A 72,089-nucleotide genomic window follows, 5' to 3' on the forward strand; every position below is an offset into this window, starting at 1 on the left:
GGTTAGATGTCTTGCTCAAGGACACCTCAGCACTTGGTCCGGTGGAGCCGGGGATTGAACCACCAACCTTCCGGTTTGTAGACAACCTACCTGAACCACTGAGCCACTGCCGCCCCTAAAGTTAAAGTTTTAAATAAAGTTAAAAACAATAAAGTTAAGTACATCTGCATTTATGTTATGGTATTTAATTGGTAAAACTACATTTAACTCACAACTCGTACCTAATCTCTCAACTTACATAAACATCACAGTTTTACTTTTGCGACTTCACTTTATCATTCCCTACTCATTATTGTGTGTATTGAGAATCTTCTTACAAGTGGGATTTGAGATGGGGACAAAACTGCGGTGGAAAATCAACAAACATCCACAAATGTGACAGCGTCTCACTATGGGGCTGTGGGTGCTAATTATCCACTCCACGGTGACATTGATAGCACAATGACTTTCTCCAGAAGAGAAGACTGCTGAAAGATGTTTCTGAAGAGAGCCTGGAGCAAACCCGTAAGAAAAAAGCATAAATATTCTCAGAAGCCTTAAGATCGGCTGTCATCTGTGATAAAAGAAACTACAGCGCAGGACTGATTGACTTTGAAGCTGACAGTCCCTCTGTTTGAGCCTCGTGACTGGTAAGTTCAACGTGTCCAGTGCATTTTCTTATAAAGATAAGAGGAGACCCCTGATGTGGGTCACAGTTAGAGGATCGGTCCATGCGATTGGATACATTTTTTTTGGATAGGACTATACCAAGGACAGCCTGATCTCACAGGAATTCATTCGTATTTTACGAGTTGGCTAATTTGTAGGAAGAGAATTGTGCAAAAGTGTATGATTCATTTAAAAATACAATAATGAAACCCGCCCCTGACCCCAACGGCACAGGGGCGAGAACAGTTCTTACGAACATAGTTATACGAATTAATACAATTTAGCCACTTTATATATTTATTGTATGTACGAACTGCCACAAGATTTTGTTGGACTGTAATTTGTAACACCATGAATGTTTCCAATAAATCTAAAATGCAATGCTCTCCCTCTGCCCCAAATCCGCACACACATGCTTTTTATTTACTACATGAGGTTATTTAGATACAGACATTGCAAGGTGAGACTTTGGAATTGGTTTGCGGCATAATAATACCCTTTTTAGTATTCGAACAGCCTGCAAAGCGTGAAATAGCAGTGTCAGCACTCCACCACAGGACACAATGCTAAGCAATATCACTCAGTGGTCCTATCACGGCTGTGTTTTTGTGGCAGGCTGGATCAAAAAAGTACAATGTGTTACGTCTTACCAGACAGCGTATGCTCGCTTGTATAAAATTTTTATGTATTTGCGCAATACGGCCCGGCGGCATGGGCGAGTGAGAGCGGGTGATATAGAGGAAATTTTAGTCATGATTTCAGATGAACGGGGCACCCGAGCTGCATTAAAAGTGGTGGCCCATATCTCTCCATAGGCTGTCAGTGGACTCTTGTCAGGAGCATCTTACAGTTACGCCAGTGACCTTTACATGATAAAGCGCTGAGCGTCTCGGCCGTGGCATGTCTCTCTGTCTTACAAATGTGTGGCAGGAACTTGTTCTGACCCTTCCCGATGCAAGGATGCATGACAGAAATCTAGGGGGCATCGCAAAGGCCACTATTTATCTTTGTTAGACCTTCTCTCAAATTAGAAAGGGTTCAATACCATACAGAAAGCAGAACTTCTTTGTCTTGTACCAGTTTTAGAAAGAAAGAGTGTGGTCTTAAAATGGGACTAATTTGATTTATAAGTATAGTTGTTTTATTGGATAAATCTCTTGGATCCTCGATTGTGAATGGTCAATTGCGTGTGGCACCAAGCAATTAGATGTTTTATGCAGTGGCTGCTAAATGGTACTGTATATTTGAGGGTTGTACTTGGCGACATACTGGTGCTGCTCTTATTTCAACAGTCTGAATGATATCAGTCAAAATGATAAGGAGACATTAAGAACATGATGAGGCGGGATTGTAGATATAAGAAGATATATTACATTATTGGTAAATAGCTACTATATAATTCATAAAAGTGACTTGGATTGTAGAGTAATGATACACTGTCAGACAACCCTACTGAAAAATCCAGCTAAGACCAGCATAACCTGGTGAGCTGGTTTTAGCTGGTCCCAAGCTTGGTTTTAGCTGGTTTTGCTGGTGTAGGAAGCTGGTTTTGCTGGTGTAGCAAGCTGGTCTAGCTGTGTTTTGGTCACATTTTAAGCTGGTCTGGACCAGCGTAAACCACCTTAAACCAGCTACCAGCTTATGCTGGTTTTAGCTTGATTTTTCAGTAGGGAAAATGGTAAAAAATGGTCCCAAGTTGTTACGGGCAGTGCCACTGAAAGAGGTCCTAATATGTACCATTTATATTGCCATTGTTATAGGCACTTTCAGCAGTAACAGCATAAACAAACGGCTTTCGTGAAACAAACGTTACTTGCGGTAAACTCTTGCAACGAATCAACAACAATAGAGTCCTTAGAGTAATTTATTTTTGATAACAAGCAAAATAAATAACAAGTAGAAAACCTTAGTTCAAACATAGCTAAAGCGTATCAAAAACTACACTGAGCTAACGTTACTGTGTTAAAAAAATGTACAATACAAGTATACAATCTTAAAGGGACACTCCACCTTTTTTGAAAATATGCTATTTTCCAGCGTCCCTAGAGTTAAACAATTGAGTTTCACTGTTTTGGAATCCGTTTAGCAGATCTCCGGGTCTGGCGGTACCATCTTAAGCATAGCTTAGCATGATCTATTGAATCTGATTAGACCATTAGCACTGCACTCAAAAATAACAAAAATAAAATAACACTTAATTTTCTGTCATTCTTAGTACAGTATACATGATGTAACTACAGAAGAGTCAAGTTTTAAATAGGAAAAATATTGAAACTCTTTGGTTATTTTTGAGCGTGATGCTAATGGTCTAATCAGATTCAATGGATTATGCTAAGCTATGCCAAAAGTGCTAGCGCCAGACCCCGGAGATCAGCTGAATGGATCTTTAGGAAACTACAACTTTTTTTGATGAGGTATTTTCTCATAAGTTCACAAGCCAGACAATTAAACAAACAGAGACCAGAAGTTCAGTTCAGTCCAGACTAGGGCTGTAACGATTATTCGTGTGTCCCATTAAAAATGCCTGTATGAAATCGATTCTGAGTCGCAAGGCTGCGATTTTTGTGTTTCATGCACAGCTTGTGCGTATACTATGCATTTAGTCAGTACACTGTAAAAATACATCATTGCCTTGTAAATCCATGTTGATTCAGCAAAACATTTTAAGTCATTTCAACTTACTATTATTTATCTTGACTAGAGATGAGTTGTTATAACTACAGGTGAGTTGTTATAACTTATAAAATTAAGTTGACTTTTCTCAACTATATTTTATAAGTTGTGACAACTCATCTCTGTTGACATGACTTGTAAATCTGAGTTTAATTTAACAAAAATTTTTAAGGCAGCAAAGTATTTTTTACAGTGTAGAAAGTCCTTAGACTCATTATGATTTTAGATTGATGAGTCGTTTATAACTTGCATTTAAAAAAGCAACACTTGTTAAACTTAATCATTAAAAATATTCTTTATTATCATGAAAATACCTTAAAAATGTGAAGAACAGTGATATAAAATATTCCTATAGACATTTCCTGGAATAGTGTCTGTAATGCTGCTAATTCTGTGGCACAAAGGGAGTTTCTGCAGGAGAGCGCCCCCTGGCTTTGGGATGTGCCGGGATTTTACTGTAATTCATTCAAATTCATTCATTGAGAAAAGCACATTTGCACGATTAATCATTACATTGCCAATATGTACATTTTGAGGTACTAATAGGCACTCTATAGGTGGAAATGTGTACTTTTTGAAAGGGTACCACCCCAGTGAAAGCTAGGGACCATTTTATTGTCTTTTCTGACAGTGTAGTTAAAATAAATTGTATTTATGTAGTTATATCGGATTTAACATCGAATAAGTGTTGCAGTGTTGTCTTACCAATTATTTTGTCATAATGCTTTTTATTCAGCAGAAGCTGTGAACAAATATACATAAGAAATTAACTTAAATCAATATTTCATGTCTTTGTATTTAATTATTTATTAAGTCATCTGCGAATGCGTGGAATAAGACAGCTGGATATTATAACAACATAAAAATAAATCCCTTCAGGGTGATACAGCCTGACGTGTGGGTTTATTTCGCAATAATGACCGGCTGACTGCACATCATCACTTATGTATTTGATTTATTTTCCTAAACGTGAAATGAATAACATATCAACCCCAAACTCACAGCTTTCTGTGTTTCTTTGAACTTTAAAGCACTTCTGTGGAGTTTAGTCTACAAAAAAGAATAAAGTTTTTTTGATGTAGTCCTTTCCATCTGAAGTGTCCTTGAAGTAAAAGGAGGATAGGGAAAACAGGATCTGGATCTTTTCAGTATAGATATTCTGCATTTCACTCAGACATTATTTCAGCCTTGGAATCACTTGACCAGTTTTACTTCTTCACAAGCCTTGAAACGTTCGTCTGATGAAACCCGTCTCTGTGAGCAACGCTCGAGTGCTGCTCATCTTCCAACAGAGAGGCCTGTTTATTTATATATTTCTGTTTATAACTTATTTATCCTGCTTTTCATATTTCAGCGGTTGTTGGGGAAACCGAACGTCTTTCTGGCCCCTTGAAATATTTGTGTCTTTCTGAATGCTTTATTAATGGAGCAGGGTGATTAAGGCTGTCTGCCAGGACCAACTTTGATCTTTTTTTAATTTTATGACGCTCGTGCCGTTGAAACACGTGACAGCCTGATACACTCTTTAGGTTCGCGTTAATTAAAAATCATCCTTTTAAAGGCGTCATGTTTGCTCTGTCAGCATAAAGTTACCACAAAACCTTTATTAGACAACACAGATGCCAGATTTATGCTTTCAATAAAAGGATACAAAAATTTCCCATGTTAGTACATTTGCAAGTGATGCAGATTTACAGGAATCCTAAAGTAGCTCTATAAATACCCGAGTCGACCTTGTGTGGACGTTTATGGTGCTGAAGGGCCGAGACCATCTTTGAGGTCCAGCCGCTGTGTCTCTAGATGTATCGACCTCACCCCGGGCCCTCTGTACGGATCACCTGAAACATAGCCAGGACTCTTGTGTCCCCGCAGGGGTTGTTTTTCAAAGACTTCTCAAGAGCGATATAGACTATCCTCCACGGCACGCCACGAACAGATCCTCTCCAATGTCACTCTCGGTATCAACAAAGCAATTATTCTGAATGATTTCTCTTTGAGATATCCGATGCCTTCGTGCCTTGACACTTTCAAACATCGGATGTCAATTTATGAGGGAAAAACTGGAAAAGCTGATCTCTCGCAATCAAGTAAAGCCGGTCTTACTGCAAAATTCAATCTTGCTTTTAAAGTCAACTTGAAACCGCGATCGCAAGCCTTTTAACTTTTGTAATCTGGCATATTTCCAAGCGAAACTGGATATTTGGTGAGAAAAGGAATGGTGGTATAGTACTAGATATTATCCATCAGGAATTGATTGGATTGTTAAGAGGTTTTTGGAGAGAATGGATTGAAAACAAAGATGGGATTGTTTATGCCATCTGATAAGGGAAGTTGTTTCAGAGGCGGAGCTATGTGATTTTGATAAAAGTTTATGAAGAGGGATTCCCTTAAAATACCATCAATTCTTTACCATGGTAAGACCATGAACATGTATCTAGAAGTTAAATGGGTTCATTTGATTTTATGTTGATTTTAAGGCTGTTAAATTTACTACAATTATTTGTCACTTTTTTAGATTTGATCGTAAAGTGTGCGTACGCAAAAGTGCTTAGTGCCACGTCAGGGTCTGAGCAGACGTAAGCACTTTTGATTATCCGATTGCTTCAGGTTTTTGGAAATAAAAGCCATTCTTGCTGTTTGAAATTGGGTTTAAACATTGACGAGCTCTTTTATGTCTATGACATTAATTAGGCATCGTTTAAAGGCGGAGATCTGAAACTGCTCGGCTGCGCGCACAAATTCAAGTTAATTTGCAATTTATAGATTTGAAAGGGGTACGCGCGTTTTCTGCGCGTACGTTCGGTTTATGAATCACACGTACGCATTTTTGATAAATGATCGTAAGATCAAATGTAGGATGCTTTTTACACAGCATTTTATAAATGAGGCCCCTGGAGTGCCTATGTCCTGCAGATTTTAGCTCCAACCCTGATAAAACCTACTTGTAGTTTTCAGGGGTCTCATTTATAAAGCGTGTGTACGCACAAAATGAGTCGGGAAACATGTGTACGCCAGTTTCCACGCAAAGCTTGTGATCTATAAAAAACAAACATGATTGGAGAATGGGCTTGCAGGGTGGGATCTAAGGCGGATTCATGTACATACACTTGCAGGTGATCTGGCGCAAAAGGAACTTTGCTTTGTTTTATAAGTCTTAATATTTTTGGCGCATGCCATTTTTAGCTTTTGTGCGTGCATAGACTTTTAGTAAGGATCCTACGCACAGTTTTATAAATGAGACCCCAGGTGACTTTTTAGATCTTGATTAGTTGTTCTGGTGTGCTTGATTAGAAACTCTGCAGGACACGGCACTCCAGGACCGACGTTGCATACCACTGGCTACCTGATATGAAAAAAAATTCTCTCATAATTTATTCATCCCTATGCCATCCCAAATTTATATGATCTCCATTCTTGAGTTGAACACAAGAAAATAACTATATATTAAAAAGTCATCATGATATCTTCTTATCTCCAAAAAAATAGGTCATACAGCCATTTATAAACAATAAAGCTAAAATGACTTCAGTGGGTTAATATATGTGTTTGTGAGATAAAACAATTAATATTTTTAGTTTATTTGTTGATCAATACATCACATATTTATAGAAACATGCAGATCAGCATGGTAATTTTAAACATTGTGGTCAGGAACTTCAAATTATTATTCTTCGGTTATTGTGTGTTCTATGACTGATGTATCTTACAAGTAGGGGTATAAATCAGATATTGTATTGTATTGCATTGTATATTTATTTATAAAGCACATATAAAAACAACCACATGGTTGACCACTCACACTATCCAAACCCAACAGCGCACGGTTGACCCCCAAAGTCTGGTTCGTTTGACTAGTGTGATCGCTGTGTACCACGCCCGGGCACGGTTTGGTTAATCGCGCCCTGTCCGACTTGCAGAGGCATTTAACCATTTTACCATTCATCTGACAGACCATCTAAGCAATATGATGGCATGTGAGAGGGCTGTGTGTCATCACACACCAAACGACTCTGAATAAAAACACAGACTTAACATTACGATGGGTTCCAGTGTTAGTGGTCCCGTTCTTTCTGTTTTTTTAAGCTTTGATTGTGTTTACAGTGCACAATATAACGTGTGTTCATGTTTCACGTGTAAAAACGCTGTATTTTTCACACAATTTACTTATCTGTATAGCGCTGTTTTCCCTTTCCTCAAAACGGGCTGATGTTTTCCTTGTTCTATGAAGTCCCTCCTTCAGAAATACCTATTGAGTTTTGGTTGTGTAGTTTGTTTAGTGTGTTATGATTCGATAGCAGCTTAGCTTGCCGTTAGCTTAGCTGCCGACTGACGTATTCCTGTGGGCGGAGTTAAGTCAAAAAACTGTTGTAGTGATGTCATTAAACCAGGAAGTAGAGGGCTGTAGTCCAAACAGGCCATTCACTGTAGGCTTTGAAAGGGGAATTCTGTTAAAGAAAATATATCACCTGGCAGTGAACTTTGAGCTTTATCATTTTACAGGTATTATTTATGCTATTATAGCAACATTACACACTAACTAGGGTTTAAAAAATGGGATCAGAAAGAACGTGACCTTTAAGAGAGCGCTTTACCTTTGTTCAAAACAATTGCATCTTAATAATGAAAGCGTGCCGGCGCTCGGATCAATAAAAGTACAGTGTGTGCTTCTGGGGAAGTGGGGACAATCGCACTGTGGCACGTTTTGCTTTGGTTTGGATAGTGTGAGTGCACCCCTAGTTGGGTTATGAGGGGGTACCAAAACAGAAAGGTAGTCTGGAGCTAAGCCATAACATTTGTAAACAAAAACTAAAACTATACTACAGATATCTTGAGATTATGAATTGAATCTCAATTTCAAAACGCAGTGAGAAGCTACGGTACAAGACAAACATCATCGTCTAAGGCAACGTAGATATGAAATGAGAAGATGCTTGTAAACCTTACTCGATATGTCGATATTTAGACATTGTCCGATAGCAAGCACAAAGTTTTCTCCATCTGACTTTTTTGCTGCCATGACCGCTTTGTCGCTGCATTGCACAGTCAAGACATTTTGATGGATATTCATAGACGGGGGTTACGTGAACATATGGATAGTTTCAAAATAAAGGTACCTCACAATAATATTTTAGGTGTGGCTTTGATGCATCTTATAGTTTTACATTTGATCAATGAATCAATCCATATTCATACACATGCTACGTGTTTCATCACAAGACATATACAGTCACATCTGGAATGGCATGAGTAAATTATTTGAAAATTTTCATATTTTAGTAAACTCTTCTTGTAAGACAATCAAATGACACTTTGTCTAACCAAACCAAATCTAACTTTGTCATTATTACTGATGCTGTATAAACATAAACTTGACAGAAGGAAATTAACTGTCATGTAAATTCCTGTATAGAATCTGTTATTCACGAGCTTCAGTGGCCACAGATTGGTTAATGTAGGCCTACAGTAATTTTACTACCCGCTGCACATAATTTATGTGGATACTTTTCATATTCAGCTTGATTGGTACAAATTTGTACCTGACACTGTAGCGAAAACATTACATGTATTGTAATATTTCAGAATTTGGTTGTGCCGATAATGGTCAATGAGACACTGACCATGCAGCGTGTTTCCTTTTTCTAAAAAGCAGTTGAATTAAAAGATATATAGATGTGGGTTTTATCATTTAACCATGTGATTAGTTTTAGCAGTTGATGCATCTTTAGTGTTTTGCTCATTGGGATGTGGAGGTGGCAACGAAATGTAGCTCCATTTTGGGGGTGTGAATATGTGAAAATTGATCTTTACCACCGGAGAAATGTTCCTAATGCGGGTCCTGTCACTGTAGCTCATTTTAAATCTGAGTATATCATCTGCACGTTTTCTCAACAGTAGTGGACACGGGATTTAGCTAATGCACTGGCATTATGACCATTGTTGTGTAATGGATTGATGCATCATTTCAAGCAGAGCTGTCTGTGATCTCACCCACAGTAATAGCTCTGTGTGAATGTATTTAACACTAAACCAGGAGTGCGATAAATGGTGTGGAATTGCTTCAGTTCTGTACAGCGCAGCGGTTATAAAAAACGACACAATTAATGTGTAACCCTCCCCACACATGAAAAATCACGAATGGGATCTTTTTAATATATGATGTTTATATTTGACCAAACAATGGGCTAAAACAACTCAGGATTCTGGCTGGAAACAGCCCAGCATAGTTGAGTTTGTCCATTTTGACCCAAGATTTTAGTATGAACTTAAACATTTCCCTTCAAATTATCAGAGTAATTCAATCCACATTCACTTTTTTACTCTATACCATTACTGTACATAAGCAGTTGTCTTTTGGAAGAATCATATAAGACAGATTTGACACTTGTATTAAACATCACTGAAATTTCCATTTGGCTATAAAGTGCAGTACAATTTTCCTCTTGTCCACAAAGTCACCATGTCATGTAAACAAACAGGCAATGGCGAGCACTCTTTGAGATTAATACCACCAGACCTTCATTTCAGTGTCTAGTTGGGTAAATGTCCCGAATGCCGAGTCAGTGACAGAAAACATTCACACCCTCATTCATCAAGCAGTTTTTGCATAGAGCATCTCGGATTCCTCTCTCCTTTCCTGTCATAGACATTTTCCAACTCGCCGTGGATGATCCTGAGGGATTATATCGTGCATTGACTACAAGAGAATGCAAATGGCATGAATCTGGGACAAGACGGCCATGACCTGCCGCGGTCTCCTCTCGGCATTGAGCGTCTGGGGATTCAGAACGCTCCACTGCTGGAGCTTAATTAGCCAAACTCTGTTGCCTGGAGAAGTGCTCAGCGGTTGACCTTTCCTAAAGGTAAGCGACCGGCGCGTGTTCGACAGGCCAGACGAAAATGAGCAGCACAGTGGAGCTTTCTGACGAGTCGAAATATGAGTGGAGGTATAGATGGCTGAGGTATTTCAACCTATGCCTGGGCAGCCTCTTGTTATATTGCCAGATTGGAGTTTTAAAGCATTGGTGAAGCTGGTATCAAGACATTGTAGAATTTGCATTTATTAGAAGTGGGTTTTAAAAGCATTAAAGGGACACTCCACTTTTTTGAAAATATACTCATTTTCCAGCTCCACTAGTTTGATTTTTATCGTTTTGGAATCCATTCAGCCGATTTCCGGGTCTGCTGCTACCACTTTTAGCATAGCTTAGCACAATCCATTGAATCTGATTAGACCATTAGCATCACGCTACAAAATAACCAAAAAGTTTAGATATTTTTCCTATTTAAAACTGTAACATGGCTGCAGGAGGCGCAATGATATTACGCAGAGCCGAAAAATAGTCCCCTGCTATTGAAAGTTACTAAGGGGACTTTTTTCGGGCGCTGCGAAATATCATTGCGCCTCCTGCAGCCATGTTAAAGCAGCAAAGTCCTTGATTATTACGCTAGAATGAGAGTATATCTGCCTAGAAAATCGCAACTTTAAATGTTCCGTCAGTCTTAGTACCAGATGTAACTACAGAAGAGTCAAGTTTTAAATAGAAAAAAATTGAAAATCTTTGGTTATTTTTAGCACGATGCTAATGTCTAATTAGATTCAATGAATTATGCTAAGCTATGCTAAAGTGGTAGCGCCAGACCCAGAGATCAGCTGAATAGATTAAAAAACTGTAAAAATCAAATGTTTAACTCTAGGGGAGCTGGAAAATGAGCATATTTTCGAAAAAAGTGGAGTGTTCTTTTAAAACACAAATCCGTGGATTGTAGCAGATAGCTGTATTTATAGCCAGTATTAGAGCTGGGGAAAATGCAAATTTTAATTGATTTCCAAAACAATATGGATTTGGGAAATCCCTGATACAATTCTTAATGTGCGTGTTTACTTCATGCAAGGCTCATAAGGAGTTCACCATGACCCAGGACAAGCGTGAACAATGCTCAGGATTGCTGACCGAATTGTCACTCGCCCACACGTGCCAGTGCTACATCGTCACGTAAGTTTATCATTTGCGTGTGTTTAAGGCCTTGCCAATTGAAATATTTAGGAAAGAACAGAACAGATTTCAATGCACTACTCACCCAGTGTTTGAGAAGTTTAAAGGATAAGTTCGGTATTTTACACTTAAAGCCCTGTTTTCAGATTGTTTATGATGAAATAGAACGGTTTTGACTGAAATTTAGACATATGATGCTGGCCCGAGAACTTTCGGTTTCTGTTGTATCACCTCAATCCTCTACAATGGCTGCATAGGTGCACTGGAACAATCCTTCCTAAAATGCATTAAACTTTTGTTTACAAAGACGTGAAACTCAGTGAGTGGTCCGGGGTGTTCACTGATATGCTCACACAAAAAATCGCTGCAAAAGATGCTTTCCAACAGCTGTTTTAGCATTCATTGTAAACTTGTGGACCTATTTTTCCAAACGCCTCACACCCGTATATTCTTCAGTTGAGAGCTTGAATAATAGACACTCCAGCCCAGTTGCAAGAGTACAAACAACGTTCCCGGTGCGGAGTAATACTGTACCTCACAGCACATCTAATACAAGTCAATGGAGTTGGACAAAAACTACGATAAAACCTGTTGGAAAGCATCTTTTGCAGCGATTTTTGTGTGAGCATACCAGTGAATACCCCTGACCACTCGGTGAGTTTCACGTCTTTGTAAACGAAAGTTTAATGCATTTTAGGAAGGATTGTTCCAGTGCACCTATGCAGCCATTGTAGAGGTGGGGGCTGATACAACAAACACCCGAAAAGTCTCGGGCCAGCATCATATGTCCCAATTTCAGTCAAAACTGTTCTATTTCATCATAAACAATCTGAAAACACGGCTTTAAGTGTAAAATACCGAACTTGTCTAGTGTGAATGTAAACAATTTAGAAAGAAAATGCATGTGTAACAAGTACACTGGATTAGCGCGTTACATTTAGGTCTTAAAGAGACAGCACACCAAATAAATTTCATATTTGCAAAACTATTTTTAAAAATAAACATTGATAACTAATAGATTTTGGACTGAATCAAAGTCAAATCAAATCGAAACCATATAAAATGAATCAAATCATCAAATTTGGTCGCAATACCTAACCCTAACCGGTACTTTATTCAAAAAGAAAATCTTCCATGCTCTGTAAAAATGATATCAAATCAACATATATTATTATGTTGCTTTAAAGGTGTCATGGAATGTAAAACAGTATTTCCCTAGTCATAGATGAATAATAAGAGTTATGTACATGGTAATGACATATAATGATTCGTGAGCATCAAACACTATTGCTTCCTCTTTCTCATGTAAACCTTGTGCATGCAAAAGAACACTGAAAAAAAAGCCTCAACATAGCAATTGTGAGGTTACAGTCGAGATGTACGCCCCCAACATTAAATTACACATTTGACTGCTGAGTTAGCGCTACATGCTAATTAATGCTATATGCTAGTGTTTAGGCTGAAGTTCTACTATTGACGTTACAGTTACGTTTTGCAGGTCCATACTGAAAAAACACAAACTTACCACTCAGAAACGATCTGAGTTTATTATTCCTCAATCTATATCTTTGTCTGATACAAACAGGGTCATTTTTGTCATCTTGTAAAAAAATTAAATCATACGGGAAAATTTCAATTGAGTGTTTCTACACTTTTGAATGGCAATGTGCAGTATAGCTGTAAATACAGTAGGATATAGGCTAATTGTAACTAATGAAATTCAACATTGTTGATTACATTTTGATATCTTTTGCAAGATACAGTTGTGTGGGAGTCCTAGACATATGGAAAATCTTAGAAATATGCCACACGATGTGACAAGACTCCTATTTTATGGTGTTGGCTGACACATTTATACAGTATGAGATTTACATTTATGCATTTGACAGATGCTTTTATCCAAAGTGTCTTACAGTGTGTTTAAGCAACACATGCTATCAGTGTGTTCCCTGGGGATCGAACCCATGGCCTTTGTAGTGTTAACGCAATACTCTGCCAATTAAAGGAATAGTCTACCCTTTTGCCATATTAAACTATGTTATTACCTCAACTTAGACGAATTAATACATATCTATCTTTTTTCAATGCGTGCACTGTACAGCGCGTCGTGAATGTGTTAGCATTTAGCCTAGAGCCATTCATTCCTATGGTACCAAACAGGGAACCCACCAAACACTTCCGTGTTTTCCCTATTTAAAGACTGTTACATGAGGAGTTATACCAGTAAGTATGGTACCATAAAATAAAACGTTATTTGTACCATAGAAATGAATGGGGCTAGGCTAAATGCTAACACAATCACAACGCGCTGTACCGTGCACGCATTGAAAAAAGAAAGGTATGTATTAATTTGTCTAGGTTGAGGTAATAAAATAGTTTCATATGGCAAAAGGGTAGACTATTCCTTTAAGCCACCAGCTTTCGCATGTATGGACATTTTCTGTCCGTAATGAGCGAATATGACCGAGTTTAGGTTATACGTAAACAATACTTTTAGATTGTGAAACTAGAGTAAATGTATTGAGATTCTGTATTATGGTGCAATATAACGAATGCAGGCTCAGGCGTGTTTCTCTCTCTTTCTGCATTCATATGTCAAGACCTTGACTTCATCATAGTTGCTAACCGTGTGCTCTGCAACTCTAATAGCTCGGTCTTCATTAGCGTGGCACAAGAGCTGTCAGGTCGAGTATGTCAAGCATAAAGAATCAGAAGAGCCAGGTCTCTCAATTACACACCCTGAACCACTGCTTTTAAACTAGCCAGAATCTACCTCACATCATAAAATCCCTGGTAGGAATTTGGTGCGGCATTTCTTGCTGTTCATGTGAATTGTAACCCTTGTGTCCTGGAGCAGGGACGGGTTTGGTCATGTGATCTACGGTACTTGTACCTACACAGTCCTTTGAGGGTGGGATATGTCCGTTATGCTATAAATCATACATGGACACATACCTCGCTTGTACCGCAGTCAGGCATGGTTCTCATTATCCTGTGTGAGTTCGACCCCGGCGAGGTGCTTTGAAAAACACAAAGTCGGCATCGCCATTAGCGGCCCTTGAGCTCACGTGAACGCGCTCAGGAAAATGCGCTATGATTTTAATGGCGATACAACTGATTTAAAGCCGTGTCAAAACATGACAGGCTTTTTACAAGTGTCATACTTTTACAGAGGGGCAACCACCATATTCCGGGCGTGTGCTTGGCTCATCAGTTTGGCTGTGCATGCCGCAGAGCAAAGGTGATTACTTCAGAGAATTACATCTAATCACTTAAAATGCTGAGGGAAACATTCTGGGCCCATAATAGTGGTGTGAGAGTTTGGTTTGTTTATCCCCATTGGATTTTATCTAATGAGTTTTAATGCTGTGAAAGTCTTTTTACGCCCAAGTATAGAGTATAAAAGCCCTATTAAAAATTCATCTTTACTTAGAAATAAAAAGCTATTTTTTATTTCAGAATGCTCCCAGGAAAATGGAAGGGAAGGAAGTTCTTATTCAGCATTGCAAGTTATGACAGCATTATGTATTCTGTGTGAAAATAAAGGGAGCTGTGCTGCATTTGTCACTTTTATTAAATGCAGTTCAGTAAACTTTGGTCCTATTTAAAAAAAAATAATTTTGTCCTGTTCCACTTAATATATATGTCAGAATTTTGACAATTTGTGTTTTAGATTATTATTCAGTTAAATATACTTTTGTTAAAGAGACACTCCACTTTTTTTGGAAATATGCTACTTTTCAACTTTTCAACTTTTAATTTTACGTCGGCCTTAGTACACGATGTAACTACAGAAGAGTCAAGTTTTAAATAGGAAAAATATCAAAACTCTTTGGTTATTTTTTTAGCGTGACGCTAATGGTCTAATTAGATTCAATGGATTGTGCTAAGCTATGCTAAAAGTGCTAGCGCCAGACCCGGAGATCAGCTGAATGGATTCCAAAACGGTAAAAATAAAATGTTTAACTCAAGGGAAGCTGAAAAATTAGCATATTTTCAAAAAAAGTGGAGTGTCCCTTTAAATAAGGTCTATTTTTTACAATTTGTTCAGTAGAGCATTACGTTAGCAGTACTAAAATTCATAGGTTCAAACCCAGGAAACGCACATGCTTATATAAAAATGTATACCTTATAATGCACACTATAAGTTGCTTTGGATAAAAGTGTCTGGCAAATGCATACATTAAAATGTAATAATATTTACATAATGATTTAAGCTGGAAAATACCAAAACTAAATAGTTCATGAAATTTAGTTTGACAAAAAAAGATTTTTAAAGGTTAAAGGGGTCCTATGACGCTGGTGTAATGCAATGTGTGGTTCAAAACACACATTATTTTCAACATGCTGTACATTTCTGTTGCTCCTTTGAAACGCGTTGAATTTTATGAAGTTCATCTTTCTGAAAAGTGCATTGTGATTGACCAAATACCTCAAGCCCGTGAGACGAAAATGATACGCACCTTACCTTATTTGGAATATCAGCTCCCAAGCACATGCCAATTTTTACAAAACTCATTGTTCTGAAAAGCATGGTCTGCTCTGATTGGGCAGCTATCCAGTGCTTTTGTGATTGGCCAAATACCTCAAGCTTGTGATGGAAATGATATCCCCCTTACCATATCCCCGCATGCGTTTAAAAATAAAGTTGCCCGTCAGCATTTTTGCGATTTACACAAAAAATTATTCTAGAAATATATATACAAAAATACAAATACACTAACCTAAAGGATTATTAGGAACACCTGTTCAATTTCTCATTTTGAGCAAAAAGCTGAAATTATTGCATTTTTGTAAAGGAATTTTGTCAGATATCAGATTCAGAACGATTATCAAAACATACAAGGAGTTCTTTCTGTGTTTTTGAAGTTTTGATTGTGTTTGCAGTGCAGAATATAACATGTGTTCATGTTTCATGTGTAAAAAAACAGTATTTTTCACACAATTTACTTAACTGTATACCGCTGTTTTCACTGTCCTAAAAATGGGCTGATGTCTTTCTTGTTCTATGAAGTCCCTCATTCAGAAATACGTATCGAGTTCTGATTGTGTAGTTAGTTTAGTGTGCTTTGATTCAATATCAACTTAGCTTGCCATTAGCTTAGCTGGCGACTGACATATTCCTGTGGGAGGAGTTTAGTCAAACACACTTGCTTTGACGTCATTCAATCGCGAAGTATAGGACTGTAGGCTAATCTAGCCATCTAGTGGAGAATACCGGAATCACAGATTACCGTAAAAACTTATCAGGAAAGCGTCATTGGCAGGGAAATGTTTTTTTCTTAATTGACAACATAACTCGTCAATGGCAGGGAAAGAGTTAAGTACTTTCCTTTATCTATAGTTGTCGACATGCAATTTTCACATTATAAAAAACTGGGTTATTTTAAACCATTGTTGGGTCAAATATAAAGATTTCTCGGGTTAATTTAATCCAACAGCTAGATTTGTCCCTTTTTGACCCAGCGATGGGATGAAAATAACCCAGAAATCTTTGTGCAGAAAAAATGCTTATTAAACGAGTGGCAACCATCCGTGGCTTAAATAAATGTGACCACATTCAGCTCATTTTTTTGTCTTTAACAAGGATGGACTAATACAGCATGAAGACAGACATTTCTGGCATGCTGTTCATTAGGTGAGACAGTGTTGTGACACTCATAGTCCTCTGATGGCCTCTTTCGTTCTACATGCCAGTCTGAGCTCTAAATGCTGAAGCCGCTGCAGGACATAAAATCGTCTCTGACTTGACAGTCGTGACAAGAGCTTGGCCTTATCAAATAAAGATAGAATGCTAATTGAAAGGCTCTCTCCAGAAACCTTGTGGTGCTTTTTGTGTAGACACATATAACAAACAGCTTCGTTTTACAGAGGATTGACTTTTTTTGTGTGCCATGCACAAAATCTCACTTTAACAGAAACAGAAATCCCCACATCGCCTCGATTTCCTCGCTTTTGAATGGCGCTCAGCAGGTTTCCATCCATTGGCATCTGTGGGATTTTGGGTATTCTTTTGTCTTAAGAGACTCAATTTATTTTGCAAGTAGTGTAGCAGAGAAAAATTCTTTCCTCTATAAATGATATGGGATCTGCACCTGAGTAACTTTTGTATAGTCCATAATAGTAGGCTAATATTGATGTATGTACACGTACAATACATTGTGTTGAGAGTACATACTGTAGAGCGGCATCGCTGTTTTCGTGACCGTTCTTTTAGTTGAATTGTAATGAAATTCAGCAGATGGATGATGGCTCTTCAGCACCTCAAATGACGTCTCAAGTGCGATGCAATATGCTTTCTTTTGCTCATTAACACATCTATTTCTGAAGTTTGTAATGGCGCAACATATTGTTGCAATTCACCTTTTCTCACCGTTACTGTGCCTGTCTATATTTGCATAGCATGTTTAACATCTGCTGTGTTATACCAGGTTTCGGGAGATTACAGCCATCTATTTCCTTAGTGGTTATAAAACTTCCTGTGATAATGGTTTACTTTAAAGGGGCCAAAGAATGCATTGATACAATATGTGGTATCTCTGATATCTACATAGAAGGTGTGTGACTTTATTATCCAGAAACAGTTTTACAAGTCCATTTATAACCCTAGGATTTGTTCCCAGAATTAAACTATTTGTTGTTACCTTATTTGTAAGGCTTAAGAATAATAATGTTGAACTTTACGACAGAGCCAAAGCCGTTAGGTTGTGCCCCGCTTTCCCCTATTATATTTATGCATATTGAAAAAAAATCCAGTGAAATCCCACCCATCAGCTAAATAATAAATCATTATTGTAAGGTAGATTCACGCTTTGGACACTTAATGTATTTTCGCGAAATAACAGATTTTTGTTCATTTTTTATCAGAAAGTTATAGAATTGCAGCTTTACATAATTGTTTAATCAATAACAGCAAGTTTATCAATGGCTATTCTGATAACATTCAGGTGTTTATATACAGTGGGGTCTAAAACTATTCAAATTTATATATTTATATACAGTGTTGGGTTAGTTACTAATTACATCTTCAATCATGTAATTAGATTACTTCACAAATTACTCTCTTCAAAAAGTATTTAATTACTTATTAATTACTTTCTAAATCCTATTTAGTATATCATACAAGGGTAGGCTTGAAATTGCTCGAAGAAATAATATATAAAAGTACATCAATTATTCTGTTTCCACTTTAGGGTCCAATTCTCTCTATTAACTAACTATTAACTACTTTTGCCTCAATATACTCCAACTACTGCTTATTAATACTAAAGAAGTTGTTAATTTTAAGTATTGGTAGAAATGGGGAGGGTTAAGGACGTAGAATAAGGTTTTGCAGAATCAGGCATTAATATGTGCTAAGTATTAAGTATTAATAAACAGCCAGCATCTCATTAATATTAATGCTAATAATCAACCAGTTAATAGTGAGAATTGTAAACTTAAACCATGTTAAATCCACTATTGTATAATTGTTTTAGAGTCCATACACAGTATTTAGTTACATCAGAAGTAGCTGTAATTAGATTACAAGAAAAATAAGAGTAATCCCTTACTTTACTTTTTCAAAAGAAAAGTAATTAAATTACAGTAACTAATTACTTAGTAACTAGTTACACACAACACTGATTATATATGAAGAGTTTGGTTGCAAAACGTGATAAACGCCTTTTTTTTTTTAAAAAGAGTTACTGCCAAAATCAGTATTATATCAGGTCAGTATTTAAAAGTAAATTCTTAATTTTACGCAAAATCCAATATCCGCCGTGTTATTCTATCATTTTTTTCTCCCTTTTTTCCCATAACGCAATAAACGCCACTCCTCCTTTTCTACAGAACGCAATAAATCCACTCCACATATTACAGCCCACCATTCCACGCAATGTAAACAAACAATGGTGGCGCGTTGAGTACACGGAGTCCTAGTTTTCCTCGTCTACTTTGTACTTCGTGTTTAACAAACAAACAAAAGCAAAATAATACTTTAATGGCATTGATAAACCTGTGGTTGTTTTCTGTGATGGAAAGATTGTAAGTCATCAACATCCAATAACTTACGCGAGAGACACTCAGGAGACGGGTGCTTGTTTTTCCGACAGCATCTGTGAAGTTTGTGATTCTAGCACATTGACCCCAGAGGACCTTATGAAAAACTTTCAATTATTTTACTCAAAGTCAACGAAAATCGAGCAGGACCAAAACATTTTACAGCGGATCGCTTTGAAAAATGTTAAGCGATGGCGTCAAGTATAACGCAGCAATGACAGTGTCATTAATATGACAAAGTAAGTGTTTTGATTAATGACGTTAATGTTTATTTTTTAATCAGTGTGTACAACTGTTCAACTCAATGAATATATCATGGCAAAGATGAATGCACATTTATACTTGATTGAATAGATTTATAGCATTTTGAAAAAAACTTGTCATGTATTTATTGCATTTTGTGGAAAAAATAATCCGTTTTTATAATAAATCTTTGACAATCAAGTTATGGATTTGAATTTTTTATGTTTGTATAACCTAAAGATTCTTTGTGAAAGTTTGTAACAGAAAATAGTGGTTTTCATCTTGACACTTTCTTGGTATAGAAAACACGTTTTTACCGAAATTTGTCAAAATGGATTTATTGCGTTTTGGGACCAAACTCTTCATATATTTACTACAAATTATGTATTACAAATTAAATAATTTAAGAAATGTTTTATTACTTTCATAATTTCATTAAAAAAATTATGATTTTCATAATTCCGGTATTTTCATAATTTAAAGAGTTTGGTTCCGAAACGCAATAAATCCATTTTGACAAATTAAAAAATGTGTTTTCTATACCAAGAAAGTGATAAAAACAGCTATTTTCTGTTACAAACTTTCACAAAGAATCTTTAGGTTATAATAGCATTAAAAAATTCAAATCCATGATTTGATTTTCAAAGATTTATTATCAAAACTGATTATTTTTTCCGCAAAATGCAATAAATATATTACTTTTTTTTCTAAATGCTATAAATCTATTGAATCAATATATAAATTAAGAGTTTCGTTGCAAAACGAGATAACTCCGTTTTTTTAATTGTTCAGAAATCTCGTTTTTTGGTTGCGCATTAATATCAATTCAACTGCAGTTGGTTTGTTTTGATTTAAACCTTCATAACTTAAAAAATACAGCTAAGTAGCACCATAAAACAAAATAATAACATGATAACATGATAATAAACATGTTTTGACAAAAATGTTAAAAAATGGATTTATCTCGTTTTGCAACGAAACTCTTCAAATATGCATTAATCTTTGCCATGTTATATTCATTTAGTTGACTAGTGGTATACACTAATAAAAATAAATAAACATTAATGTCATTAATCAAAACACTTACTTTGTCATATTATGAACACTGTCATTGCTGCTGTACTTGGGATGTCGTTGCTGAACTTTTTTGATCGCGATCAGCTGTAAAATGTTTTGGTTTTGCTTGATTTCGAGTAAAATAATGTAAAGTTTTTCATAAGATCCCCTGGTGTCATTGTGTTAGCATGACAGAAGCTTGATGCTGTCGTGTGAGAACAAGCAACAGCCGGCATTTTTCTGTCGCCTCTCACGTAAATTATTAGATGTTGATGGCTTACGTTTCTTCCCCGCCACAGAAAACCACCACAGGTTTATCAATGCCATCAAAGTATTATTTTGTTTTTGTTTGTTTGTTAAACATGAAGTACAAAGTAGATGAGGAAAACTGGGATTCTGTGTTTATTCAAAGCACCGACATTATTGTTTACAATGCGTGGAATGGTGCGCTGTGATATGTTGAGCAGATTTATTGCATTCTCCTGAGAAGGAGGAGTGGCATTTATTGCGTTTTAGGAAAAAGGGAGAAAAGATGACAGAATAACACAACGGATATCAGATTTTGTGTAAAATTAAGAATTTACCTTTTAAAACTTACCAGATACAATACTGATTTTGGTGACAACTCATTTAAAAAAAAAAAGGCTTTTATTGCGTTTTGTAACCACACTCTTCATTTAGTGTTTTTGGTATCTCTCCCCTTTGCTTTATTAACAGCTGGCACAGACGCCTCAAAACCTAATGATCCGTGTTATCACAGCATGATCTGATGTTATAAAGAGCATCTTGTGTGCTGCAGTGGAAGCAAGAATCTGATGTTAACACGATTACCGTCAAAAATGTGCTTATTTGATTTGTGTTCTGTATTATGCATTGCATGTGCCAAACTTTGGCCACTTTGAATGCTAGATACAGTGCAGCCTCATATTTTGTCCATTATATTTGCACAAAAAAGCAAACTCCCCAAATGTGTCTGACAGTCACTGAAAACATGACAAGGCATACATGATTCTGTTGACAATACTTATTAAGGCTGAAGAACAAGCTGCTTAGGAAAAGCTCCAAAGTTCATGACATTTCCAGCACTGTCTGTTTATTTCTCGGTATTTACTTTGAAGGTTAAACTGGCCTGTACCAGTAATTGCATTGTTTCTTCCCTCGTGATCATAGCGAATCAATGGAAGACCTTTTCACAGCACATTGATGTGTTTTTAAAGGACTAATGCTTGATTCATCATTCTGACAAATGGACTCAAGCTCTCCTTCAGTCGGAAATGCTGCAAATACTGCATTTACAATAAAAGACATTGGTGATGCACAATGAAAACACTGCCATTAGATGAGCAAACCCTGTGTGTTTTCTCATTTATTGATTTGAACATAGGGACTGTAGATGTAACTAGTTTTGAAAGAGGAGTGTGGAGACAATATTGCTTTAAAAGAGTTGCAAATTCAATTTAGTTTTACATGACTATTTTTCAGCCTTTCTTTTACCTTTTAAAATTAATCAGACTTCATTTTATTATATATTTAGGACTTCTATATGTAGATGATGTCATGAAAAGGATAAGCAGTTCCCTTTACCTGTATTTTTATAAAGTTGAACCTGATTTTGGACAAAACTCGACAGATACCACACCCATGCATTTCACATCCTGTCGTCAGATAGCTTAAATAAAAGTGTGGAAAGATTAAATACAGCTTAATTCTCTTTTATTAGATTCCCTATAATTCTCAAAGATCTTTAAACTCTGCATCCCAAAAAATGTTTTTACAGTCATATGCGCTGGTTTTTCAGGCAATTTGATAAAATAATAAATTGCAAATCTGCAATAGAAACAATAGAAACTCCCAGAAACACTTCATACATGAACGCTTCTTAGTATTAGAAGCTTGATTTTGATATAGTTCTGAAGCCCCTCAGTACTTTGTTTTTTTTTTTTTTATATGAATATACATTTTTATGACCATTTGAGGGCATGAGCATTTTTGTCCATTTTAAACCCAAGTCTGATTTTTTTTGAAAACCTGTCATTGCTCAAAAATAATAATGCACCAAAATTAATGTTGTTATTAATTATTAACATATGTAAGACTGTAATAATAAACCGTTCTTCCAGAAAAAAATATTTGTTTTTGTATTATTGCGGGCAAATTCTTGATGCTGCGGCACGTTTTCTTAAAAAATGTGATGGAATATGCAGGATATTCAAGCAATTTTATGTGATGAAATTGCAGTAACTTGCAAAAACTGTGGGAACTGAAAACAGTTTTTGCAGCTTATCAGTGATGTTCACGTCAGATAATCACATCACTTCATAACGTTCCCATAGCAACAGGGGACATGGCTGTGCTTGTGTGAAGTAAATGTAACATTTTTCAACTTTCTGCTAAGATATTTAACTTTTGCTACAAAAATGCGGGGATTATGAAATCATGCAAGCCCCGCATATTTTGCGAACGGAAATCTGCAATTTATGCTGCGAAAGTGCGGCGTAATTGAAAAAAATGCTGCCCCCGCACTTTGACTGATTATGCGTTGAATCATGCATAATCGCGTTTTTCTGGAGGGACTAAATAAAAAATCAGCTTCACATTTAGTATATGGAAAATAATTGAAATATATTTTTTTTCATAGAATCAACAGTGGCAACAAATGCAAAGTGGCATTAAAAGGGTTAAAATTCTGAAAATGAATGAATGTTTGGTAGTTATGATCAGAACTGATTTTGGTTAAAAAATTAAGTCATTAAAAGTTATGTATTATTAAAGTTAGGTTATGTATTATATTTTTATGACCATTTTAGGGCATGGGCATTTTTGTCCATTTTAAACCTAAGTCAGATTTTTTTTGAAAACCTGTCACTGCTCAAAAATAATAATGCACCAAAATTAATGTTGTTATTAATTATTAACATATGTAAGACTGTAATAATAAAAAGTAAAAAGTCCTTCCAGAAGTTTTTTTGTGATTGTTGAGGGCAAAAATCCTTGATCTTGCAACATGTTTTCTTAAAAAATGCGATGGAATATGCGGGATATTCATGCAATTTTATGTGATGAAATTGCGGGAACTTGCAAAAATTGTGGTAACTTGCAAAAATTGCGGGAACTTGCAAAACTGCGGGAACTTGCAAAAACTGTTTGCAGCTTTTCAGTGATGTTTACGTCACATAATCACGTCACTTCATAACGTTCCCATAGCAACAGGGGACATGGCTGCGCTTGTGTGAAGTAAATGCAACATTTTTCAACTTTCTGCTAAGATACTGTATATGTGATTTTTGCTACGAAAATGCAGGGAATATGAAACCATGCAAACCCTGCATATTTTGCGCACAGAAATCTGCAATTTTTGCGTGGAATCATGCGATCGCATAATCACATTTTTCTGAAGGGACTGAATAAAAAATCTGCTTCACGTTTAGTATATGGAAAATATTTTTTTTTCCATTAAATCAACAGTGACATCATGTAAACAAATGCAAAGTGGCATTAAAAGGTTTAAATTCTGAAAACGAATTTATGTTTGGTAGTTGATGATCTTGATGATCAGAGCTGATTCTGGTTAAAAAAATAAAGTAATTGAAAGTGAGAAAAAGTTACTATATAATATTTTTTGTACATTTTTGTCGATTTTAAACATAATTGCGAGCTTTTAAAAAAAAAAAGTAATGGCTAGTGCACATAAACCTACCAGCATCCTCCTTATCGCCAGAGGAATATATTATTTTTAAAGCCCTGAATACACTGCACGATTTTTGGATGTCCTAGGCGAAAGATTACCGCCGTGAAATGTCCTATGTCATACAGTGAGAGAGGTTTAAAGACGGTCGCTTTCCAGGTCTTGCGTCCAAAGATTGCCTCCAAAATTTTCTGACAGTGTCAGAATTTCAGCATGATCAACACACTGTATGCTTGGTGCTACGAGCTGCGTACCAGTATTTGTTTACCACTAGCGCATGCTGGTAAAGTTGCGCTAACGTGTGTCAAAGTGCAAAAACCGTGCAGTGTATCCCGGACTTTAGTTGCACTGTAAAAAAATTCTGTAGAAATTACAGTATTACTTAGCTGCCAGTAACTTACTGTAGATTTTACATTTATGTTATTTACTGGCAACATTTTGTTCAAAGTTAAATGAACATAAAACATTTTCAGACTTTATCTTCTACAGTAAGTTACTGGCCACCAGCTGCAAAATTACAGCAAATTTTTTACAGTGTGCATAAGATTGGTTATTAAAGAAAAATTCATTTTACAATAGTTTTACTCGACAGAAAATGGAAACCAGGCTTCTGTGAACCTTTTCCCCCCACCTTTATTTTTAAGACTGTATTTGATTTCTGCCCAGTTTGGTTTTCTAACAAAGTGACAGAGTTTGCACCAAAACACTGCTCAATTGAATGCACGTCAGCATCAAAAGATATTAAAAAGCATTTTCTCTGTATACTTTAAAGTGGAACAGCCTATTTATTATGCTATCCTAACCTTATATGATAATATGATTAATGGCATTTAATTATATCTGCTGCCCACGACCCTATAAGAACAGATGGTCGAGCCACCACCATCGCTTTATATATCCTTTGATTCAATGTCAGCAAAGAAATATATCACAGAGGCAGTTGCATGCACAAGCACCCGAATAAACCTCCTGTACTGCTGAAAGTCAGTGTGGTTCAGGTTTTGTTTAATTTGTTTTCCTGTGTTACATTTTATGAGATAAAAGCAATGACACACCTCAGCAGCTTTTGTATGCTTTACGGGTTTCAGTTTCATATCAAGATGATTGACTTGGATGAGTGTTTAAAATAGAAACAGGAGGACAATGAATGAAAGGAACGTTGCGCATACCAAACACTTCGTGAGATCCTTGGTTGATTTAATGACCTTGCGCGACTTCTAAATGTATTAAAGCATTTCGTGTGGTAGGCAAAGTCTCATACATTACATACAACTTTTCTATTTGAGCATATTTGATCATTTCATAAGCTTGTGAGACTTTTTAATACTTTAAGAGCATCGGGGCTTAATTAGTTTGAGGTTTTCTGTTTCTTCCTTTGTCCCGCTCACAATAGACAAACTCATTTAATTTGCTGACTCGCTCGAGAGCAGAAAGTGGAGCCTGCTTTCACCAAGGTTCTTTTCCCTCAATCCCATCGGAAGTCATGACCCACCATTTCATAAAATTTTACATTGAATGGCCTATAAAATTCTCTAAGCTGCTCAATGACTTCCTGGTCAATCTGTACGTGAGTTCTGCCCTTAGACTTGCCCAAGCATCGGGGCTGGCTGCTGCTCTCCGGCTTCTTCAGGCACGGAAAGCCTTTCGTTCGGTTGAAGTAGAAGTGCTTGTCCGTGATGATGCGTTTGAGTCCCAAAAAGTCCTGCACGCGGCCCAGCTCTCCGGCCGGATCGGTGATGAGCCGCTCTCCGCTGACGAAATGGATCTGGGAGAGGCGAAAATACTGCAGCCAGTTCTCCAGGTGTAGGATATACATCCCTATGCGGATGGCATTCCAGGAGGTGTCCACGATCCCTTCGCTCCTGTTCTTGAAAGCTAGATCCTCAAAGGATGGGATGTCGGGCTTCTTGGACAAGGTCTGTGTGTAGTCGGAGATGGCTCGGGTTACAGGGTTTCGTACCACTACGATCAGCTTTGTTTCGCGGGACATGTTTGAAATGCGCCGCGGTGTCTCCCGGGTCACAAAGTAACTTGGGGTTTTCTCTATGGTGATCTGGCTATCCAGAGTCCGTGGCATAAGGCTTCTGCAAAAGAAAATGGATGAATTACTCAAATATACCAAAATTTTACTTTTGTTTTACATTTTTCATATCAGGCTACAACTACATTGTTAAAACACTTGAATAAAATGCTGAAATGTCTCAGGTGAGATATTGACCATACTTACACAAAAGGAGAAACCGATAAAACTGAATATCATAGATTTGAGATTGTGCTCTTTTAATACCCTAGCAACCACCTACAACTCCTTAGCAACCACATAGGAGCACACTATCATTGCAGGCACCTAAACAGCAACCCTGGCAACCACCCATAACATCTCGGCATCATATTCGAGGAAGTATGTGCAAATGTTACCCTTGTAAACCGAAAACATCTACCGTATGTGTTTTTTTATGAGACTATTTCTACAACATGTTCACAGCGCTTTCAAGAAAAAGTGAGGCGGCTCACAGAGAACACAGTCAAGGCTCACATTATTGTCGACTTCAGCATGACAAATAGCAATTCAGTTACAGAAAGTGACAAAATAATCAGAGCACACACATGAGGCTTTAATACTTTCAGCCAATATTTCCAGTCTCTTATCTCCCGGGTGAGCGCGATGCTGAAGGGTACGGGGAAATTATCAAATCTCAGGCACATCCTTTACTCTCGCTCATAAATCACCATCACCTGCTTTACAGATGCACAATGGAGGGAAAGGATTCGGCAAATCTGGGACATACAAAATAGGTCATTATTTTCACAAGTTTCTTCGAGAAAGCACACGGTCCAACTTCAGAGTTGTTCTGACTTGAACCAATGAACTACATAAAGAGATATCAGCTCGGTCACAGTTCTGATGTTGTAGCAGATGGATGGCTGCCTTGTCGATTTCTTAGGAAGAGAGGAGAATATTAAAGCCTCTGTAAAGTCAATATTAAAAAAATTTTAAACACATAAATGTTAGAAATGTCATTTCAAAAAGACTAAACTATGTACTCATTTGCAGAGTTAGATTGTTAAAAAGTTTTTCACCATTTCTGTGTTAAGGATTATTTGAGCAGGGTTAAAACAGTGGCTCAATGACGCACTTGAGACACCGCGCATGGGCCCGCCCCAACACAATCGCGAGCATCCATTCAGGTTGTAGCTGTATTTGAAAGTTGAGAGAGATGTCAGTTTTCCCGCGTATGGGCGTGGTTTTACAGCCAACAGCAGACACCTCTTGAGAGCAGAAATGCTGCTTATTTTTTCAAGATTTTGATAACTTATTTTATTTACTTGCCATTTTTTCCAGCATTCAAATTTGGTTGGGTGGCTAATAACACATTTTTTTCTGTGGTGTGACAAACTCAGAACACATTTAATATCTGACTTTACAGGGAGTTTAACTCATTCCCTGCCATTGACAAGTTATCTCGTCAGTTAAAAGTAGAGATCGACCGATACTCATTTTTTCAAACCATTGCCGATAACAAATATTTGGATGCTTATGTGCCCGATAACCGATATGCTGAACCGATTTTTATTTATTGTTATACTTCTGTTTTTGACATAATAATTACTACACTACTGAACTGAACAAACCCTTATAATAATAATCATCATGACAATCACTCCCTCTTTGCATACAAAGTAATAAATAGAGGGGTCTGAAAGAGTGAAGAATAATATTAATTTAATGAATAATGTAGAAACTATATTCCCAATACATGGACTATTCCAAACACCCCTATCATTTCGTCAGAAATGGACTGATCCAAAGTTCCCGCTGCAGTTTTCAGGTAACAGAGCGGGAGAGAGAGAAAAGTATAGCGGAGTTGGCTGCTTGTTATACATAGTTTATAGAGTAAAACAGGTGGATTAAGTGCCTTTTTTGGGATATAATATCGTTGTTTTGACCAGCAACCTGTAGCCTACAGCAATCCAACCAGTAGTTAGCAAAGAGATTTTACAAATAATATCACTGACTGGAATACTACATTCAGGAAAGTAACAAACAAAACGGCTTATATATCATCAAATTTCTTAACTGGTAATGTTATTTGATGTCAGAATAATTAATATTTAGTTGTTATAGCTTATGAAATGGCTGTAGACAGCGCTGTTTATCTATGCATTTACTCGCGCATTAACTGTATTAAACTGTGACCGCTTGGGGAGGTAATAAATAATTAATTAATATCCACAGACATTTATTTAGATATTTTAGCAAAATAATGTTTATCTGGTAAATGTTAATAGGGTAAATCTTGTTAAAAGTGGTAGATGTGCTTTAGCCTCCGGTAAGTGATCAGCAATATGAACGTGATTTTACGATGCTAATGATAAGCATAAATAACAGAAAAACGAATTTAATTTAGCATTTTTATTCCACAAAGCATTAATTCATGGCTGTTTTATTCATGCAAAGCTACGTCGTTATTGGGACCGGATTTTATGGATCAGCGTGACTCTGTGAGTTCGTTTCTATTCTTGGACAAGCTGCATACATTGCTTTTAATATCAACTTATTTAACATAACATACATTAATGCATAAATAAGCTGTGTTATAAATGCCTCATATGCAAAGTAAGTATACTCAAAGTCCTTTTAATAAAGTCGCGTCACTCCGCCGTCATATTTGCTGTGCACGCTGCTGCTGCTGTGAGCTCCTCTCCTCCGATGCGTCCAGCGCGCAATTCTCAATTCTCTTGTTTATCGGTCAATCCGATATTACAAAACAGATATCCGATCATCGGAAAATGCTCAAATATCGGGGAAAATATCGGAAAACAGATATATCGGTCGATCTCTAGTTAAAAGAAAACATTTGCATGAAAAAATGTGTTCCTGACGAACTTTTATGGTAATCTTTAATACTGCGATTATCTACTAGATGCCACTCTTACCCAATTTATTAAAAAAAATTAAGCAAAAAATTATTTATTAATTTTACACTCCGTGTATGTTTTGATAATCGTTCTGAATCTGATCTCTACCCAAATTCCTTTAAAAGAAATGCAATTACTTCAGGTTTTTGCTCAAAATTTTGTATTTTTGAAGAAAAGTATTATAAGAGTTTATAAGCAGAGAAAAAATAAAGATAGGATGAAACATTTTTTTCCCCATTTTGTTTGTTTGTTTGAAAGCAAGGGGGTCTGTTTTTTCATTTGTACATTATATTTGTATGTTTGAACATTTTTAGAAGAAAATTTTCCTGAAAGGCATTTTGTGAAACTTTTGTGAAAATCACAAAAAATGCTGGAAGCCAACTTTAAAAAAAAGGCTGGCGGGGAATAAATTAAAGATACTGTCAGGGTTTTTGTATTGTGTCTTGCTATTTGAGTTATATGTCTTATTTTGTATCATGTATTTTTATTTCATGTCATGGCATTTCATTTGTAGTTTCTAGTCATGATCCTTGTAGTCCTGTCATGTTTTACCCCCTGTGACGGCCCAAGAAGCGGCCACACACTAGCGGTAATGTAGACCACACCCTTGTATACTCATGTTTATCATGATTTAATTATTAAAACAGTTTTTCAGTGTCAAAAAAATGTATTTGTTTGATTATATTTTGATTTTGTTTAATGTTATGTTAAGTGTAATGCATATTTGTTCCCCCTTTTGTATTATAATGGGCCCATCTTTTCCTTTATAAGTCGTTTGCTTTGTTCATTTGGCTGGTCTGGTTTTAGCTGGTTAGTTTTCTTTTTGTTTGTCCTTATTTCTTTGTTGCAATAAGTTTTGGATTTTGTATGTTGCTTTGGTTGACTTCAAATAAAGTTGGGTTCAAATAAAGACCCTTTTTTTTGCCAAAAGACTTGGTGTTCTTCTTTCCTGACTGCTCAGGTCCCTCACACCCCCTAACTCTTTCCAGGTGTGTCTTGTTACTTGTTTATGGATCTTGCCATGGCTTACTTTTGCACTTTTGGATGAATAAAACCCCTTATCCCATGGGGCTGTTATGCTTTATTTTATGTAATGCTTTATTTTGATTGGTTAAGAAATGTTCTGTGGGTATGCATTCTTTTTGATAATCGCACACCTCACCTGTCAAATGTCTTAAAATAACCACCAGAGCAATGTCTGTGCTAAACGTGGTATAAGCAAAAAAATTGACTCTGGTCCATTAAATATTTGAAAATAATGCACACTCCGCTTCTCATCATGCCGCATTACCACCTTGGGTCTGCATTATTTTCGACTAATTCAACGGACCGTCGTCAATGCTCCTGTATAGCTCAGTTGTTGAGCATTGCGTTAGCAGTGAAAGGTCATGGGTTCGAACCTAGGGAACACACGTTGATAAAATGTATACCTTGTAATGTACTGTAAGTCGCTTTGGATAAAAGCGTCTGTCAAATGCATAAATGAAAATCTGGTGGATATATCTTTAAAATGTCTGTCTAGAGACACCACACCTGTCTGTGGCTCAGTTCTAGGCTTTGTAAACAGCTAAAATAATTTTGCTGTTGGACACTATTGTTTGGCCAAGCAGAAAACTTTGAGGTGCATTTTGCCTGTCAGCTCATTGTGGGCAGCTCACGCCTTTGAACGGTGGAATTTTGAAGACAGTTTTCTTATTCAGTGACTAAGTCTTGTGCAAGTTCAAATGTGCTTTTGGCATCAATAATGTTTTGAATCAATATGGACATGTTGACTACTGTACATGCAAGCTTTGATGGAGATGAACTATGATGTGATCAAGGACTGAAATTTAGTCAAAAAACAACAGTATATGGGTTTGGAAAGACAGTGTGAGAAAATAATGCCATAATTGGAAGAGTTCAGATGCAAACCCCTTTAATTGCATCTAACATGTTTTCTTGTAAATTACAATTTTTTATCAGACCATATGTTAAGGGTTACTTATTTCACTTTATTGGCAAAGAAAAGGTTATTAGTATGTAATTGAAATGTTTTATTTTCACAAATTTCACTTTTGTCATTTTATTGGTATTTAAACAATTTTGCTGCAAAACCCTCTAAGTACATGCAAAAAAAACTCTCTTTTTTTACAAAAAGTATCCAGTTAAGATCTTTGCACATTATATTCTGTAATTGTCTTATGTTTTTTCATATTTGTATCCTACAAATTCGTCATGCACGCAAACCTTGCACACTGTATCCAATGTTTATAAATTCATCTGTTGCGGAAAAAAACGTGACACGATACAAAATAAAGTTTTTGTAATGTTGCCACAGTTCACTGCTAATAGATAAATAGCAACAAGCTATGGTTTAGCTAACTTGAGCATGGCAGCTTTCTCAGTTCCTCCCTGTATGGGCTACCATACCTGACAATCACCACACTTTCTATCTGTCTTTAGATTTTTGTCTCTTTGTATTCCTCATTTTGTTTATCATACTTTGTGCTGCGAGATGATGTGGATCAACTTGTCAGACGCTATTCTTGTTTTTCGCGTTTACTTGTACGGTGGCTGGTGTCAAAACATCTCTCGAAATGCTTGCTACGGATGCGAAAAACAGAAAATCGAATCTAATATGAACTTTTTTATGATGGTCGAACGTTTCGAAGGCAGTGTGCAAACTTTATGATGCAACATGAGGTAGTATTTATTTTTTAATGGGCGAAAAATTCAGACGAGTATTTTGGACCCAATGTGCAAAGATCTTTACTCTTCACTTTTCTGAATAAAGGTAAAGGTTCAAAAAACGATTCAGTAACCGGGTACGAAAACACTTACAGCTTTTTACGTCATTCATCCAATTGTTCTTTGCTGAAAATTTTTTTGTCCCGTTTACGGATTCTGCCAACAATCCATATTTATTGAATGGGTTGAGGCTGGAGTTAAACGGATTTGAAGCGAAAGTATTTGATGAACATATAATAAGTGCCAAGATCTTATTTTTGATGGAGGTGGCGATTATTAGGGCTGTAACGATTAATCGTGTGTCCCATTAAAAATGCCGGTCTAAAAAATCGATTCTGAATCGCAAGGCTGTGATTCTGTGTTTCATGCACAGCTTATGGGTGTACTACGGCATTTGGTCAGTAGGAAGTCCTTATCAATGTAAAATCATTATGAGTCAGAGTCGTTTATAACGTGCATTTAAAAATGCAACACTCGTTAAACAAAATCATTTAAAATATTTTTATTTTCATGAAATTACCTGAAACAATTTGAAGAACAGCGATATAGACGGTTTCAGCAGTAACAACATAAACAAGCGGCTGTCGCCGTCCGCAAGTAAACTTCCGGTAAACTCCGCTAATAATAAATAACAAAAAACAAAAAAGTACTTTAAACGTAGTTTATTTATATAACAAGGAAAAAAACAACACATAGATTACATAGGACACCAAAACATGTGTTATTTTCGACGAGGCATTTGTTCGAGAGATCCGTTTAGCAACTAGTCAGACCATTTAAAAAAACGAAACGGGAAGTAAAGTTCGTATCTAGACGTGTATCACGTGCGTCAGATGAAACCGTCTATAAATATAGACAGACATTTCCTGGAATAGCGTTTGTAATGCTACTACTTCTGTGGCACAAATGGAGTTTCTGCACGAGAGCGCCCCCTGGCTTTGGGATGTGCCGAGATTTCACCGTAGATAGTAAATAATTCAGTAAGTACTTGTGTGATATCAACATGAGGTAATTAATGGGACATTTTGTTACATCCACAAATCCCTCACACAATTTTCCTCAGACGGTATTAAAACCAGAGCTATAAATGAACTTTTTATGTGATTACATTAGCGTCCGCCCATTAAATTGAGAATTACAGTTATAAGACAGGATTAGTGCGGGCTTAAGATTTTAAATCTTAGCGAAAGACTGTAATAAAGATTAAAATTATATTGAGCGTCTTATTGTATGGAACACAGGGGTCAAAGAATAACCTCGAATTTCCACCAGCTGTGACTCATCCCCAATTCATAATAGGCTTTCCTAAAGCAGTAGTTGCTATACTTTACCTCCACAGTCCTGGAAATATTGATCCATTTAGCTTGATTTATAAATGCTGTGCTGCTGGCCAGGGTGTCTCTGTTAGCCTTAGCAGTTCAGGGCCAGAGGCAACCATTAATCTTAGAAACAGGACTAGAGCTTCTGCTACTGAACAACTTTACTAGGAATGCGTACAACCAATCCTAGTCTCATATGGATGCAATGCACACCAAAAACACAATAAAACCTATTGCTTTTAGGACATCTATCAAAAATGTATTTTTCCCCCAACATTATGAGATCAAAGCTGAATTTACATTTGAAAAGTAAGTTTTAAAGGCGATAGTTCAGTAAAAAATGAAAATTCTGTCATTTTTCTTGACAAAATTTATAAATTGGTATTTCTGTGGAACACAAAATGAGAAGTTTAGTTGAATGATCTGCTTTCCTCCATATGGTGAATGTGGATGGGGATCAGCTGCTGCCAAGGTCAAGAAAAGAGAAAAAGGAATCATCTGTTCCAATGCAATAAATTCAAGGGCAAACCATTCTTTATAATTTACCAGTCAAATTTGTAACTGAGACGATATGATTTCCCTTAAAGGCGGAGTGCACAATGTTTGAAAGCCAATGTTGATATTTGAAATCACCTAAACAAACACGCCCCTACCCCAATAGAATCTGGACCTTCTTTTAAAAGACCCGCCCCACACATACGCAACCCGGCAAGGATGTCGTTTAGTAGACACGCTCCTTACTGCTGATTGGCTATAAGTCTGTTTTGTTAGTCGGCCCGTCTCCTTTTCCAAAGCGTTTTTCAAACATTGTGCACTCCGCCTTTAATGACAAAAAACAGGATTTTAATGCTAAGCATTCTTATAATGTACGTATGCAGTGCCCCCCCAACCACTAGGGGGCCACCTTTCTCTTAATTTTATGCCACGCTGCACAGAACGATTGGCGAGTGACATTACTGTGTTGCGAGAGCAATTCGAAAGCATTACAAGAAGTCTGATCTCACGGTACTTCGATGTCATATGACAATTGCTCAGTGCAAGCGCTGCATACGACTGAACACGCATGGGTGATTCTCGCGAAATTAGACTTATGAGGTGTCATGAAATATTTTGATAAAAAAAAGTAAATGCAAAGTAAGAGTATCAAAATAAGCAGTATACAGTTACAAACATCTCTTTACGTACTATTTTGCACATGATTTCAAATGATATCATACAAACCAATTTTGATGTTTTTTCACATTTAAGGGGGAAATTGTAATTACCGCAACATGTCCATGACTGGATTTGGGTTCTTTGACATGGAAATATTTATAATTAAAAAATAAAAAGCTTATACTATAAACATTTACAGTAAAGAAACGTGGTATTTTGTGATCATTGGTAAATATAGAGACAATAATAAGGAATATAAATGTGTCCAAGACCAATTTTCTCATCCTCCGCAACAATTTTTAATTATTGTTTAAGCCCTCGAGGAACTAACATTTAAAAAAAAAAAAAAATGTTGAAAGGGACATAATTGACAGTGACACTCAAGATGGCTACCAGGTAAGCAGTTCTTATTTTTTCTCTCCAGATAAAAGTTAAAATTTTGTTTGTCATAGTACAAGGTTTCCCGCAGCACATTTCAGTTAAGGCGGCCCGCCTAAGCTTGGAAACCCTGCCGCCTAAACTAGGTCGTCCAAAAAAAAAACAGTCGAAATGAGAAAGACGTGGTCCGAACCATCACTGTCTGGAGGATAACTAGCCAGTTGATAAAACATCTCTGAGAATAGCGCAGATGCAAGCACGCACACCACACCGGCCGAAATGAGATAAGACGTGGTCCATCATGTCTGGAGGATAGCCAGTTGATAAAACGCGTGTCCGTGAGAACTGTAAATGGATTTATGTTTTGGATTTATTTAAGCCTGTTATTGTATTAGTCTATAGTTCTTGCAATTTTAAAGTAAGCAACCTGCTAGCTAGGTTTCACATGCCTGTTGATTCGATATAATTGTTGAGCGCTGTTGCTCACGTTATTTATGTGCATTATTTACATGCTACAGTAGTTACACTTCTTTAAGATAATGTAATTAATAGTGAGAAATAATCAGTTTTTACAATTTTTGCGCTATCTATCATCGTTCGCCAGACGTTCTACAACATCTGCTTTAGTTTGTGTTTATTAATCCTTTAGTTTCACTTCACCACGCAGCTATTCCCGTTAGAGGTAAAACATTTAATTCAGTAATAATCTAGTATGTGTTTATTTTTTGTCATAGTTTCTTCAAAATTAAGTTTTATTTGAGTGTTTTAAACAATGACGTATACGCCCCGCCCCTTTGATTGCCACGCCCTCTGCCCAACCTTACCACCTTAAACAAATTTTTTATTCCTGGAAACCCTGTAGTACCTAGACAACTTTTTAGTTCTCATTACCGAAACATGAGTTTGTAAATGCATATATTTAATGTAATATCGTGTTGTGGTAATGATAATTTTTGAAAATTATAATCTAAAAAATTTAAATAATTCTATAGGAAATATTTTGAAATCCTCTAAAAATAATGGTTATAGTAACTTCAGACCTTAATCTTATATGTGCAAAAAAAAACTGGCTTCAAGGGCTTTTTAAAAAAATCTGATGCTGGACACCTTCTAAGTCTGGATTTCGTGAGAATCACCCGCTTATCGATGTGCGTCTTGATATAATGGGTTTGATTTTCTAACAAAGTTTTCTGCAGGAGCAGAAAAGACAGAAAATGCACATGCCTGCATGATCATATCACTGTATTATTTACTGCCATGCGAGCAACAAATTAAAAGCTTGACGAGGCGTATGCCGTGCAATGAGTAACACTGGTATATATAAAAACGGCATTTAGCCAATGGCTTCGAGGCTACGCCGTAGGGCCTATGCACAACTATAATGAGCCCTTAAGTAGTGAACACACACCCACTGCATCTAGAGCAGAAAAAAACTTTCGGTTTGCAAGCGCGACCTTTTAACCATTCGGCCACGACTGCCCCACAACTGTACTGTTTTACAAGTCTTCTGCTATTAGCTAGTAGTGTTGACTTAGACCTACTTGATAGTGAAGATCATTGTTTACTGTGCCGTCATTATATTGAAATAAACAACTTTTGAAAAAGTCAGAGTTTTAAATATAAAGGTTTTTACAAGCTTCTTTGTCTGGCTTACTGTTGCACAGACGATAAAAAGTTAAGAAAGGAAAAGCTGTTTTTTTGGCAAAGTATCTTTTACAGACAGAGCCCTGCATTTCACACACGCACGCACGTGCGTACACGCAAACCAGATCCATGAACCACCAAGAGGCGTGCGCACGTGTGTGTGTTTGTAACGTGTTATTGATTTAATGAATTAATTGCATGAGTTATCGTGTTAACGCTGAAAGCCCTATAGATTTTATGTGAACATTTTCAGAAATAACCAAGAGATTATTGTTAAGCTGCAGTGAAATTCTTTTTCTTTAGAAATTGCACCAAATATTTGTTAAGAGAAAGACGTTGGTACAGTTTTACACCCATCGCCTACCTCTGTACTCACAGGTTTCTAATTATTTGTGTTTGCCGGAATCAAAAGATCTGCCAGTCTGGCTGTTAGCACATCAGTGATGTGTGTCTCTCATCTGCTGTCTTGAGACAGGGGCTGGCAGGTGTTCGGTTGCTTACATAAGAGTCTGCTCTGACGGAAGAAAATCCTTTTACAGAATGAAGGCTAAGTTAGCTGAAAGCAGGCATACTGTGGAGAGGTGCTAATTGCAAAGTTCACAAAAACATACAGTGCGATCCATAGTGAGAAATAGCCAGTGAAAAAGCTGCAGGTGGAAATGTTTCAGGAACTATACTGTACTTTAATTTTAGAGGGTAACGTCACACTCTTAAAATGGGGTTATTTACAACAAGTTGGGTTGTAATTGAACATATGCTGGGTTGTTTCAACCCAAAATGCTGGGTTGTTTAAATCCATTTTTAGGTCAAATATAAAAATTTTATGGGTTAATTAAACCCTAGAAAAGTGTTATTTTTGGTCTTTTTTAAATTAATTAATTAAAATATGTCCCAAATTTGAAAATTAAATGCTAAAATAAAAATTTAAAGACTAAATTAAATCATTTAATTAAAATTTTCAACGTGATGAAGCATCATTCTGGCCAAATTGAAAAATTTAATAAAATTAATGATTTGACATTTCATTTTCCATATAATCTTGAGGCAGGACAGCCAATATTGAAAATAAAAAGGCAAACTTGAAAAGGAATCTGTAAATACATTTTTAAAAGGCTTTTTATTCATGCCCAAGCAATAATAGGGACAAAATTAAAATGTAAAGTCCAGTTTTAATTTTATGTTCTCTTTTACTTATTGGTTTTCATTTTCGTTTTCATTTTTAACTTGTATGCAAATTCAATGTTAATCAGTGGGTGGGGTTTACTTACTCAAAAAAGGGGATTTGCTGAAGCAATATTGCCAACTCAGTGACTGTGTTGCCAACTACATCTAGCGACTTTTAGACCCATTTAGACAAACCTAGCAACTGTTTGGATGAATCTTAGCTTCACGCCTGTACATATAGGCTACTGTGTTGCTTGTACTGGCCCACGAGTGCTGGGTCTTACTGTCACAGTTTAAAGGGGCCATGGCATGAAAATCTGACTTTTTCCATGTTTAAGTGCTATGATTGTGTCCCCAGTGCTTCTATCAACCTAGAAAATGTGAAAAAGATCAACCCAGTAACTTAGTTTTGGTAAACCATTCTCTACAAGCACATGAAAAAATAGGTCGTTGAAATTTGGCTCTCCTTATGATGTCATAAGGAGCTCTTATTATAATAATACCACCCCTTAATCTGCACTATCCAACCACAGCACTGCCATTTAGTGCAGAGAAAAGCACAATTGAGTTTTAATTGCAACAAACCACCATCATTGTGATCAGTGTTTGAATTTCATCAGCTCATTTGCATTTTAAAGGACACACCCAAAACGGCACATTTTTGCACACACCTACAAAGTAAGCAATTTTAACATGCTGTAATAAATTATTTATATGGTATTTTGAGCTAAAACTTTACATATGTGCTCTGGGGACACCAAAGATTTATTTGACATCTTAAAAAAGTCTTGTGCCATGGCCCCTTTAATGTGTGTCTGGCGCATACATTGTTTACATTGTGAGTTGGGGTTATAGTTGGGGTTTGGGTTAGTATGTCTAACAAATGTGACAGAAAGTGATTCTAACCCCAACCCCAAGCGATAATGGTAAGAAAATAGGAAAAAACAACGAGAAAACAATATATATAATATCATGAAAAAGAAAGTCGTGCAACAGACACAAAAAACTATTTATAGAAATTTGTGCGAGTAACACAAAGAAAACTGATTTCGTGCCATGGACACAAATAAATTATTCAAATTTTTTGTGACTATAACTCGATTTTCCATGAGATCAGTCTGCATAGAATTCCAGTGACACGTGCTGACTAATACCACATATAGGATTGTGTACAGTGGCCACCTGTGACTTCTTTTTCGAGGGTGCATGATGTAAAGCTTGACACAACATGTATTCAGCCCATCATGTACAGTATGTGACTCATCATGTCAAAATATGTGTTGGTGCATCATGTAAACGTATGTGCATCAGGCGTCATTTCAAAATGGCTTCAAAGGGGCTTATGATAGAAAAGACACTCGCGTTTGCCAGATACTCGCTTAATCACATGTGTAATCAGAGTTAAGTGTTAAGCTGGTACAGTATCTTGGGAGTATTTTGTGAACGTGAGCTTCTCTTTTATCATAAACAGTTTTGACGCGTGTGCAGCAGGCACGTATTTTGACAAGACGCATGATGCACATGGTTCACATGATGCAACAAACACATATTTTGACATGAAGAGTCACACACATGACACAATATTTTATAATCTCCCCTTTTGGAAGAGAAGTCAATGGCCGCCACTGATTTTTGCAATTCTGTTTGGTGCAAAAATCACACATTTCTTTAAAATAGACACTAAAAATGCCAAAAAGGGAAATTATCCAGAAAATGTAGCACATTTCAACATAGCAAAGCTATCCAAAGTGCTTAACAATGTAAAATAAACTAAAAAGGAAAAAAACAAAGCAAAGTATTTAAACAATAACACAACATATACAAAAATTATGAAATAAAATGAAAATGCTAAGGTGAAAAGATATGTTTTAGCCTTGATTTAAAAATGGTAACGGACGGTGCAAAGCAGCAATTGGTTCCACAGACGGGGGGCAATGACTGAAAAGGCTTTCACCCTTTGTTTTCAAAACGGGACGAGGGACTGATAAAAGAGCCCTGTCATCTGGTAGATGATAAAGGGGTGTGATCTCAAGGAAAGTAATCTTATAGTTATGCAAAATTTGATCAATTTTTTTGTGTCCATGGCACGAAATTCAGCTTTTTTGTGCCTTGAGCACAAATGTATTTTTCATGACACTCTATAAATAGTTTTTCGTGTGCGTTGTGTTACTTTTTTTTCCGTTTCAATTTATATTATTGTTTTCTCATTGGTTTTTTCCTATTTTCTTACCATTGTCGCTTGGTGTTAGAGTCACTTTCTGTTACATTTATAGACCCATCCGAACCCAAACCCCAACTCCAGACGAGAATAGTTTTAAAAGCGGAAGAAAATCATGTAGAAACCAATACATAAAAGTACATCCTAAACCAAATCTAACCACAATGCCAAGTGACAATGATTTAAAAATAGGGAAAAAATTAGAAAATAATACATAAAATGACACGAAAAAGAAAGTCGTTCAATGGACACAAGAAACTATTGATAGAAATTCGCAAAAAATTCACAAAAAAACATTCACGCTCAAGGCACGTAAAAAAGCTGAATTTAGTGCCATGGACATGAATAAGATAAAATTTAGGGTGAATAATATAACACGACGTTCCATGAGATTATGTTGTCAGATCTATTAGATAAGATGGAGCTTGTCTAAGAGCGTTAAAAACAAACAATATAATCTTAAACTGAACTCCCCAAACAATAAATTATTTTTTTAAAGGGACACAAGGCAGCATATTTATGTTAATAAATCATCGTCATAAGTCGGTATATGGTTAAATGACTCATTACCGGACGAATGAAGACTCTCTCGCCCGCCCCTGCCGCCTGTAGGAAGAATACCCCACTTGCAAGTTCGCTGTATCTGACCTGGTGTCCTTCAGTCTCGCAAAGTCTCAGATATTGCGAGAAGCAGGATCACTTTACGGCAAACAACACAGAGGCAGGCGAGCAAAACACGGCTAGTTCAGACTTCAGACCTAATATATATATTAGGGTGACCATACGTGCCATTCTTCCCGGACGCGGATTTCGGGTGCGTCTTCCGGAAATCATATTTGTCGACCGCATACAATCCTCATAGAGGATTATTATTATTATTATTATTACAAAGAAGCAACAGTTACATTTTAAGGTAAGAATGAAACTACGATTGCATGTCTTATGTTTTTAATTGAATGGCGTATTCTGTCAACAAATGCGACTTCCGGAAGACGCACCGAAATCCTGGCCAGGACGCGTCTGGGAAGAATGGCATGTATATAAATATAAATATAAATATAAATATAAATATAAATATAAATATAAATATAAATATAAATATATAAATATAAATATAAATATATATAGAAGGATGGATGGATGGATGGATAGATGTAGAAGGATAATATTTGTTTAAAGTTATATTAGTAAGGTCTATAAGTTCATCTGGACGAATGATGTTTTCCCTTTGCTTGTCTCGTTCATATCGGTTGTTCACTGTAAAAATACTATTATGCATGACAACCAGTGATGGTAATAATGGCGTTATAAGTAATTGCCGTTAGTAACTGCGTTTTTTTTTCAGTAACGAGTAATGAAATAAATGACTGTTTCCCCCGTTATAACGTCGTTATCGTTACTGACATTAAAATGCTGCGCGTTACTAAAATTGATCTCACTGTAGTGATTTTCACCCACGTATGCTCGCTCTCTCACCCAGACACTGTTTTTCTCTTGTGTGTGTGTGTATGTGTGTGTGTGTGTTGCGAGAAACATAACTGATGATGATTGGTGTGTGTGTGTTAGAGGGGGTGGGAGAACCACATAGCTGATAATGATTGGCTTAATTTCCATCGTTAGCAAACCAGAGGCAGAGTTCACAAACAGACACGCACACTCGCACAGTCCGAGCGAGCAGTGTAAAAAAGTCTGAGCAACTTTGTCACTTTGTCTCTAGATTTAGCAACTTTCTTTCACTTTAGCGACTTTATAGGACAAATCTAGCGATCTTTTCTGACGTGGTTGGAGACTTTTGTAGACTGACATGAAAACACGCGTCGTTTTCTCTTCTCAACGAGCAGCGGTGCTGCTGCTGTGCCCCATCTCAAAGCACTGACATGCAGCCCGGTCATCGCGCATCAATCACTCCAAAAACACCGGCGACAGGGAGATGGCAAGTACAACAAGCTCAACAACATGATCTCACAAAGTTCCGTGGGATAGTCACGGAATTTTTTGCTCATATTTCCGTGGCATTCTCACGGATCTCCGCATATTTCCGTGGCCCATTCTCACGGATTGGTTACTCAACTGCTTTTTCCTATTTTCAAACCATTGTCGCTTCGGTTTAGGGTTAGATTTGGTGTTTGCGTTAGTATGTCACTTTAAGTATTGGTTTATACTGTTTTTTTCTGATGTATTCTTTTATATTTTCTAAACTTTAAACAATTGTCGCCTGGCGTTGGGGTAAGAGGTGGGTTTTGGTAGGGATGTCATTTTATGTAAATCTAACCCTAAACCGAAGCGACAATGGTAAGAAAATAGGACAAAACAGTTGATTAACCAATCCGAAAAGAAAGTCCGTGGCAGGGCCACGGAAATATGCGGAGATCCGTGAGAATGCCACGGAAAAATTAGCAAAACAGCATTTTATGTTGAAACAACCCAGCGTAGGTCAATTTACAACCCAAAGGGTTGGGTTTGTCCCATTTTGACCCAGCACTGTTTTCGTAAAGAATAAATAAAAACACAAAACATGTTTAGCTACTGTTTAGTAGTGGTAGAAGAAAATCCCAGAGTAAAATCTGTGAATCCTCAATTTAGTAACAGCAGAGATTTTAATAACATCAGCAAGCATGCCAAAAAAACTTGAGCATTTTAATCACTAGAATAATTCCTCTGGAATTACATAATGAATGTGCTTATCATGGCACAGCACACGAGCATTTTTATCTTATTCCATTGAATTAACTCTGAAGTCTGTCTCTTGCAGAATTAAAGTGAATTAATTGCTAATTGAATTTCTATCATAAACAAGTAAGACACAAAACAATTACTGCCAGTTTAAATCTGAAAGTTCCAGAGGGAAAGTTTCTCCATAAGGTGCGCTCCAGTGATCTCTTTAAATCCGTGCCTTTATTAGATCTCTGTATCTGTAGAAATAGGTGTACATAATGGAGGATATCCTGATGCCGCGTATCACCGCGCCTTTCAATTTTAATGCAGATTGACATTCTAATTCATCAGGGGGCTTAGTTGCTACTTACTGCTGACACATCCACCACCTCAGTGTAATAAGAAATGACATCAGGCAAAGGTCTGATATTACATTTTGGAAGTTACAGTGCTGTTAATTGTCTGGAAGAACAGTTTGGTTTTACTGAAGATGCGTAGATGTGTCAAAGGTTGTCTTGCAACCGCTTATATGGCCGACCAAAAGTTATCTCCTCAAATTAAAAGTCTCCTACAGGTCCTCTTTTGTGAGGCCAGATAGTATCTCTATTCCAGAGCTGGCGACGATAAATGCACAAAACACAACTTCAGACGGAAAAATCTGACGAGTCTGCATGCCGTGCTAAGTGCAAACCAATGTGCCGTTCCTACCGAGGTCATTGATTCTGATTAAAAAGGCTTTTGGCCAACCTGCCCGCTGAGATGAGTACTTGTGCACTTTTATGTGCCACACATTGTGGTATGTTTCTCTAACAAATGACAGTGGCTGTTTGCAATAACGGAGAAACGGAAATCAACGACACAGACGTTTCTCTAGAAAGGTACAAACAGTGACATTGTCATGAGCAGATTTATGTTAAATTGTATTGCTCAGACTTTGCTCTCTTTTAGCTCAGAAATTGTTTTGGTATTCTCAGTTCTCATCCTTCTTATAAAAAAGCTATTTAATGAAATAACTGCAGCCGTAAAATGAATGTGTATCGCATAGAATTTGCACTTGGAAGAAGTTAATGAGAAATGTGTGAGTTCGTGTTACAATCCGTGACTTGTAATTGCAGACTTGTTGAAATCTGTCCTGAAACTCTAGAGGAGCTTCATGAGATTACTGGGCTTTCTTTCGCAGAAAGAAATATATGTGAGAAGCAAACCTAAGCAAAACGTCTCCGTTTAATCTCATTGATGTCTAGGAAATGCAATTTTTCCTATAGGACTTGCCTATGTAAGTTATCTGTGAAATATTACGAATGTGACTTTGACTGACTTTGCAGTGCTTTATGTTTTCTATTACAGTATACTGTATATATAAAACAGTTAACATCATACACGGTTCTGACGCAGCCTCGGGAGGATTTTCTAAAACATCTGAGGAATGCAATGCGTTCTCTGTGCTTTAATGGCTGCAGACCACTGTGTTTTATACCGTATTCGTGTCATTGTGTATTCCTGAACCTTTGCTTCAAATTAAAACTTGTAAGAATTCGAGACCAGCGTCTTGAAGATCAAAAATGTCTACTGAACTCGGTTGAAAAGGTCAGTTTTAGATGTTCGATCGATGTGATGTGCTAAGCTCCCTCCTGGTGGTGTTTGAAAAGGGTTGGGAATAAAGTCTGGGGTTTCATCTGGCGTGTGCTCTGTCAAACAATGCTACACATGCACAGTCCCAGAATTAAATATGTGATTCATACTTTAATGCACTCTTTCATGCACTCAATTCATGTGTGACGGCTTACTCAAGTTTACTTTTAGATTATTCAAACATATGCTGTCTGCTGTGCTTACAGAACCCACCATTGAAATCAAATGACTCAATCGAAAGGTATTAAGGTTAAACTGGACATATTTAGATAATGCCCTGACACTCTTTTTTTTTTTAAACCAACATCTTCAATTACTAGCTGGGCTGTTATGCTACTATTTCAATATAATTAATCTAAACTTCACTGTGCTAGTTAAAGTTCTTTACGGCGAGAGGATTGGACAGTAATGTTGGTGCGAGCGCTGATCTGATTGTTATTTAAATTGGAAAACATCAATCACTATGACAAGACTGCAGGGACATACAGTACATACACAGTGAGTCTCATTTCCTTGTCTGAGTTTAGATGCTTATCATTCTCTAAACTCTTAATGAGTCCAAGTTCATAATATCCTACCTTCATGGCTCACTCTGGATTTTAGCCGGACATTCGATATATTTACCTGCTTTACCGTGGGTTCACACCAGCCGCGTCTACCGTATCTAGTTTGCCGCTTGAACATTTTGAGTTTACTTGCTTCATTCGCGCCTGAAATTCTAGTCATTCGAGACATTCACGCAAAAATTCACGTCATGGGAGGGGCTTCTGCAACTCCGCTCGCTTCCTGTAATCACGTCACTACTAGAGCAAGCTCCTAATTGGTTAACGCACCGCGTTTTTCCGCCAAATAACAAATTTTTAAACTCGCGCGTTTGCCGCGGCAACGCTCAATTCGCGTCTTACGTGCAAATGAGGCTGAATCGCGTCTGCCGCGCTTAACGCCTTATTCGCACCACGAAACCTCCAGATGCACGTCAACGCGTGTTCACATTGACTTAAAGAGATAGTTCAGCCAAAAATTATATTAAACCCATAATTTACTCATCCCAAGATGCATATGTCCATCATTTTTCAGACTAACACATTTTCAGTTATTTTAGAAAATGTTTTAGATCTTTCAGTTACTCAAATGTAAAGTTACGGGGTCCACGTCCTTCAAGTACAAAAACTTTTCATCCATTCTTCACCAAATAAATCCAAACGGCTCCACGATAATAAACAAAGGCCTTCTGAGGGTAATCCGCGCCGTTTTGTTGTTGAAATGAAAATAACTCGCTTCCGGTAACGCCGCCGTCTTAGTCGCGTCCGCATTCAAGGTGAGAGCTTACGCAGCTTACGGAGGTTTCTCTGCTGCTGCTCTTTGCTCCTGACCTCCGCATTTGTCATACGTCACTAAGAAAAGTGCGTACACTACACTAATACTCTCTCTGTAGCGAAAATGACATCATCGAGGAGTGGGCAGTTGTGCATGCTGAGTACGTGTGCCTTGTACACAGCATTTTGTGTAACTTTTGGCTCTGGATCGAAAATTATCAGCTTGTTAACAATTATTCCCCCTGTTGGATGTGCTACCAAAGATAAACTAAGTCTGTGGGAAATGCTGCAGCTTTATATGCTTAGTAAAGGGGCAAGACGTTTACAACTGTGTACTGTGGACATTTACAACGTATACTCACTGTGCTTATTACCGAATCTTAAAGTGTACATGAATAAAATGTCTTTATAGGTTTGAACTGAATTTGTATTGTTTGTACATTAGAAGTTTAATCAGTCTTAAGTTGCTGTTATTATGGGATCTTTAAAATGTTTTATTATGCGAGTATTGCGCATGGAGCAATTTAAAGTATTGTTAGAGCTACTGTGCCAATAAAAGTGTATTAGTCCCGGATAAACAGTCGACTGACTACCAGAATAAAGTTTGCACCTTATTCTGGCCAAGAACCGCCCACTTAGACAGACAGGAGAAAAAAACATGAAAGGCAATCAATCACAGTTGTTTCATATGACTACGTGTACAGAAATCTGCCAAGAAATCAGTGAAAATGTGTCATATTTTCTGTTTATTCAAAAGTACAGAAAATCTTACAGACATAAATTTATAACCACCACAGTTAAATCTACAATACTATTCATGGATATCTAATCCACTTCTGTAAAGTCCTCAAAGTCACAATGGAATTAAGTTTAATTTCTTTATTATTTTTTAATAAATGACTTGTCCGTGAGCTTCATTATTCTTTTTAAATTTATGTGCGCTCATAATCTTTAAAGGAGACATTTCACAAAACTTTTTTAAGATGTCAAATAAGTTTTTAGTGTCCCCAGTGTACGTATGTGAAGTTTTAGCTTAAAATACCATATAGATAATTTATTATAACATGTTAAAATTGCCACTTTGTAGATGTGAGCAAAAATGTGCCGTTTCTGGGTGTGTCATTTTAAATGCAAATAAGCTAAACTCTGCACTAAATGGCAGCGCCGTGGTTGGATAGTGCAGATTAATGGGCGGTATTATCCCCTTCTGACATCACCAGGGGAAGCAAATTTCAATGAGCTATTTTTTTCACATGGTTATGGTTTACCAAAACTAAGTTACTCGGATGTTCTTTTTCTAATTTTCTGGGTTGATAGAAGCACTGGGGACCCAATTATAGCACTTAAACAAGGAAAACGTTGGGTTTTATGATATATCTTTTATGATATATTTAAAAAATGTGGGCCAGGAAGTGGGTCGGGTACAATTTTATTTTATTTATTTTTTTGCGGTCCGAGTTGCGGGCAGGTTAGTTGAAAACATCAGTCGGGTTGTTTATACATTGATCACTGGTGTGAATACATCTGGTTGCTGAAGCCACACATAACACTCGTTATAGTTGTGCGTAGGTCCTACGGCGTAGGTTCCCTGTCGGTTTTCATTTATACTTTTGCATCGTCATCCGCGTCGACGTGCAAACACACGCACAGACCGCTGGTAGGTAGTATCCACGCGTGTTACCACAGTAGCAGTGCAACTGTCAAAGAAGAAGAAGCTTGACAAGTTAACCCACAAACGAAGAAGCTTGGGTGTATGATTTGAGAAGATCAGCAATGATGGAAGTAAACAAACAGCGACTTTTGTTGCAGTTTGAGATAAATCACTCCTCAACTTGGCTCATCTTTGTTTTCACCTTCGCAATTGGAAATACTTATGACACAGTTTTTTTACCCGACGGAATGGGGTTCTGGTGGACCAATCACAGAGCTTGCGGTCTATGTAGAACTGACGCGATGTAAAAAAATGTGCGAGATGCACGTCAGGCTAAACACAGAGCTACGCACAGGCTACACATAACCTACAGCGTAGCTACGCCGTAGAGCTTACGCACGACTATAAATCGGGTTTTACTCCTCCCAAACATAATCCTGTCACTCGGAAGTTAGCAGAAAAGAACAAACAAAGATGACACGCTTGTTGCTTTATAAAGCAACAACAGTGAGTAAAAAATACTTTCTAGAACCAATAAAATAGTCAGATGAAAAACTCGAAGAAATAAAACTTTGAAAGAGCGTTTTGTGAAGCGTTTATACCCCTGTCATAGACCTGCTGCTACTCTGTGCCCCTGCCCAACATACAGTAAGTGCTGCCTTTTGTTGTATAAGCTTTGTCTTATGCTTTTTAAGGCAGAGTAATGAATAGTGCATTTGCATTTTGCACCAGACGCATTTTTGTGTAGACAAGACACATTTTTGTGGCCGAATGTAAATGGAACGGATTTAATAAATCAGATAGCTGTCCGATCAGAGAAAACACATGAAATGACCAAGTGTAAAAAGGCCCTACGTGTGTTTAATCTATACATTTTATCAGTATGTGTGATCCTTGGAATCGAATCTATGCCTCTCCCCATGAGCTACAGGAACACTACAGTATATCTTGTCATAAAAGAATTGAAAATTCCATAAATAGTTAATTGAAAGGGTCTTACGCTGCTCCTTTTGTTTCACCAGTCACACTGTTCCCAACAAGCACTAGCTGCCATTTCACTGTTCACATATTAATAGACCTGATAAAGTCTGGTTATGAGTAGCCCACTTAAACTTAAATTTAGTTAAATGTTGTTTTTATTGTTGTATGTTAAAAAATAAAATTTCGTCTATTAAATTTCATATTTTGCCTTGTTTTAGCCTAGATGTCTGGGCTGTGTTTCCACGGCTATTAGACGACTTTAAAGTGCAAAATTGCTTGCTAGGTTAGGAAATAAACTGCATCACATACGATCTCTGGTCCTGTGCACAGACCTGTAACTAATTGCAATCCAATTCCCGGCCTGATAAGAAGAAATGGCTTAATTCTGCCTCCACCGTATTAGAAATCATGAATATTTCAGCTGCTCAGATTTTCTTCTGCGTGAATGTCAGAGCATTAATGACCAGTCAGCAAGTGCACTTGCCTGAGAGAAAGTCTATTAAGAGTCAGCCGCAAATTCATCCACATGTATGTCATGCCGCGAGTGTGGGTGAACGGTACTGGCAGTAGTAATGTGACTCAAATCAGGTTTTGAATGAATTAAAACTCCTTCCATTTGACACCTTTAAAATCTGCAATACATTCATCTTACAGTAGCTCACATTTATGCACTTGTCAACAACACGCTGTGATTGCCGTTGCTCACCTGCCCTTATAAATCTATCATTCGATTTCTTAGCCGTGATTGCGATATAAAATTAAACATGTTGATATTATTGATCTGGCCTAAAAGGCCGGGAACAATTAGACCATCGACTGCACTGAAATAGACTGCAAGGTGGTGATAAATGAACACCTAAGAGGGAAACGGTGTATTTAGATTCAGAGTGGTACGAGTCGAGAGAGAGGTGTAATACACACCCGATGCTGAAAGACTTTGTGTAGTTACTGAAAGATCTTCTCGACAGATGCTATAAAAAGATGAAAGGTCCCAGACTTGTCAGTCTCCAAACTCATTTGTGTTAGAACTGAAACATCTTTGCACCTTCGGAGTGCGACGGTATTTTTGGTCTCATTTACTTCAGATAAAGGTTCTGGGAGGAGGAGGAGAGCTCAAAGAGGTGATGTCTTTTGGATGATGGCTTCAGTTCAGCTCCTAGTGGTCCCACACACTCATTTTTTACTAAAGTGCGATACAAAATGCACCATTACATAGTGAGAAGCTTCTCTATTATAGTGTTCTGCAATTTAAACCATAAAGATATTACTAAAAGGCATTAGATACCGACACATGGCCGATGCAAAGTTTAATTTTGTGTGTTTCTTTGCTCATTAAATTATAACGCATGGTGGTCTAGCTTTATTTCCCCAATTAATTTTTGTCTAGTATCAGTGCCATTGTTAGTAAAAACACAATATGTTAATCCCGCAAACTGAGAATTCTTGCAAAGAAAGTGCGAAGTGAAGAGAGAGAGAGAGCCAAAGCTTTCATTGTCCACAAGGAGTAGATCTGAGCGACCATCAAACCAGCTTTAAGGATGGCCTCCAGGATAAGAAACTACACTACACTAAACACAACAGCACGCTTTTCAGCAATAGCTTTTGTCTGGTTTCATATTCGGTTTATATGCCTATCCTGGTTTTAAAGGCTCATCGTAAAGCTGCAGGATATAATGGGAACATTACCAAGGAATAATGAGAGGCAAGCTTACGCGATATGTGGCAGAAATGCAAATGGTTGGCAGGACACCTGAAATTGTAAGAACTTAATAATACAAAATGCTTGCACTTTATCTATCACATGCTTCATGGATGACAACAAGCACCAGGAAACCTTAAATGCGAGGCCTGATCTAATACGAATTTCATCGCAAACCGTAACGACTTGAGAGAATAATGAGATGTTCTGTCACACCACTTTTCTATTAGCATTAAAAGTAGACGCATTAAATAACTTACTCCGCGTACCACTGTGCTCACGTACGCCGTAATCATTTTTCATTTTCTTGAAAGGTAATGGTCACATAGATGGTGTGTACGATTGCTGACATTACAAGCGTTGCAAAGGAAATCATGACTAGAATGGCATCCAGTTGCGTCGAATAAATTCACCTTCCCCATCTGCCATTTCTTTCCATATAAGGTTTGTGCTTGGGAATATATGAGTTGTGAATTGATTTTAAAATGGGAACTGGTTATGTTTATGCAGTGGAGCCTGAAAAAAAAACAGTGAAAAATGATAAATTTCTATCGCTCCGTTGCTTATATATATGCACTATAACCTCTCTTGGACTCTTTAACATCAATACAAAATACTGTTTGGTGTCAAGGGATAAAATAAATAAAAATGTTATTGAATTAATCAAAAATTAAACATATTTGAATGCATTAATATTCTTCCCCTAACTCTGGCTGATGAGACAAAATATTGCTGCCAAACAATTATCCCCAATTTTTGGCTAAAGCTTATAGTCCATCAGATTGGACGGGGACTGTTTATTAACAACAACATTTAAGTCATTTTACAGTTGAAGTTAATTAAACTGGAATGGGTTTGCTTGGGCCACTTCAGAACATTAAGCGTTTCTGCTATTAAATCACTCCACTGTGATTTTAGTGTATTTTTGGGTCATTGTCCTGTTGGAACATTAATCATCTTCCAGGTTTCAGCAGACTGCAGCACGTATTCCTTTTAGATTTTCCGGTTCTATTTATTTTCCTTCATCTTTATAAAGTCTCTGCCAGTAGGACACATTCATAATAAACAATGCTTCCTGCATGTTACAGTTGGGAAGCTGACAATACTACTACTTGTTTTTAACCCATTGTTGGGTTATTATACATTACCTAATGTTAGGTTGTTGTTATCCAGCATGGGTTGAAACAACTCACTATTGGGTCATTTTTAACCCAACTGTGTTTTCTGTCCAATATTAAAACCAATCAAGCATTTTTTAGCGTATGTTATTAGTTGAAAGCTTTCCAGTAGAAATGATACAGTAGAAAGGCTAGCAATGTCAAGGTCAGGGGGTTTGTATCCTAGGGAATGCATATACTGATAAGATGTACAGGTCAAATTAGCATGAGAGTGCAATTTAAAAAAGCGCAGATGGGAGTGGAAATTTCTGCGGGTGATTTACTGACATGCCGCAGGTTAAAGAACATGGCGCAAAATTCCATAATGACCAATGCAATTTACCAAGAACAGTGCAAGTCAGGATGTTCACATCTGAGCCTTTGATTCAGAACATGGTGGGTTTTCTCAATGGTTTGGTTCATTTAGGCCAGTGGTTCTCAACTCAGTCCTCGGCCCCCCTCCCAGAATGTTTTAGATGTCTTCTTATATGAAACACCTGATTCCACTCATCAGGCAACATTTCCTTAATTTACACACTAACAAACTAATGAACTGAATCAGTTGTTTTATATATGGAGACATCTAAAATGTTCTGTGGGGGGCTGAGGAGTTGAGAACCACCGGTTTAGGCATATATGAACACGGCAATTGCGCTCGGATGCGCACCAAAACATACATCCGAAAGACCGCCAGATCAAGGTGGTCTTGGCCTGATTGCAAAGAAATTTTGGATAGGTTTGCTATAAGTGTGAAAGCAATCCGACCCAACAGACCAACAAACAGACTGACTTATTGCTTTATTAACCATGAACATACCTGATAGCTCTTAAGTGACGAATTCTGGTGAGCATGTCAACCCCACGCAAAACAAAAGCTCACGTGTTCCTTTAAAATGTCTTCTACAGTACCTGCTCTCCTCTGCAATAGTTACATGGTAAGAATGTTGTCCCGTCTACGTCAAAATAAAAAAATAATATAACCACAGTTACCAAAAAAGCCACAATAATCCCATGAAGCTGCTGGACAACTTTAAGCGAAATCACAGATAATAAACAGATGCACAAAAAAAATGAGAGTTTACTCACACTGTTTGGAAATAGTGGGTCTCATTCACTAATAATTGCGCAAGTTTTTCGTATTTATATGCACACTTGAACTTCTCACGAAAACTTTCCGCCTAATTCACAACACGTGCATACGCACATGAATTTGTTCTTATAACAAACCAGCTCCCCGCTTTCATATAAAGATTTAAAAAGTGAGGAAGGAAAGCGTGAAGATTTGTCATTACGTGCATCTTCTTTATTTGTGTAGAAAAAATAAGTAGGCTGCAATAATGTATAATATAATGTATATAATAATAATATAGATCATGTATAATAATATAATTCAGAAAATATAAATATAATCATGTAAATTTTATATATCAACATTGTTATAAACATAGCAATGCCTAGTATTTGATTATAGTGTACGTGATTATATTCTTGAATTTTTGTGTACATTTAGAAGACATTTTGATACGAAAGTTTTTGACGTTTTTGTCACGATTTGTTTGTGAAAACATCTGTACGCACATCTCACAAACAAATTTGCGTATGCATGCTTATTGAATGAGACCTATTGCCTTGTGAATACGAACCAAAGCGAGATAAAATTGAAACATTGTAGCGATTTAACCTCCGGTTTTAGAAACAAAGCAATCGATCTCCAAAGGTTTAAAACCTTTGCTAAATAAATTTTAATTTAAATTAAATAAATTTAGCGTCTGAAAGGGAAACTCCTACAAATGCATATGCAATACGGTCAGTTGCAAATTTTAATTGCATGTCTTTAGTAAACCCCAACAGTATTTTTTTAACCGCAAAAGAGCCATTTGTGCTGACGCAAGCTTGTTAGTAAATCTGGCCCCAAATGGGTTAAAAAGTAACTAATACAGTCTACTGTTAAAAAATATTGTCAAAAATTGTGCCTAGCTGTTATTGGGGTGGTACCCTTTAAACAAATACACCATAAGAGTTTACATTAGAAGCTCAGAAGTACATATTGGTGCCAAAGAGTCCTGCACGGGTCCAATTTTGGAGACCCACTCCCGCACATACCCGCAAAGTTCAGCAGCAGATCCGACCCGTCACCCGTGATAATATCAAAAATAAATCCGCACCTGCCTAGTACCGTTACTATTTGGCCCGTTACCCAACCCGTACCCGCATTAATCACACACGCGTAAATCATTCCAATTAAAGTGCTTTTATTTTTTATCTCGTAAGTTACCTTTCTCAACATCACAAAAGCGTCATGAATGGACTAATGAAACAGGCTAAAGTGCGCTTTGTTTGGCCATTCAAGTAGCTTACCATCGGCACCTAAATAGGCTATGGAACCTGATAACTATACACAAATAGACATATTAATGAAAACTAAAAATACAACCTACATACACAACCCCTGCTATGCTCCTACAAGTCTTAAAATGCTTCCTAAGGGGCCAGTCACACCAAAAGCGTTTATGGCCGTTGCAGGCGCCTTTTTTGAATGATATTCTATGGGCAGGGCGCGTTTGCACGCTGTTTATGCGCGCCGAGCGCCTTGCGGTTTTTTTACGCCTGCCGCGCACGCGTTTTTAAAAGGAGCGCTGAGAGCGGGAAGCGCCCGACGTCATTCGCGGCTTTGCATTGTCCAATCGAATGAGGGGAGAGGCGGGCCTTACGTTGTAGTGAGTGAAGTTTACAGTTGCTTTGAAGAACCGGACTCCCCTCGCTCACTCTCTCCTGCGTGTTTGTACACCTCTCACCCTCAAACAAGGTCAGAGCAAGCGCCCTCTTTTTAAAGTTTCTGCCAATATGACAGTTAACAGCAAAAGAGCGCTCACGCTTCAATATTTGATTGACAAGACAGCTGACTCGGTGGTTGCTTAGCAATATGAAAAGCCGCGTCGCACTGCTCTTTTTTTAAAAAAGGCAGTGCATCGCATCTTGCGTTTGCAAGCGTTTAAAGCGCTTTTGGTGTGACTGGCCCCTAAGAGAAGACGTTCCCAGCTTCCGACTATCAAACGGCAAAACTTTATGCAACTCCTGCAACACTCGCTCCAACTAGGCTACAAGAAGCATCAACAAATGTCACACTGTCGCAGTGTTGGTGAGTGTGACGTGATGGGTCAAATGTCATGTTGTTGTGTGTGTAATGGTAATTTAGACACACAAATATTGCATATATTTTCATTCAAGCTACTACCTGCCCGCACGGAGTTAGTTATCCGCCCGCATCCCCGGCCGTGAACTTAAGGAATCTAACAATCACCCGTTTTAGACCCGACCCAATGTCATAATCCACCCGTTGCAGGACCTGACCCGTTGCAGGACCCTGCCAAAGTGTGCATACTAGTACCTCAAATATACATATTGGTACCAAATAAATGTTACATAATAGGACCTTTAAAAAGGTACCATTCTAGTAACATCTTTTTTTACCATTTTTTTCCTATAAGTGAATTAGAGATTGAATAATATCAAAGACCACTAAATCTTAGATTAGAAAAATAGAAGATATAGGATTCATCAGCTGTGTCCTTCATCTTCACAGTGTACGTTTTCACAGAATCCCACTCGCTAAGTGAAGATGTTTATGTGAAGTAAAGAGGTTTATTTCTTCTGAACCATCTGAGGTGGTCTGCGATCATGTGTGAAGCAGAGAAAAACTAGGAGCTTATTTAGATACGTAAAAGCAATGGGGTGTACTGTAAACGTGTGTGGTTTGCCTAATTTCTGTTTTCTCTTGGTAATCTATTTACTAAATTGTCTAATTTATTTCCATTACAGAGTAACACAATAAAACGTGAATGGGGGCGAATGTGTTTTATAAGCGCGGTATACGTGCAATTTAATTTGCACAGCAGAGGGCCAGTGCAATGCCATAATGTATGATAATATATGATGACTGCTTCTCTTCAAGTATTCTAAGTGAATCTGAGCTCTCACCTTCAGCTCCTCTGTGGTTCTGTGGTTTGTCTCTAGAGTGACTCAGAGCATTCAACATTCATCCTTAATCCAGTCAGTCCCATAATGGACTCCCATCGGTCGACACTGTCGTTCAGAGAAGCTCATATTTACTTACTCTTGATAGTGGCAACTCGTGTCTAATGAGTAATTTACGCTAAAATCGTCAAATCAAAACATCCCTGTTGGTTGCCACTTCCTTCGGGATGCATTGTGTTGGTAATTAATGTACGACTTTGAGCTACGCTGGGATTAGCAATTGCCATTAGTGATGCTGGGGAATAGTAGGATCTCTTGTGCATACGGAGGAATGGTTTTCCCTGTTAAATAAGATCTGTCCAACTTTCTGTCCTCGTCAACCTTTCCGAAAGTTGTGTTTCGCTGCTCCCTACGAGCCAATTAATGGTGGACTAGGAGGAATTTTTCGGCTCTAGCAAATGCTAAAAGGCAACTCGTACGATCTGACGACTTCTTAGGAAATCTGCTTGAAGAGCTTCCTACATTTGGAAAATCAATGGAAATCAAATGTCCTTTTAAGTTCGGATGGTGTGTAGCGCAGAATATTTGTGTGATTTAATGATTCAATGGAAACGCGAGCCAATGAGTGTACGAGCTTTGGGTAAATGAAGCTGGTTACAATGCGATGTCCGTATCAGCAAGCTTATAAGTGTCTGCTCATAATAGGAAAACAGGATTGCCTAGAACAAATGAGGCCATAAGGATTCGTTTCCCTCCTAAAAATATAGTAATGAGCATTGCACATTCGTATTATCTCTCTCGTTCTCTCTCTCTCTCGTAAGCTTTAGGGTAGAAGTGCAAAAAATTGACAATTAACAAAATTGTCTTGGAATCACTCCAGGGCTTTGTCAGCTATTGTGAATAAATTGTATTATTTAAAGCAAGCCTGTTGGTTCAACACATCCTCATCCCATGGCGTCAATATTTGACGACACTTGACCATGCGTCAATAGTTGACGCGGAGGGTGTACCTTTCGCGTCATTTTTTGACGGACTGGGGACTTCAATACTATTGGGTACGCATTGTCGCCTGGCATTGGGGTTGGGGTTGGGTTTGGGTAGGGATGTCATTGTGTAAATCTAACCCTAAACCGACGCGAAAATGGTAAGAAAATAGGAAAGAGAATGCAACGGACTTAATAGTATTGAAGTTCCCAGTTCGTCAAAAAATGACGCGAAAGGTATACCCTCCGCGTCAACTGTTGACGCATGGTCAAGTGTCGTCAAATATTGACGCCATGGGGTGAGACTTTTGCTAGTTTACACAAATCATGGTAGAAGCGCAGGGGTAGTTTGAACAATGCCATTGGATTTTATTAAATGAAACGTGGCAAAACAAAGATTGAAACAAAATGAAAAACAAGACCCTAAAAAGGTTTTATAAGGAACTTTTGCTTTAATCTGCCAATGCATCTTTCTCATTACTTGTGCCCTTTATTGCAGACCTTATTGGTCCTCCTTTTGCAAGATGTCAGTGGCTAAAATAAAATGGCTTTCAGTGAAGATTAGGGGAACTGTTTCAGTGCCTTGGCCTCGGTGGCATTTTAATTAACCCATCCACAAATAGTAATTGATGAGTTTCTGTGGGTGTGTATAAAGTATTGTGTGGGTATTTTTGAGTAGCGTGTGCACATTCTTATATATAGATGCTTACCGTTAGACTGCCTGTCATTTTTTTGACAAACATATGTTACTTCGCAAGTAGTTGCTGTATGCTATGTTATGTTTTCAGCTGAATAGCCATATGAAAGGTGTTACAACATCACAAGGCATAAAAGGTTTATCTCAGCTAAGACACAAAAGCACATATCTACTCTATTAATAGCTTATTTGTGGACATTGCTATGCGTTTTTTTATCCTTGTCCATCTTTTTCTCCCTATGTCCAAATACAAGGACTAGCATCGATCTGCACATCTCACAAACACATCCGCTTCAATTGATTTAAGCACAGTAGGCCATGGGTGAGCGGAGTTGCTCCTGAATGAACACAAAAACAGAACAAGTGTTTTGTTGTGGTTTCTAGACGCGAGCCGACGCAACAACTGCTAATGGCTGGAGGGCGGCTCTCGCACAGGTATGTACTGTTAGTTTCATGGATTTTCCCCCTCGTGTTTGGATATAGCCCACGGGGAGTCCTTTCTGTCCTGTCTCTGCTGGGATGTGATGTGTGTGTGTAATTACTGAACCTGAGCTGCAGGCAGACACCGTGCTGGATAAGGGAGGGAGGATATTGTCTCCATCAGGCTCCTACCATACAGCCCCATACGCCAGTCAGTATCGACGCTGACTTTTCGCGCAGCCAAACGGCTCCCCGATGGGTATTTGAATGGCAGCCCATCAGTAGAAAGGAAAGAAGGGAGGAAGGAGTTGATTTTAATCTGCCCACTGATCAATATGATCCATGCCTTTCCTTGGCAGCGTTTATAGAAGGTTTACTCTTGAAAGAGATCCATTGCCCTTTATCTGCATATTTTCCCCCTGAAACCGAATACCGCAATCACTCCGTGTCATTCCAACCCGAGTCTCTCGCCAAAACACTATATCATTCCTGCACTTTCAGTATGACTTTCCGCTAGCAGCTCTTTGTCAGCAGTTTAAATGTTCGGCTTTTGTCTTTAAGCCACCACAGAAACTGAGTTTTTTTTTGCACCCCGCTGATATTAGCTCTTGAAAACGTACCCATAAGACGCGACTCCCTTTAAGATAAGTGCACTTTTGGAAAATGCATGGTTTGCTTTAAAAGAGTTTGCACATTTTTATCAACTTGTTTTTCTTTATTATTGTTTAGTTGACTTTGATGTTCCATTTGTGGCAATTCTAAGGAAAAAGTTTTGTTTTTTAAATACAAAGGTTAACACAAACTATTTACAGACAACACTATTAAATGATGCACCGATAGGATTTTTTTGGGCCAATACCGATTCCGATATAAACAGACAACTTCTGGCCGATACCGATGCCGATACCGATATTAAACACTTGTATACAATACTATACAGTTGGTCTATTAGCTAGTTTATTTCTGCATCAAATTATTTTTACCGAACATGGATTGGATCTAATTAACATTCAACTGACCAACATAATAAGAGAGGCACAACTTAAGCTAAAACAAATATAATAAGACAGCATGACAACCTTCAAAGGTGGATTTTGATATTCAGCATTTATTTTGTTAACAACATTAACTATTTTTTTACATATAATGGATTTCTTTATGCAGTTATTAATAAACAATCGGTATCCGCCTTTCTTGTGCTATTGCCGATTTGCCGATGGTTTCAAATTCATCAAAAATCGGCCGATAAATATCGGTGGCCGATATATCGGTGCATCACTAGTTTAAAGAGATGCCACACTTTAAAAACAAACGGTGCTTAATAGCACTAAAAGTGGTTCTTGGCTCATAATCATAGAGAAACCATTTTTAGTGCTATATAGCACCTATGAAGCACCAAGAACCGGGGTCATAAAGCACTACAGTAGCACCACATATGGTTCTACATAGCACAATATGGTTCTACACAGGTACTTAATCAGTGCTATATGGCACTTAAAATGGTTCCTCTATGATTACGAGCCAAGAACCACTTTTAGTGCTATTTAGCACTGTTTGTTTTTAAAGTGCATGAACTTGGTTCTCCAAAGAACCTTTTTAAGTCAAAGGTCCCTAAAAACATTAATTTTTAGGATTTTATATTTGGAAGATCCTTTATCCATTACAGAAAACTTTGTGTGGAACAGAAGGTTCTGCGGTTGTTAAAGGCTCTTTATAGTATCATACAGCCAAAAATTGTTTAGCGAAATTGCATTGTTTAGCACCTTTTTGGTAATGTTTTAATAGTTCATAACATCAGTTTTCATCATGTGTGCATTAGTCTTCATTTATCAACTCTAAAAGTCCAGTTTGTGTACAGTTACAAATATTTGTTTTTTTTTTTATGTCAATTTAAATGATAAATCCAACTTCATGCAAAAGCAATGTCAATGCTATTGAAAAACCTACCTGTACCAGTCCAAGCCTTTGTCATAGTTCCTATCAAAAAAATGTGGCTCAGTCCCGAGTGCTCGAACATCTGGATGGATTCGGATGAACTCCAGAACAGCACGCGTGCCTCCTTTCTTAACGCCCACTATAAGCGCATTGGGTAACTTCTTGTTCCCGTATTTTGGCGAATTAGTATTGTTAACTTGCTTGTGATCTATCTGTGTTTTCTGGTGTTTGCTTTGGTTTCCAGTAAGATTTGCCACGAGACCTGCAGCCCCCTCCGATATAACTCTCGTCTTTGCAGTGATAGTGCAATAATGTGACTTCTGTAGAAGTTTTTTACTCCCTATGGTTTTCAGATGGACGCAGCGATGCTCCTCCAATCTCTGGTTAGTCATGATTGTACCGGAACAGAAGAGGATGCTGTAGCATAGATACGTGAAAGACAACGAGATCGTGAATATAAAAATAAATCTTCTGCTTAGCCTGTTTGAAGATGGCACGACTCGGCTGGACAGGAACCTATATGCCATGTCTCCATGGATGAAAAGACGGCATGTTTTTCTCTGTAAGTTTCTCTGTGGTGCGTCTCGTGCTCCCCATCAAGACACGGCAAACTCGGACGGCGCGAACTTACATCTCATTTGGGAAAATAATAGTTAATATTTCCGACCAGACACAAGGGATGAGGAAAAGTGCAATGTTTACCAATAAGATAAAGTTTTAAAATTACCCTGACAAATGTAATTCCACTGCTTTGAGTTCGGGCGTCGTGTCACTTTCGTACGTTAAATCACCTCAGCGTCGCTCCTCACTTCACTATAACGGAGTTGCTGCTATAGTGTTTGAAATATTTAAAGTAATCCATTTGTTTGATCCGATAAAATCACATCGTCCTGCTAAATGTAATCCTTGTTGGAAATCTGATATTCCAAGTCTTAAAAGGCACATTTTGCTCCCAAGTTTCCAACGCGAAGCTGCGCCGCGTCTCTCCGCCGCACCGCTCAGCTCATGTTGGTCTCTTTGTAAACTTCTCAAGAATGGCTTTGCGGCAGTGAAGCGCTCGAGATCAATATTTAAAGACGACGCCTGACGTCACGTCATATTTTCATATTCCTCGTGCGTTTGTCTTTTTTTAAAGGAGCATGCCACATCTGCTTGTGAACGGCAACTTTTGTTTATCTTAAAGCAATGATTTGAGATGTGTTTTTATACCAGTGATGCCATTGAAGATGCTGTGTGTAATATTTTTGGAGGTCTAATATTCACATGAGCATGGTGTGAAGCTTGTATTTTTACATACATTTGTTCAGAGAACATCGGAGATTCTGTATTTAAACATGGAAAAAATGAAATGAAATAATTGATAACAAGCTCTTATGACTTAAAATGCAATATAATAATGCAAGCAAATTTACATTCATGCATTCGGCAGAAACTTTTATTCAAAGTGAATTGCAGTGCATACATTTTTTTACCAGTATGTGTGTTCCTTGGGTTCAAGCCCATGTTTTTTTGTACTGTTAACGCAATGCTCTAATTGCGTAATAACACAAAATTGCTGACTTTTTTGTTTTTGATAACTGAGAATGCAGTTTATGTGCATAAACTTTGTTAAAAATATTTTCTATTCAAAATGAAAATAAAAAGAAGATGCAAAATAGATATTTTTATGAGTGATTTCAGATTTGGAGCAGACTGAATCCTGAATCTCTCAAATTCAAATTCAAATTGCTTTATTGACATGATATACTTGAGTACATATTGTCAAAGCATTGCACAAAACAAAACAACATAAAACATAACAAAAACATAACATATATATTTATACAAATGAATACAATATGGATGTGTCACTCAGTCCCTCTGATTTTGTGGCAGTTATAAATATAAAGTGCCACTAAAGAATTAGTAGGTCCTTCACCAAGTAAGATTTTTAATTTTTTAATCATTTTCACCAATTGACAGAAACTCAGGAATAATCTCCTGTATTTGATTGTACAGTGAATCTCTTAAAGATTGATATTTATTACATTGGAGAAGGAAATGTTCTTCTGTCTCAACTTCTACTGTTGTGCATTCATTACATAAACGCTCTTCTTTAGGTAACCAGGTCTTTTTATGTCTACCTATTTCTATGGCCAGCTGGTGGTCACTAAGTCAACTTTTTCACCATTTCCACCATCTTATCTCTCTCTCTCTCTATCTCTCTCTCTCTCTTTTTCTCTCTCTCTCTCTCTCTCTCTCTCTCTCTCTCTCTCTCTCATCATGTGGTTTGGAGATATGCCTCTATTAGAAGACTGAATAAGGACAAGGCATTGAAAGGTGCAATAACATTTGTTTTAATATCACATAAAGACAATTATCAAGACAAACAGACCCTTAATCTCCATTCCCTAATCTGCTGCACAGTTTTATCTCTAATGTGTTTGTATAGTAAAACCTCACTTAAAGTCTTACGTCTCCTGCAAATACTATATCAGAAAACTTTGGTTTGCACAGGTGAAATTCCTATAAAAAAGCCACTTGGAAATTTTGGGACTTAAATATCCAGCTGTTTAAGTGCATGGTGGCTCAGCTTGTTAAACAGATTGTCATTACTAAAATTGCCTGTTTATATTGGCTACATTCCTAAATGGCCATTACTTCTGCTAACTGGCAAATAATATGTCTAACTTCGATCATCTCGAAAGACTCGGATGTTGTAGACATGAATTACACAAGAGTCCAAGATTGTTTCAGTCAGCAAATGTCACTCTCTCACTTTGTGTTGGTCTGACATTTTCCACAAAACACAGAAGGTGTAGATTATATTTATATAAATGTTGACACCACAAAATGCACACCAAAATAACATGACCACGATGGGATAGTCTTTTGGTGAAGGAGTTTTAATTAATGGATTTTCTTAAAAATATATTTCCCAGTGATATAAAATGTAAGTATAGAAATGCATGCAATGGGACTCCACCGCCCCCAAGTGAAACGGTGAGGGGTACAGAAAGTAAATGTGTAACTGCGAGACAGTTTTTCCAATTAGTGGGGCACCAGAGAGTCTGTTCAGCTAATCAGCCACCCCTGCTGTGACTTGCAATTCGCTTTTAGTGAAATGTGATCAGAGACCGTGGATCAATTGGGTCAACAGCATTGCCCGAGTTGACATTGATACAATTAAGCATGGGGCTTCATTAACCTTTTGATTCTAGAAAGCGCAGAGTCTCATTCTTGATATTTCTAAACATAATATATAGACATTTTATTGGCTTTAGAGGTGAGTGCTGCAAGATATGATCTGAAATAACCCAGGTCAAAGTGCGGTCAGGCTATAAGGTGGTTGTTTAATTTTTAGTGAAACAATTTCAAACTCTGCTGGATGTAATATTTCCACAGGAGTGAAAGTGCCATTTCAAAATAATTCTCAATTACCAGGTTATATTCCAGAATGACACATTTGGGGGTTGTTTTCATTTATCATATTTAATGTGTTTTTGTAACTGTTCTCTGTATATTTCAATTTATGTTTCAATCAAACTACCACCACTTTCTTTATCTTTGTGCTCCGTGATGCCAAAATTGAAAGACAGATCATTAAAATCCTATTTTGTTTTGCTGTAAAATAATTAAATTCCTAAACAGCCTTTCTTTTGAGCTTTTCAGCACCACGGACAGAGACCAGCATGACGGTCTCTGTCCATGGTGCTGAATTGCTGCTCCTTTGTCAATAGTGATATGTGACTCTGGACCACTAAAGCAGTCATAAGGGTAATTTTTTTTTAAATAAGCTTTCCATTAATGTATAGATTGTTATGATAAGACAATGTTTGGCAACTATTTGAAAATCTGGAGTTTAAGGGTGCAAAAAAATCTAAATGTTGAGACAATTGCCTGTAAAGGATTAGTCAATTTTCTTTAAAAAAAATCAGATAATTTACTCACCACCATGTCATCCAAAATGTTGATGTCTTTCTTTGTTCAGTCGATAAGAAATTATGATTTTTGAGGAAAACATTCCAGGATTTTTCTCATTTTAATGGACCTTAACACTTAACATTTTTAATGCAGTTTACAATTGCAGTTTCAAAGGACTCAAATGATTTCAAACGAGGCATAAGGGTCTTATCTAGCGAAACGATTGTCATTTTTGGCAAGAAAAATAAAAAATATGCACTTTTAAACCACAACTTCTCGTCTTCCTCCGGTTGTATGACGAGCCAGTGCGACCTCACGTAATTGCGTAATGACATCAAAAGGTCACGTGTTACATATATGAAACGCACATTTGCGGACCATTTTAAACAATAAACTGACACAAAGACATTAATTAGTATCATTCGACATACAACACATTGGAACGGTCCTCTTTTTCCACATTTGTAAACACTGGGGCATAGTTTCGATACATCATCCTCTTGACATGATGATGTATTGCGTGAGGTCGCGCTAGCGCGCCACAGGAACGGAGGAAGAAGAGAAGTTGTGGTTTAAAAGTGCATATTTTTATTTTTATTGTCAAAAATGACAATCGTTTCGCTAGATAAGACCCTTATGCGTCATTTGGGATCGTTTAGAGTCCTTTGAAACTGCAATTTTAAACTGCATTAAAACTGTTAAGTATTGGGGTCCATTAAAATGAGAAAAATCCTGGAATGTTTTCCTCAAAAAGCATACTTTTTTCTCGACTGAACAAAGAAAGACATCAACATTTTGGATGACATGGTGGTGAGTAAATTATCTGGATTTTTTTAAGAAAATGTACTAATCCTTTAAAGCTATCCAAATGAAGTTCTTAGGATTTTACTAAAAATACATTAATTTTTAATATATTTACATTGGCATAATAAAATGTATAAATTTGACCTATACAATGTTTTGTTGGCTATTGCTACAAATACAGTATACCAGTGCGACTAATGACTGGTTCATGTATGTGACTGCATGTGAGTTCCTAGATTTAAAGTCATGCATTAAGTGTTGATGATTTTAAAATAGTTAATAGCAGTAAAAACTAAGACCTACCAGAGCGACAAAACTTCAGAAAAACTGAAAGCCATATAATTAAACCATCTGCTTACACTACATATGTTCCTTCAGACTTCTTTGTTTACACCTATTAATAAGATAAGAAAAGGTCTAGTTGGAATTAAATTATATAATCTGCAAGTTTTCCTATCGTCGAAAAGAATGAGGTATTTTAGAAGCGTCTTTTGTGTTTCCTTCTCAAGCAAGGCCGAGGCATTTCTCTCTAAGCTCCAATCACCATTGTACTGCTGTTCGTTCCTCTGAATTCAGTTTCGGGCAATCATTCAACAGTAATAAGATCAGAGCCTTTGCTTGCATGCATCACTCCCAGCCTCAAAGGCAAGAAGAGATTTTCTCGCCCTTTCTCGTGCTCAGCCATCACAAGTGGAAAATTTACCAGTATCGACCATTGTGTATACGCCATTAGTGCCGTTTCCGTTTCGTATTCTGAAAACTGAGTAGCATAAACGTACGCTTCTATTCATCCTTTTGGTGCCTTGCATACAACTTCTGCTTTGTTACGGTGAAGTTAATACCATGGGAACCAGATGTCAAGGAAAGGCCTTTGAACAGCAGGTTACTTCTTACCCTGCCAATGACCGAATCAGCTAATTGTTACTGACATTTTCTCCGTGTTGTTTAAATCAGAACTGTTTTGATCCATCGATCGCCGATGCCGCTCACAAAAGGGGGACATGAGTTAGAAATGTCACCCGTTTGGTCATCAGCAGCGTCTTGCCCGAGAGTTTCCCTGGAACCTGGTAATTGTCACCCAGTCTGTATTGACAGTAGTCAGCGGGAAACTCAGCATGAAGTGATATTTACGGACATCTCGAAACCTGCCAGCAGGCATCCTTATTTTAGTCTCACATTACATGTGAAGTTTTTTTTTGTTGTTGAAAAAATCGCCACATTTCTGTTTCAATTACAGATTATCCAGCTTTCAATAAGACTTTTTGATTGCTTTCCACATAAAGTAGTGAACTTAAAACCGGATTTGCATAACTCGAATGAAATCTACTTTGTCTGGTGATATTGAAAACAAATACGAGCAAAATAAATAAAATTTATCAAACATTTCGACGGCTAACACTTCAGTTCAGTAAATGGTGTGTGGGCAGTGAGGACTGTATTGGCTCTTTGATGGATAGTTTAATGGCACTTACAACAACACACAAGATCCTTTATCTCAGAACGTCATCTTGAAAATTGCCCGTAATTTATCTAGTCTGGCTTGTCTTTCTAGGAGACAGCTGAACACGTCACTGTAAAATATTATTACGGTGTCATAAAGCTTTCCTCATATATTACAAACGCGCCACCCACACACTCAATATTAAAATCCATTTTAGGGCAATTTGCCTATAATACCGTATTCTCCCGCAGTCTAATGTATGCTCCATTTATCTGTATTCTTTATTTTATTAAAATATATAGAATAGTAATTAAAGGTGATCGGGGACGGTTTAAGTGCAGGAATTTGATCAAGACTGAGTAGGTGATCATTAACTGGGTTGGCTGCTCAGACAGCCATTTGGTAATTTTCTCTGACTGGCAGAATTCCCAGATTTAGTTCGTGTATTCGTGTTTTGAAAGGTGAAGGTTTCGTACTACGGTATAGATGCACATGCACAGAATATTTCTTCAGTATTCAGTCTCATTTTGTAGTCTGCACGAAAACGTGATTTGCAAAGAAACTCTTTAAGTGCATTAAGAAATGTCACTGTTTAAAACATAAGCAGAATGTGTCACATCGCAGCACACTGTTTAACATTATCATGAAGACATTATAATGTGCAGTACATGCCTAATGATATAATACATAATTAACATGCAGTTGAAATTGATTAACTATTTCTCGTTCTCTCCGGTGGCTGTCTTGAAAACAGCAGTGCACCACATTTTCAAGTGCAGCGTGCCGTGCGTGCCAACCTCCTGTCCTTGATAAATGCCTCTATGGGTACTTTTCATGTTTACTAATTTTTTGTCTTTCACTCTCAAGAAAATGAGAATCTCCAGGCAGGTGTAATGAAGATTTCAACACCCTCTAGATGGCCTCGTTTTTTAGCCATCTCATGTTCATTTATAGCATCTGCATCTCTGACGCGCACCGGAGCGCATGCAACCCGGCGCTTTCAGCCCCAAACCGAAGCGCCATCCACTGCGGGCTCTGACTAAATTGAATCCAAACAAAATGGCAGAGAAATGAGAATCGGCCCTCATTGATGTCATCTATCACAGAGGCACAGTCAGCCAGACTGGAAATGATTCCCATAATGATACAGTATGTGCCTGGCCTTGCGCAAATAAAACTAACCGGGTTGTCTTTTGGTTTCTGAGGTCATGGATAATGATTAAAAAGTATCATCGCATTAAGGCCTGATTTGCAGATGGTGTGTGCCTATTTGCATATCGTCAGCCCTTTACACAGCATGTTTGCACAGTCTTACTGTGTTTGTGCGGAAAAGCCTTTAGGAATATTTAGGATCAGGCTTTACTAAAAACAGTTCGAGTTGTTTTTTTGAACAAGGTCATTGCTTAAAGGAATAATCTACTCATTTTCAATATTAAACTATGTTATTACCTTAACTAAGAATTGTTGATACATCCCTCTATCATCTGTGTGCGTGCACGTAAGCGCTGGAGCGCGCTGCGACGCTTTGATAGCATTTAGCTTAGCCCCATTCATTCAATGGTACCATTTAGAGATAAAGTTAGAAGTGACCAAACACATCAACGTTTTTCCTATTTAAGACGAGGAGTTATACGAGCAAGTTTGGTGGTACAAAATAAAACGTAGCGCTTCTCCAAGCGGATTTAAAAGAGGAACTACATTTTATGGCGTAATAGCACTTTTGGGAGTACTTCGACTTGGCGCAGTAACACCCTCCCTCTCCCATTATGAGAGGGCAACCCTATATCACGCAAATGCGTGACTATTTCACGTATGGACCAACACGAAAATGTCACGTTTTGCCGGTTTTGAACGTGAGCATGTCACGTTTTCTGTTTGTGTCACTTTCACGTTATGGTTACTCAACTTTTTTGTCCTATTTTCAAACCATTTTCGCTTCGGTTTAGGGTTAGATTTGGTGCTTGTGTTATATGTCACTTTAAGTATTTGTCACTTTAAGTATTGGTTTATAAATAAAAAGATACAAGACTTATTCTTTTATATTTTCTAAACTTTAACCAATTGTCGCCTGACGTTGGGGTTAGAGTTTGTTTAGGTAAGGATGTCATTTTATGTAAATCTAACCCTAAACCGAAGCGACAATGGTAAGAAATTAGGACAAAAAAGTTGAGTAACCAAAACGTGAAAGTGACACAAACAGAAAACGTGACATGCTCACGTTCAAAACAAGCAAAACGTGACATTTTCACGTTGGTCCATACGTGAAATAGTCACGTATTTGCGTGATATTGGGTTGGAGAGGGAGAAGGGGAGCGGACTTTTCAGGCGAGTCGAAGTACTCCCAAAAGTGCTATTACGCCATACAATATAGTTCCTCTTTTAAATCCGCTTAGCGCTACGTTTTATTTTGTACCACCAAACTTGCTCGTATAACTACTCGTCTTAAATAGGAAAAACGTTGATGTGTTTGGTCACTTTATCTCTAAATGGTACCATTGAATGAATGGGGCTAAGCTACCTGTAAATACTATCGAAGTGTCGCAGCGCGCTCCAGCGCTTACGTGCACGCACACAGATGATAGAGGGATGTATCAACAATTCTTAGTTAAGGTAATAACATAGTTTAATATTGAAAATGAGTAGACTATTCCTTTAATAACATAAAGGTCCTCACAAATCTACATCTAAGATTGTATTATGTATATAGCCTCACAGCTAACACACAGACTAAAATCTACCTAATTTGTATTATTCAATGATTTTTTTTTACTGAAAATACATTTATAAATTTATAGCACAGAATTGTCCATACAGGAAGATAAGTTGCTGTGTTGGATGGTGATGTTGTATTCACCTGCTATTGTTTGTGCATTATTAATGGTCTATGAACCATTCATAGTCTATCCATCTATATTTGATATAAATTGATCACTGCAGTGCTATATTTGAATGGCAGTAGGAAACTTGTAAGGAAGTTTATTTTTTAGAACATCGGCAGAAAGTCCTTGTGATTCAAATTCAGGGAAGCTGCAAATAGAAACTGCACTGCCAACAGTTTGCGTTCAATAGGTTTTGACTGGATTTTTTCCTAAGGTTGTGATCTGCAATCAGGCTGCAGAAGTCCTTGCAGAAACAATCATTGCATGCTAATAAGGAGGCGTAGAGAGCTGTAAGTTAATTCATTTCATTTACACATGTTAAAATACACATGTAGTTAAATACAGGTTATGAGCTTACCTTTTTTTACATTTAGGCATTTGGCAGAGGCTTTTATCCAAAAGATTAGGAAACAATAAAAGTGATGTGTCATAGGGAGGCAAGGCAATAGTACAAAAGGTGCTTATACCAAGGTACAAGTTTTCACTATTCCGAAACAATACCTGTTGAGGGAAAAACAACTTTTTTTGGAGATGAGAGTCGCATGGTATATTTGTGACATTAGCCAACAATACATTGTATGGGTCAAAAACGTTTTTAATGTCAAAGTGAGGTGAGCTGACCCGACCTGACCCAAACCAAACCGTGGGGTACTATGCAATGGAAAAGCGGCAATAGTGTTGTACCTTCTGGCCCCTTTTGAGTTTTTATAGAAACGTCCTCCTAGTTCCTTTAGGAACTTTAAAGACATTGGTTCTTCCAGTTAACCCATCATACGGTAAAGGTTTTAGAGGACTTGTAATAAGTATTGAAGGCTCTTTAAAGGTGCCTCAAGAGACTTTTAATTTTAACATCTTAATAAAGTTTACTTTTGCACTATTACATTTAAAAAAAAATCTATAATCAGCATTATGCGGATGTAATATACATTTTTAAAATTTTATATTTAAATCTTGGCCATGTACCTCTTTAACATGCTTTATACAGCACATCAGCCGGTCTAGACTCTACAGGTTTTGCAAAACATATTGATCCATGTTATGCCAGCTTTATTTAAGAATAATCCAAACAGCTCCTCGACTATGCCTAAATGAAAGCAAGGACTTCTGACTATATGTTCAAAGGAATCAATATGGTTAATATGGCATTTGTTTACATTTTCCTCTTCTTTATTTTTCATTATTTCCAATAGAACACAGACTTTTGTATCTTGCTGTATATGTGAGATAAAGATCCAGTCTTCTGTGTTAAAATCTGTAGGTGAGATTGCGGAGTGCAGTCAAAAAATACTACCTAATAACACCAGATTTTATAGGCTGACTCAGTTCTCTGTAAATTGACAATATATCTCTTTTAAAGGCTTGTGTCCAGGTCCCATTGCTACAGTATCAGAGGGCCGTGCTACTAAGTGTCTTTCCTAAAAGCTTTCAAATGCTCTTGCTCTGCAAGATTTAATCTCTTGTATTAGGTAAGTTGTTCGCGGCCATTCTGCAACTCTCGGTATTGGCTATGTAAATCATTGCTATTTGTGCCATTGACCCCAGCGACCAGGAGACGCGCTTGTCTGTGAAATAGGTTGACATGGCCCATTGATCACAATTATAGCAGGTGATTTGCTCCAGGCCTTGGTCAAAACAGTACTCTAAAATGAGGGCTTGAGAGTGGAATCCATATTGCATCCAGGAGGTGATTAACACGGTGAAAATATCCCAGAGGACCTGGCGTGCACTAATGAGGGAGAATCACAAAGTTGCCTGAAGTCAAAGTAATCGGCTCGTCGTGTTGCGTTCGAGCACCTCGGCTATCAGAACCTGATGCTGCGGTCCAGTTCTGTTTAATCGGTTTCTTAATAGGAAGTAAATCCATCTCATCACAAAGCAAATGTGGTTTATATCATGGTTATTATTGCAGACCCTGATTTCAGTGTTTATGAGTGCTGCAGATTGTGAACAGTCTCATTAAAAAGTGCTTTCAATGCACTCCCTCTCTTTCTTTCTTTCTCTCTCTCTCTCTCTGTCTCTCTCACATTTCGCCCAACCACTTCAGTAAGTTGGGCACAGAAGCAAAACATGCAGTCACAGTTTTTGTGACAACTGACAATACTTATTTCGAGGGCATCTTTCTACCGAAATGACCGTGGCACTTATCATCAGCAGCACGGCGAGCTGCAGAGACATTAATGGCTAGCTTTACAGTCAGTGATATTTCTTCCAGACCAAACCCAACAGCAATATTTGGCCTTTTACTGTCACAAACACCCTGGCGAAAAGTCTAATCGGGATCAGCAATGCACTAAAGCACATGCATAATTCATATGTAAAGGAGAAATTTTAGAGTTCTCAGAGGTTTGGCTTTATTCATTATTGATGGGCAGATTTTGCTTAGTCTCCTCTTCATATTCAGAGCTCATTTACTTTGAGCGGACGAGATGCAATACCGTTGTTCACTTCAATATTATCTCTCAATTAATGTTCTTATAGGATTTAGACCTGGATTTAAACCGAAAGCCATTAAAACCCAGCAAGTCAGGTTGTTTTGTGATTTACTGTTTTATACATAAATCATCATCTGTACATAATAAACATTCTGAATTATAACATTAAAGCTTACGTAACACACGCTGTATCTGCATTTCTGATGTTAATCTGGAGTACCTATAGAGTAGTATGACATTCTTTATATCTCTGAAGAGTCTTTAGTTTAATCAGATTTATAAAAGAAAGATTAGCTTTACCGAATCTTTCCGATAACGTACGAAAAAATGAAGAAGGAGGAGTTACTACCGCGGGAGGAGCGAGTACGAGTCATGCAACACTATACAACACTGTTTAACTTATGATTCACTACATGTTCGTGTCATTTATATAATATGCACGCGCCTATTTCAAACATAAGACAGAAGTCTTACTTACCGCATGCAACTCATGACCCGGTTGAGACTTTTCAATGAAATCCAGCGCATCAAACACACACGCAAAACTCTGCTGCTACCCCGGACAATAAACTATATCCATTGTTTCCATAAGGCTGGCTTTCTTCTCCTTACATCCAAAAACACACTTCTTCTTTCGTGCCATTGTTGAGCTTTGAAATTAAACAAAGCTGTGTCGCGTAATGTGATGTTTGCAAGTTCTAGCGTCTCTCGTTGATTGACGGGTGGGCGGGGTTTTCCTGGGGAAGTGCCCATAAAAAGATACGTATAGAAACAGGGGCGGACTGGCCATCTGGCACACCGGGCAGTTTCCCGGTGGGCCGACGTACTTTTTGGGCCGCTACATCTCATACTATCTTTGTCTGCTGAGCAGCCCAGTTAGCGTCTTTTTTTCTAGACAGACCGGCCCACTGACATTTAAGCAGCAGCCCATTGGTTATTTTTTTTAATGACATTAAGCTGGCCCAATGACTGCCCAGCCCAGTCATCGTCTGTTTTCCCTAGATAGACCGGCCCACTCAGCAGCAGCCCATTGGTTATTTTTGATTGACATTAAGCTGGCCCAATCACCGCTTTGGTCTCTGTGCAAGTGAGCATGCGTCGTCGGTCAGTTCACGTGTCAAAATAGAGAGAGAGAGATGGAGATAACACGCAAGGGAGGCACAGATAAACAATTGCATATAGCTTGTTTTAGGTTTCATAAGTGTGGATTACTAAACTAAACTAAACTAAACTAAACTAAACTAAACTAAACTAAACTAAACTAAACTAAACTAAACTAAACTAAACTAAACTAAACTAAACTAAACTAAACTAAACTAAACTAATAAATAACATGTTCTAGAAGTGTGTGTTGTGTCAACTCTCACTCTTTTCTGCTATTAATTGGGTTTAGTGCTTTTATTGGAGTTGCTATTGCTACATATTTAAAGGCGTGCAAAGATGGGTGGTATTTGTAATTATACACTGCAAAAAATGATTTTCAAGAAAAAAATTCTTAGTATTTTTGTCTTGTTTTCAGTAAAAAATATCTAAAAATTCTTAAAATAAGATGGTTTTTCTTAATGAACAAAATGACCCAAGAAAATAAGTCTAGTTTTTACACCAAAAATTTTAAATGTAAGTGATTTTGTGCATAAAACAAGCAAAAAAATCTGCCCATGG

At 37.4% G+C, this 72,089-nt stretch overlaps 1 protein-coding gene across 1 annotated transcript; it reads right to left on the reverse strand.

Moving 5' to 3' along the window:
* Positions 1-25,330: 25,330 nt before the first annotated feature.
* On the reverse strand, positions 25,331-60,036 carry hs3st2 (heparan sulfate (glucosamine) 3-O-sulfotransferase 2). The gene is made up of 2 exons (XM_055189971.2): positions 58,981-60,036; positions 25,331-26,426 (listed from the first exon to the last, which is right to left on the reverse strand). The coding sequence occupies exons 1-2, from the start codon at positions 59,493-59,495 to the stop codon at positions 25,808-25,810; spliced, it is 1,134 nt and encodes a 377-aa protein (XP_055045946.1). The 5' UTR covers positions 59,496-60,036; the 3' UTR covers positions 25,331-25,807.
* Positions 60,037-72,089: the final 12,053 nt, after the last annotated feature.

Source organism: Misgurnus anguillicaudatus, chromosome 19 (genome assembly GCF_027580225.2).
Source record: "Misgurnus anguillicaudatus chromosome 19, ASM2758022v2, whole genome shotgun sequence".
In the NCBI taxonomy this organism is placed as follows: domain Eukaryota; kingdom Metazoa; phylum Chordata; class Actinopteri; order Cypriniformes; family Cobitidae; genus Misgurnus; species Misgurnus anguillicaudatus.

Bases quoted from the DNA above. Each gene is read 5' to 3' on its own strand.
- hs3st2 (XM_055189971.2), bottom strand. From the start codon at position 59,495: ATGGCATATAGGTTCCTGTCCAGCCGAGTCGTGCCATCTTCAAACAGG. The intron at 26,427-58,980 runs GTAGGTTTTTCA...TTTCTTTTGCAG, and splicing joins AAAGGCTTGGACTGGTACAG to AAGCCTTATGCCACGGACTC.